The 72,089-nt window shown below is 36.4% G+C and overlaps 1 protein-coding gene across 3 annotated transcripts; it reads left to right on the top strand.

Annotated features, from left to right (window-relative positions):
- The first annotated feature begins 29,397 nt into the window (after nt 1–29,397).
- Nucleotides 29,398–71,713, top strand: LOC131062952 (uncharacterized). 3 transcript variants are annotated; one of them, XM_057996694.2, is made up of 10 exons: nt 29,398–29,663; nt 29,762–29,962; nt 68,233–68,452; nt 69,307–69,377; nt 69,481–69,529; nt 69,726–69,898; nt 70,052–70,170; nt 70,759–70,873; nt 70,991–71,098; nt 71,396–71,713. In XM_057996694.2, exons 1-9 carry the CDS (start codon nt 29,552–29,554, stop codon nt 71,089–71,091), a joined length of 1,161 nt encoding a protein of 386 aa, XP_057852677.2. In that variant the 5' UTR covers nt 29,398–29,551; the 3' UTR covers nt 71,092–71,098; nt 71,396–71,713. The 3 variants fall into 3 exon arrangements, with proteins under 3 accessions (XP_057852677.2, XP_059063479.1, XP_057852676.2); XM_059207496.1 differs by lacking the exon at nt 71,396–71,713 and having other exon boundaries at nt 70,806–70,873; nt 70,991–71,258; XM_057996693.2 differs by lacking the exon at nt 71,396–71,713 and having other exon boundaries at nt 70,991–71,258.
- Nucleotides 71,714–72,089: the final 376 nt, after the last annotated feature.

Here is a 72,089-nt window from a genome sequence, read left to right as displayed (position 1 = left end):
CCGGTTATATGAATTCTCACCAAGTCATGTGTCACATGCCCGCATTAGAATCTCAATTCATTATATTCCAAAGGAGCAAAAATAACTAATGGATGTTAGGTGAAAACTGTTGGTGTTGGAAATAAGCCACACCCGGACCGACGATGGACTGGTCCAAGAGGAGCCAGTAGATCAGTGGTAGAACACTCCAACAGCGTATGGATGGTCCTAGGTTCGAGTCCTAGCTGGTCCATGTCTCAACATGGTATCAGAGCCAGGTCCAGGCTAGGAGCCCCAAGCACACGAGAGGTGTGGCATAAGGGGGGGTGTTGGTGTTGGAAATAAGCCACACCCACGAGAGGTGTGGCTTAAGGGGGGTGTTGGTGTTGGAAATAAGCCACACCCGGACCGACGATGGACTGATCCAAGAGGGGCCAGTAGCTCAGTGGTAGAGCACTCCAGCAGCATATGGAAGGTCCTAGGTTCAAGTCCTAGCTGATCCATGTCTCAACAAAAACAAATTAATTATATTAAAGCATTAAATTGTCTCCAAGATCAAACATGTCATGCCCACCACTGTCATCGTAATGCAAGCAACAGCAAAAGCTTCAAGGGCAATAATACTAAGAGGATAATAAACTATTTGATAACATCACAAAACATCCATCCGACAAACCTAAATTCACAAATTTGAAAAAGCTTGTCCTTCCAATTGTATTCACAGCTTTGACCTCTTCAAAAACCTTGGAGAAAACTAGGGAGCCTGAGACAGATTGCAGAAAATAACTACCAAATGGATTTAAACCACGCATGTAACTACTAGGACAACTCGTGACTGCATCAAAGCAAAGTGGGGAAAGCTTGCAGAAAATATGTAAACAAATACACTAAATCAGTGGGTACCTTCAAATGCCATGTTAAGGAGCAAGTCTGAGATATTGGAGTATTTGGTTTAAAGTTTATGATTATCATAGAAAATGACAGAAGTGGTTATTAAGTGCATATTATTCGAGTTCAACATATAATGAGATTAAGGATGAAAATGGTACGAGGGGTGAGAAAGTAAGGAAGAACATGATCAAGAGTTGCTATGAAAAGGATGAAACCTACTGAGACTAAATAATTTCAATCTAAAATGGAAGTTCTTTGGAAACAATTATTAGCTCTTTCTTGTTATGAAGAATTACCTGAAAGAAGATTTTGCCCTTGGTTGCTCTGCCTCTTCCTCTCCTCTGTCTCTTCCTCTACTCTACCACATAAAATCTAACAAAAAAACAAAAAGCTTGAACAAAAAGGATGGAAAGAAAAACCGGCGTGCACGCTGTACACAACCAGAGCAAAACAAACACTTAGAAAAAGAAATTAAACAAACAAAGAGAAAGAACCAAACATTTGACAGAAAGGGACAATCACAAAAAGAAAGAATGTTTGTAACCCAATGAAACTGAATTGTCGTTTGGCAATTCCTGAATGTCTCAATTTTAAATGCTTTCTTAAACCTGGCTCCAAATAGGCATAATTTGTGAGATATCCACACAAAAAAAAACACATAAATATCTTGGCATCCTACAAATTTGGAATCAGGTCCTAGGTACATCATTTGTGCTTAAAAATATTAAATAAATGTAACAAAAAACATCTACATCAAATTTCAATTTTAAAGTCAATTATTGCTGGCTTATAACTTGCCATCTCCTAGGACCAGCATTGATGATCATGGGATTTGTACTTCTCATCGGATTATCTCGAAGCTCTGTATCAGACTAATTTTGAGCATCCCTTTCAAACACCCCACTTTTTTCTTTTTTTGTCGCAGTTTCTTGTTTGCTGCAGTGACTGTCATCCAGCTTCAAATAACATTGATGTTCTGACGCTCTATTTTATGGACTTCTTGCACTGCTGAAAACAGGAAAAATTATGTATATCATATAACTTGCAGTTTCACAAGATATATGAAAAGAATGGAAGGAGAAAACAATGGGAAAATTTATTAGTTTGATCCGACATGAGAGCACACCTGCTATGGTAGCTACAGAAACTTTTCCATCACTTTTCATCCATTCATCTGCAACCTCTCTCCACCTACTGCAATACACCATACAGAAAGTAATCAGCCCATAGTAAACATCTTAAATTAAGTAGAACATTGTGCATAAAAGATGCCATTAAAATCAATCATCTTTTGCTTGTTTTGGGTTGGTCCATGCAATAATGATGAATAAGAGAACTTGATATATCTAGAAATGACTTCGGAATTTAAAAAAGATACAACCCATCTCCAAATCCTCCATTATTTCTTACATTTAACAAAGAAATGCTCAATAAGTGTGTAGTACAAGTAACTCCATAAAGCTGCTATAGTGAACAAGAGAACTTGCAAAGATCTGATATAAGCAAAAGCTGCAATTCATCAGTAGATTAAACATTCAACTAAAAAGACTCTTCAAGTCTTGCAATACAGAATTCATCCATAAACTAAACATTTATCTAGAAAGAAGTCACAAAGTTTCCCTGGACAAATCTTGATTTACCTGACACGCTTCTTTGCCATAGAGCAAATTGTTTTTGACTTGTTCTTCTGCAACAATTTGATATTTCTACCAATGCTAGTTGCCTGTATATTATTGAATATTCAGACGAGGTCAAAGAAATGTTTGAAATAAATCCTCTTTTTGATTCTAAGCAGTCTTCATTATAGATAAGGTAAAATTAAGCTAGACCTTAATGTCCACGGCATAGAACAAGTAGTAGTGAAATTTTCTTAGGAAAGAAAACAATCTGAAGCTAATTTAACACAAAGCTATCGATGCAACACCTACAAACCCAATAGCATGTGAAGGTGAAGTAGCCCCGAATAGGACATTAAAGGAAATAACCATTGTCCTAAACCATGTACCTCTAGGATTTCAACATACAATGGCATCAACTCCAATCTACTCGGTGACACGCCCAGCTGGCTATCCAACTACAAGAAAAACTATCGTTATTGAGAGAAATGAGCAAAGCCTATCAATCTTAATCATTCAATATTAAATTTTATTGCAATGCATTTATATTCAAAGCAAAAATGTTAAAGACCTCAAATCTATAAAATAAATCTTAAAATTTCCTTGAAGAAAAAGTAATGGTATACACAAGAAACATGGACAAAGGCAGTTAATCACACAAAATGGTTATAAAGCATTCATGTCCATTTTTATTTATTCATGTCAACCTCATCAAGCATGTCAATTTTAATGATTGTAGCTTCTCTAAATTATTACAGCCCACATATAATCCAATAACACCCACCTTATTTAAGAACACTCCAAACATCTCAATACATGAAATTGGAATTTCAGTCTTGTTGGTTTACGTTTTAGCATATACCAAACATTAGAATAAAATTCCCAAGGATACTCTATCCTCTCTTGAAAAACCATCATTTATGCTAAGATTGCAAGAAGACTACATAGCGATTCCAAGGTTTCTTTGGTAAGGTCTTTACGTGTGGATAAGCTCAATGGGCGTTGTGATATGCTGGTAATACACAAAGGGACTTATGCTTGGCCTGTTCAATTCACAATGGAGATTTATTGTTTTTGGGTTTTGTATTGTGGACTTCAAGAAAACTGAAAAGGAGATAAGGTTTAAAAATTCTAATTTATTCCTAAGAATTCAAGAGATGGTAAAGACTGGGCAAAACTAATAACAACACTTTGTTTCGCCACACTTAGGACAACTGCGCAAAGCATGTGCAATCTTCTAAGGTTGTGCTCAAGATTTTCACACTTATGAATAATACCAACAATTGAACAATATTACTCAAAGTAGAAGTTAAGCATCCACATCAAAAGCTCAGGCTAACTTTACACATTGAATGAAAATCATCCATCCAACAAGAGTATGAGGCAAAAGTTTCACTAATCTAAACTATCAAATCCTTCATTCATCTAACATACATGAAATAAAATCTAAACTATGATGAGGCATATCCCTACAGCTAACTGGAGTTCTATTTGTACCTGGTATAAAGAGAAACCTTGTCTTAGTTTTTGCACTTGAAGATAAGGGTTATAGATTAACCTTTATGGAAGGAAAGGTACTTGCTTGGCCAAAGAACTCCACCATCAAGAAAGCCCACACCATTGGAGTAAGAGAAGCAATATGGCTCCGAAAATTGCTTGTAGGACTATTTGGTCAGCCCTAAATCCTATTGTCATCTATTGTGACAATCAGAGTTGCATCAAGCTTTCAATGAATCCAGTATTTCATGACAGGTCTAAACACATTGAGATTCCTTATCACTATGTTCGAGATATGGTGGAAAGGAATGTGATCCGACTAAATCATATTAGTATAGGTGATCAGATTGCAGACATTCTTACCAAGCCTCTCTCCAGGATCAAGATTGAGCACTTTAGAGATAAACTTAGTATGGTTGAAAATGTTATTTAATTTTGAGATAGAGTCTTATTTATTCTGATATACTAATATATTTAAGATATTTAATGTGTAAACTCTTTTATTTGTCATGTGTGTGACTCCATGACTTCATGGCCCCCTTGTGAACATTATTGAAGGGTGACAACTTTTCAATAATGAACACTTGTTTCATATTGATATTGTAAGGTGACAATTTTGCAATTATCAATTTATCTATCTTGATGGATATCATGAGGATGGATATCATGAGACTTGATATATGTGGACATGTCATGATAGTATATATCTCTGAGACATTATGGTAGATTTCAGTTGGTTGATATCATTAAATAAACCATAATTATGATAGAGATCTTCATGGTGAATATTATGGACATAATATTCGTGGGCATGCCATGAATCATTATCAGTATGGTAGGCATCATGTGACTTGATGCCAATGCACATACCTTACTTGATAACTATGAGTTATGGTGAGTATCATGAGACTTGATATTCATTGTTGAACCATGTCTCTGAATATCACTATGGTGTGGTATCTCTTCTCTTCACAATCAATGGATGAATTGTGTTGTTTTCCTCTAACATGAAATATGTCCTCCCTAGCTAAGAGGGAGTGTTAATTCTTGTAACGTCGGTCGTACTATTTCCGATGCATGAATTAATTACATGTTAACATATTCACGTTAATAATAAACAATGAATAAATATTGAATGAGGTTGGTTGCCACCAGTCACACCCCTTCTTGTTATTGGGCTGGGTTAAACGATTTATCATAAATCGCGATCAATCAAGCAAATAATATGTTTGGTAACGTGCAGTGATATGATGAGTGGTACGTAGGAAGAGATGTGTCTTCCCTGTCTTCCCATGTGGGAAGACATATCTCTTCTCTACGTACCCTCTCATTCATATATATAACATGAATACAATGGGAGGAGGACAATACAGAAATTGATAAGGGTTGTGCTTCCATTCCATTCACACTACTGCAATTCGAAGTAAATTTCAAACTATATCTTCATTTGTTCTAGCCTCTTGATCACATAATTTAAATAAACTTAACAATGTGGAATATTTTATTGTTTCTCTTACCTACCACACCTATTTCCTACCTATCCTTGTTTATTATTGAGTCACATGTCATGTTTGTATGCTCACATATCCATATAGCCTTGACAATATAAGCAAGCTCATATTCATTGTATGTAACTATTGAACAACAATTGAACATTTTATCTATTGATGAGAATACAGTTTATTATTGTCTTATATTTTGTCTCTCTATTTTGGACTTTTCATTGAGCTCTTGATCTTGACAAAATCTAACATGGTATCAGAGTCATTAGAGCGTCATTGATTCATCTTTGAGAGGTATTATTGAAGGACGTCAAGAGGCAGATTTGAGGAGCAACATCTTTTAGAGGCATCCTAGACCAGATCCGATCTCGTCATCGCGTTCGGGTGGTCATTTCCATAAATTTTTACTATAAATTCACCTATATTTGGTGAAAAGTCAATTCCAAGCTTGGAGGAAAAAAATTGCCCAATTTGGGCAATATAGTATGATTTTGCAAAAAAAAATTAAAAATATATATTTTATATTTTTTGTAAAACTTTTTAAATTTCATACTTTATATTTCACAGTTTTTATTATCAAAAAAAAAAATCAAAAACTTTTTTTGTATTTCGGGGGGGGGTTATTCACCCCACCCTCAGGACATCGTACTTTGTACATTCTGCAGACTATTTATACAAGCTTCTGTACCTGTTTGTCAACTAGTCATACCTACTGGTCTGTAGCCGCTAGCCGACCGATCTCCAACCATCGACACCCGTAGACTTCCAAGCGTCTGTTGTCGACATCCTCCAACCACCGGTCACCGGCTTGGTTTACCGTCAGTCGTCTGTGGCCCCACCGGCCATGCATTTACCGCCGACCTTTCGTCGGCTTGTCTCCTTGGGTGTCATTAACTCCTTCCAGCAGCCTTCTCAACCAGCGATCTGCACTCCCGGCCGCCTCCCGACCGTCGGCTCCTTTCGGTTGCCTTACTCTGCTAGTGCACAGACACATGGCGCTCCTCTATTTGACCACACTGCACACTTGGCCGCCGCACAATAATTTATGACTAACAGAGCTACAATTGGTATGCCACATGTCATACTATGATTCGCCATGTCATCCAACTCATCTACACAGTCAGTAGTATGGCTTTTACCACGTCAGCATATTTGTATGACACATCACCCTACCATACAACACATGTTCTTCCACATCATCTAACATGTCATATGACCGTACAATTTATACTACACTTGGCAGCATCTGGTTGGTCCACGTTATCAGTCTGTATTGTACGAATGCCACGCAGGCAGGGAGGTGAATTTTTGGCGACGACCATACGATCGTCAAATTTAACCTCACAGATTGTTGACGTCGTCATTTTTTGGAAATTTGATAGGCCCCTCTCGTTGAGCTTTTTGATTTTGCAGTTCAACTTCAAATGGCCATATCTTGCTCATTTTTGCTCCTTTTTCGATGCATTTTTTTGTGAAATGGGCTAATTTTTCATGTACTCTCTCGTGGTGGCATTATTTTCTGATTTTGATGGATGGATATTTCATAAATCTCAGTTTTTGGTGACTGTACCTGTCCAATCCGCATTTTTGCAACTTTCAGGACACTGTTTGGGCTCATACGAACTCCTTTTCAGGTGTCATTTTTTTTTAAAGTGCATAATTCTTCATTTAATTTCATAATTTGCTATCAGTTTGTAGTGATTTTGAGTAGAAATTGTACTTTCAGCATATGGTATTTTTTGGCCAATTTGGCACTTGTATTGCATAGATCTATCTTTTTGGTCTTTTTCATTGTAGTTCTTAGCCTTTTGGGGCAGCTGTAAAACAAAATCAGAAGTCCACCTTGCCATTGTTTGCAATTTTTTTTTGGGGGGGGGGGGGGGGGGGTATTTTGATTGAGTGAATTTGGGGGGGTGTCTCTTGTGCTTTTGTGCTCTTGTGTTCTTTTATTTTTCTGCTATGAGTTCTCCTAAGTTTCCTCTCTTAACTCCTCGTAATTATGCTACTTGGAAAATTGATGCATGGAGTAAACTTATCGAAAAAGGACTAACTCATTACATTGATGGAACTATTGTTGCTCCTGTTGATCCTTAGGCTAATCCTATTGCTCACTTGGATTGGCTCACTAAAAATATCATGGCAATTGATACCTTAAGAAAGTATGTATCAAAGGATCTCATCTTTCATATTGAGAAATGTACCTTAATTAAGGATGCTTGGCGAAAGTTTCAAGACTTGTATGGTCAAGTTGATGAGATTAGAGGATATCAAATTGATAGTGATCTTACCATGTTAGATCCCAAGAACTTTGATACTATACAAGATTATGTCACTAAGGCAAAAGAGTTGAGGGCACAACTCAAGGATTATGGCATTGATAAGGAGGATACTCAATTGATCTTCAATTTGATGGGCAAGCTTCCACAAGAATATGCAGCATTTGTTTCTAGTTTCCAAACCCATAGGATGACAATGGGTTCAAGCTACACAATGCCTACATTTGATGCTTTCACCGAAATATTGATGATGGAACAAACTAAGTTGATAAGCATGGGCACTCTTAGGACTTCTAAGTCTCAAGCATTAGTGGCAAATCAAGGGAACAAAGGAAATCAAGGAAATGACAACTCAAACAAGAAGAAATGGCAATCAAATCCTAAGGACAAAGCACCACCTTCTCCACAACAAGGAGATTCGTCCTCTTCTAAGAAGGACAATTCACCAAAGAAGGCGAGACCTACTTGTGCCTACTGTAAAAAGGTTGGTCATGAGGAGCATTGTTGCCATTCTAAGAAGATTCATGAGCTCACACACAAACTCAAAAAGCACAACATTGATTTGTCTAATGCCTACAAGGAGGATTCATCACCTTCCACTTCCTCACAATAAAAGGGGAAAGGGAAAGCATTCATGGTGTCAACAAGTGGGAAGACTCACTCTTTTTGGAAAAGAAAAGGGCAAGCATTCATGGCTTCTACAAGTGGGAAGACTCACTCTTTTGGGACGCGAAAAGGAAAAGCTCTTTGTGCTACTACAAGTAATGATTTAGGGGGATGGCTTCTAGATTCAAGGGCTTCTCATCATATGGCATCTTCACAGTCCATGTTTTCTACATTTGACCCTTGCACCATGCTGCGGATTTTGATGAGCAATCATACATACACGGATGTGATTGGGAAAGGATCTATTGACATTGGGGATAACTCCTTCAATGATGTGTTGTGTGTACCCCACTTGACAAACAATCTTCTTTCCATCTATCAAATCACACATGGGGCAGCTAAGAGAATTGTGGAGTTCACACCTAAGTCATTAGAGACTTGGAGACTAGAGCTATCATTGTGACTGCGGTGGTGGATCATGCATCTCATTTATATTCCTTTTCAGATTTTGTTGATGAGGATGATTTCACATAAGATGATTCTTCGTATGATTATTCAGATTTTGAGAACTTTGCGTACTTGAACATGGGGATTCTCACATGTGACCCCGTTCTTGAGCCTTGCACTTCATCTCCTCCTAATGATATAACATCACCTATTGCACTTGATGATGCAGATAATGCGACAATTTTGCCTTCTTGTGATTTAGTGTAGCAAGATATTTCATGTCTTGCAACTTCAGTTCATTGGGATGACTACTCGACAAACATTGTCGGTTTGTTTATGGAGGCCTACATTGCAGATTTGGGAGACATCATTGATGACATTCATCTTCTCTTTGATGAAGATTATCCTTATTTGATTTTTGTGAGGAACACACTGACCCTCTTGTTCATTCTCTACATGATCATTCTTTCGAGGTTGACATGATTGTGGATTCTTATGTACAAAAATTGGAGGAGGTCTCTTTATCCTTAGAGGAGACATGTGAGTCTTTGGGACTTGTTCTACATTCATCTCCACTAGATCTTGCAATGCCTTTTTCAGCAGTGTAGAGCAGTTCACCACCTTTGGAGTGGGTATCTTTCATCATTGACATGGGGACACTTGAGTAGTTTTCAGAGACTTCTTTCATCATGAGTTTTTTTCCTACTTCTTCCCTTCATGATTGGGGAGACTTCATGGATACACCTTTGGTTTTGTTTCTTCCTAAGGGGAGGAATGTTGTTCAATGTTCATGGAGTAGTTTCTTCATTCATCTTCGAGCTTCTACCATTGGTGCATATTTTACATTAAGGGGGGCTACCTAGCTTCTCTTCTTCTCTCATATGATGGGTGGGGGGGGGGGGGGGGGGGGGGGGGGGGGGACTTTTTCCTCACATGGGGTTTTGTTCCTCTCATACTTCTATGAGAGTTATCTTGTTTAGTTTTCATCTCTCTTTTGGGGGAGGGTTTTTCCCCATTGGGTTTTTCTCTCTTTCCCTGCTTTATGAGAGATTGCATTAGTTTGCATGCTTTTTGCAATTGTACGTGGGTATCTAACATGGCCTCGTAGCTGGGACCCATCTTGCATTGCTTAGTTGCATTGTACACTTAAGTGCATTCCCGTAAGTTGCACTTAAGGCGGGGTGTTGGTGTGATGAATTATTCAAGTTGGATATTATTACACCTTACTTAAGTTTACTTAGGATAATGCATTTCATAGTAGTTTGGGTATGAGACACTTGGGTGTTTGTGCCACATTGGGATAGTGTGTGTAGGAGAATTTCCACCTTTTGTGGTCTTGTTGTTACATTCCACATTCGGTGGGTGATCCACCTCATGTGGAATATTTTATTGTTTCTCCTACCTACCACACCTATTTCCTACCTACCCTTGTTTCATTGAGCCCCATGCCATGTTTGTGTGCTCACGTATCCATATAGCCTTGCCTATATAAGCAGGGTCGTATTCATTGTATGTAACTATTGAACAACAAATGATCATTTTATCTATTCATGAGAATATGGTTTATTCTTGTCCTATATTTTGTCTCTCTATTTTGCACTTTTCATTGAGCTCTTGATCTTAGCAAAATCTCACAATTACCTTAAGCCTTTGTCCCTAATGCAATCTCATTTCCGGAGACACTTAGAATTTTACACTTGTCATTCTTGAATTGCAAATCATATCCCTTGTCAACCATTTGTCCAACACTCAAAAGATTATGCTTTAGACCTTGAACATATAAGACGTCATCAATGTTATGCTTACCATCAAGAGAAATAGAACCTTTACCACGGATTATACCAACTTTGTCATCACCAAATATTACTACACCACCATCATACTTTTTCATACTCACAAACTTACTCTTATCACTTGTCATATGATGAGAGAAGCCACTATCAATAACCCATTCATCTTTCTCTTCAATTTTATCAGCCAAAGCTTTCTCCTCATTAACACAACTAGTAGAATCAATAGTAACTGGATCATCTTCCTTGATAGCAATGAATACCCATTCGTCTCCTGAATTTCTCTTATCAGACTCATCATCTGTCACACCTTCATTAGCAACATACTAACACTTCTTCTGATATTTGCACATATATGGTTTAAATGGATTCTTAGAAACTCTTTTCGGACACATTGAGGCAAAATGTCCTATCTTGTTACAGGAAAAGAATTTAAGAGGCAAATTACCTTCATACTTACTGGCACCTTTAGGCAATCTTCTGGCAATAAGCGCTTCAAGCTCCTCAAGTTCTTTTTCTTCTTCTTCAAGTTCTCTCATCTCTTTTTCATATTTGGACACTTTTGTAGAACTATCTCTCGGATCACATCTCTTTTTCTCAAAAATAGTATATTTGAATGCAAATTCAAACTTAGGAAGGGATTCTCCAAACTTGCTCAACTCAAAGGCAACAAGCTTACCAATTAGCATATCTCTAGTTACATCAATCACTGTCTGGATCTCTTCTATAGTAGCAACTTTGTGTTTGTAGGCAGGAGGCAATGATCGGGCAACACCTTAGCTACAATCTCAAATTCATATAACACTCCACCAACACATCTAATATTCTAAACAAGCTCATTCACTTTCTGCACAAAGGTCCTTTCTTCAACATCTCTTATTTTCCCTTAAAACTTAGCAACTTTCACATGAGTGTCACCTTCATACAGAGTCTCTATCTTCTTCTAGATCTCATGAGATGTCTACACATCCATCACATTAGTCATCTCAGAGTCTGTCAAGGAACTCAACAAAGCTTCCTTTGCCCTAATATTGTATTCAACTTCTTTAATCTCATCTGAAGATGAAGGACCATTTTGAGGAACATTATACACTTTCTTTGTAATCTTTCAATCGTCTTCACTAATGCATCTTAAGTGACAATCCATCTGGTTCTTCCACAAAGAGTAATTTGTTCCATCAAACCTCAAACTATCCTTCTTGTAAGTGTAGATTGCCATCTCAGATCACTTCAAGTTGTCAAGATTCTTTCGAAGGATCTAGCTCTGATACTAATTATTGGCAACATGCAGCAAATTGAGAGGGGGGTGAGTCAGTTTGCACAAAACTTTATACAACTAAAACTTAAATTCATATCTGATTATTATCAGTTAAAGCAGAAATCATCACAACATCAATAACACTCATAACACCAAGATTTTTGACATGGAAAACTCAATTAAGGGAAAAACCACAGTGGGAACCTACCCACAATAAGATGATACCCTGCTCGAAGTATATGAAATATTACAATGGGGAATGCACATGCATTCAGGCACACTGCCTAGAGCTCATTGCTCAAATCACAATAACAACAAGGGCTACAACCCCATGTAAGACTCATTGTCTTACAAAGAGATTCAAATTATATCCGGAAGATCATGAACTGATAGAATAGAATCTCCTAATGCCCAGTTACAGTTTCGGTTAAGCTCGTATACTAGAATACACAAAAGAATATGTTGACATCAATGACAAAACATCATTCTAGCAAACTTCTCAACAATATCCAACAAGATTCTAGTATTTTTATTTTACAAGATAATCAACCTTATATTGTAGTGTTGATGACCTACTTTCAATAAAAATAAAATATAAAATATAAAAAATTTATTAAATATTAAAAATTATATATTTTGGAAAATTCACTCATAGATCTATAAAAGGGTATTTTTACATTTCAAAAAAATAAATTATAAGAGTTGTTGAAAAAAATAAATTATAAGAGTTAGATTTGCACATGGAGGGAACAACGTTTGCAGGGGGAAATTTGAATTCGAGAAATGGAGGGAACAACAATGCTGGTTCCTTTGGGTCTGAATCCACTGCAGCTCGAGGACAAACATCTGATGATGAGGATGGAAGACAGGATGGGGACCCACGAACATGGGACCCTCCTCCCGATCCCGAAAAATAAAAAAATATGCAAGATTCATGCCCCAAGGCGGTGCGGATTGATACAGAAAATACCAAGGAGGGGCGAATACCTAAACCATGGAATAGTCTCTTCACTAGACATGCATCTGGTAAACCGACTCGTAAATCTTCTCTCCCCTTTGTGAAGGATATATCAGACAATAAAACAGGTAAACTTGCGATTGAGATTCTTGATTTGGTTATTGACCATAGCATTTCTTTAATGACTCTTTCTCGAGTGGGGAAATTTGTTGGACCCTGACCTAATATCGAGGATGTTAGATCCTTTGTTAAAAGAAAATGGAGAATGAAAGGACAGGTTGAAGTTTCTGCCTTGCCTCGGGGTTTTTTCGTGTTCTCCTTTTCATGCGGGGAAGATCTGGAAGCAGTTCTAAATGGAGGCCCCTGGATGTTTGGTAAATCATCTCTTTCTATTAGAAAATGGACCCCTAACATGGAACTAAATGACTCCTTTTTTGAATCTGCACCGGTGTGGGTTAGGTTGCCTGGACTACCATTGGAATACTAGGTGGAGGATGTTTTCTCAGGAATTGCTAATTCCTTTGGGGAGCTTATTGCGATAGACCCAATTACTGCAGCTCGCAAGAGATTGGTGTATGCATGCATCTGTGTCAACATATCATAGAATATGGATCTCCCAAGTACTATTGATATAAATTCCAGACCTGGGTTATGGGAACAAGCCATTGAATTTGAATCTCTCCCTTTTGTGTGCTTTTCTTGCAAAAAAGCAGGTCACTGGGCTAATGCTTGCCCCAACAACCCTAAAAGACCTATGATTAAAGAAAAAAATATTAATAAACCAATTTGGAAAGAAAAAAATATTAATAAACCGGTTTGGAAAGAAAAAAATAACAACAAAGTCTGCAACAAGTTAGAAGAAAAAAGTGGAAATTTGGTAAATAAACTAGAAAATCAGGAAAATGACTCCAATGACCTTATTAAAGACCCTGCCATGAAGGGGAACAAGAAGAATGAAACTAAGGAATTTGAGATCAAAATAGGCAATACCTTTGAAGCCCTTCAGTTGCAAGAGAATGAGAATGAAATTAGTACAGAGACACTTGAGGATGGTGAGATTGAGGATATCACTGACTTTCATCATGAGGAACTATATGAACCCATATCAGAGAAAGAGGAACCCTGTTTAGGGAAAGAGTTTCAAGAACAGGAAATAGATATGGGGAGGAGTAATAAGTTTGGATCACCACAAGCAAACTTAAATGCTTTATTCTAGAACATAGAAGTAAATATGACCACTTCATCCCAGAAAAGAGAAAAGCTATGGAGCAACATACAAGATGAATCCAGGACAGAACAACAAGAAGAAAACACAATAGGAAATGGAAAGAAAATTAAGACCAAGAAGATAGGAGGTCCTAATGGAGTAAAAACCAGAACCAGATCTAAGGCGGATTTTGGGGCCTCAAGATCCCCACCAGGACGCAAAACTATGAAATGGCATAGGGACCAAGAGAGTAAACAAAACATAGCTGATGGAAGGCAGAGAACTATCAAGGAGTCTTGCCCCCAGGCTTCCAAATGAAAGTAATATCATGGAACATCAGAGGCCTAAATGGTCTCAATAAACAGGATATATTAAGGAATCTTATTCAAGATCAAAATCTGGATATTATCTTGAATCAGGAAACTAAAATGAGTAAAGAGAAAGTGGAGAAATTAAAGTTTTTTAAAAATGGAGGGGTCTGTGGCAGTAGCTCAAATGGAGCCTCTGGAGGGGTTGCAATATTCTGGAATAAAAGCACAACCTCTAGAGATATGATAGATGTGGATGTCAATATTTTATCCCTAAAAGCTATAAATATTTTTGATGAAAAGGAATTTGTTATCACTAATATCTATGCCCCTAATTCCAAATCTGCTAGAAGTAAATTCTGGGAAAAAGTTCAGCATAAAAGGAAAAAATTCTCTATGCATAGTTGGGTTGTTATGGGAGATTTCAATACTCCTCTACAAGACAAAGAAAAATTTGGAGGTAGTCAAGCTCAACCAGATAGCAGATCTGACCTGATGGACTTTATCAATGACAATGCTCTCATTGACCTGGATCTCAACAGAGCCTCCTATACTTGGTCAAACCGAAGAGATGGTGATGATCTTATCCAGGTAAGACTTGATAGAGCCCTTCTCTCTAATGATTGGATTCTTTCTCATAGTTGTTCCCTTTCTGTTATTAATAGAATTGGGCCAGATCATTATCCCATTTCCTTTGTTGCTGAGAACTCTAAGAATAATTAGAGATTCCCTTTTCGTTTCGAAAAGATGTGGATATCCCACCCCAATCTTGAAAATTTCATTGTTGAATGGTGGAATCTTGATGTTAATGGAACAACCATGTATAAAGTTGCCAAAAAACTTAAATATGTCAAAACCAATATTAAGACTTGGAACAAGAAGGTCTTTGGTGATATTTTTGATTCAAAGAAAAAATTAAAGGAGGAACTAGACCAGATACAAATTTCCATCCAGAAAGAAGGCTACAAAAAGTATTCCAAAGCCATGGAAGATAAGGTCCTTGACAACATTCACAACATTATTTCTAGGGAAGAAATATATTGGAAACTGAGATCCAGGGCTATATGGCTGAAGGCAGGAGACAAAAACACTAAGTTTTTCCACATGACTTCCCTAAAACATAAGGCAACAAATAGAATCACAAAACTAACTGTTGAGAACAACACTCTGTTTAATAAGGATGACATCAGGGATGAAGCTGTTAGATTCTTCAAGCAACTTTTATCTAGTAACGAGGACCTTGATCAGACCCATCAACTCAATCTGGTTAATAATATTCCTAAAATTATAAACCCTATTCAGAATAAGACCCTTGCTGCCATCCCGTCTGCTGAAGAAATAAAAAAAGTTGTCTTCTCTTTTCAAGGGGATAAAGCTTCGGGCCCTGATGGATTCCCTATGTTCTTCTTTCAAGAATTCTGGAATATTGTGGGGAAGGATACAGTTAATGTGGTGAAAGAATTTTTTGGATCCAAAAGAATCCTTAAGGAATTGAATTCTACTTTTATTGCCTTAATCCCCAAAGTTGCTGGAGCGGATTCTATGGGCAAATTTAGGCCAATTAGCTTATGCAACTCTTTCTATAAAATAATATCCAAAGTCTTGAATACTAGAATTTTGGCGGTTCTTCCCTTCATCATATCTGAAGAGCAAAAAGGCTTTGTTCCTGGTAGACAGATTCTTGACTCAATCATTCTTGTTCATGAGAACATTCACTCCCTCAGTGCTGCAAAGAAAGAAGGTTTCTTGATAAAGCTAGATTTGGCAAAGGCTTATGATAGAGTTGAATGGGATGTTCTATTTAAAATCATGGGGGCTTTTGGTTTTTATGATAAGATTATCAAAATAATCAGAGAACTAATCACTACTCCTATGTTCTCTATTTTGGTTAATGGATCTCCAACAATTTTTTTTTTAAATTCTAGAGGGCTAAGACAAGGAGACCCCATATCTCCTATCCTTTTTACCATTCTGGCTGAAAGTATGAGTAGAATGATTCATAAGTTGAAACAAAGAAAAACTATCAAAGGTCTTCAACCTTCTTCTGCCAATGTGTTTTGCACTCATCAACAGTTTGTTGATGACACTATCATCATGGGATATTCTTCAGTCAAGGAGGCTGAAGCCTTCAAAACAACTCTCAACTCGTATGCTTTAGCAATTGGTTAGCAAGTAAATTGGGACAAATCAGCTATGTACTTTCTCAATACTCCAGTCATAAGACAACAGAAAATTGCCAATATTATTGGATGCAAAGTGGAATCGCTGCCTTCCACCTACCTAGGTCTTCCTTTAGGGTTGGCACCCCCAAATTCCTTCTGGAATATGATCATTGATAAAATTAATAAGAGACTTTCCGGATGGAAAGGCTCAATGTTATCTCAAGCTGGGAAAATGCAACTCCTCCAAGCTACCCTTCAAAATCTCCCTCTTTATGCCCTCGGTTTGTTTGGTATTCCGGCTAAAATTGCTAAAGCTATGGAAAGAATTTAGAAGAGATTCTTATGGTCAGGAGTGGAAGAAAAGAAGAGAATACCTCTGATTGCCTGGGACAAGGTGTGTAGGCCAAAGAACAAAGGAGGGTTGGGGATTAAAATTATAAAAACTTTCAACAAGGCTCTTCTTGCCAAGCAGTTATGGAGAGCCTATGACACTAAGAAAGACTCGAACCAAATTTGGTTTGACAAATACATTAAGAATCAGACTATCCAAGGAATCCTTAATTCTGAAGATATCCCGGCTGGATCCTTCATCTAGAATAGTGTAACCAAATCCATAAAAGTTGCAAAAGCTGGAGCAGGATGGGTCCTTGGAAAAGGTGACAGAATAAGGTTTTGGGAAGACCCCTGGATGAAGAATGAAGCCCTATTTGATCAAAACAATAGTCAAGTTATTGAAGAATGTAAAAGGAGGTTTGGGCTAATGGCTTGTGACTATTGGAAGGAGAATAAGTGGGTTAAACTCGAGGACATCCATCCTGGTTTTTCCTCTCTCCAGAAAGAGTTGTTGTCCTTTTCCCCTAACAAAAACTATGATGATGTTTTCCTCTGGAAAAGTGATCCTAAAGGTGAATTCATAGTTGCTTCTGCCTATAAAAACACTTTCTCTCAAATCAGCAATCCCATCTGGAGCAAAGTCTGGAACAGCATCTTGATCCCTAAAGTCAACATTTTCTTTTGGCTTGCTTCTCATAATAGCACCCTTACTATTGATAATTTAATCCGAAGGGGCTTCAAATTCCCTAATATATGTGAGCTCTGTCAGAAGGAGGGGGAATCAATTGATCACCTATTTTTTCATTGCTCCTTCACAAGGGAAATTTGGTGTAAAATGTGGGGAAAATGGAAAATTAACTGGGTCATGAACAAAAGCATTAGGGATATCATATGGCAATGGAATTATCCTACCAAATGTCAAATCATTAAGAACCTGTGGTCTTTGACCCTCCCCATGATATGTTGGGGCATTTGGAAAGAAAGGAATAACAAGATATTTAGGGAAGATAAGTGTAATACTCAGGTAGTCTTTGAAAAAATATGCAGGGCTATAAAGGAGAACATAAACATCCCTCGCAAGAATAATTAGCAATGGGCTATTATTGATATGAATGATATGGAAAAGGACATTCTTACTGAATGGAACCTAATTCATAAGGTCTATAGATCGGACAACAAGAAGAAGAGAGATAACATTGTTTGGACGTTTCCTGATTATGACTGGATAAAGGTTAATTTTGATGGGGCAGCCAAAGGGAACCCTGGAAAGGCTGGTGGAGGTGGAGTTATCAGAAATGCTCAAGGAAGTTGTATTGCTTCCTTTGCTTCCCCTTTTGGAACCCAAAACAACCATGTGGCTGAAGCTATGGCCATGCTTAAGAGCCTCCAGTTAGCCCAGGAATTCAAATTTAAAAAAATCTAGCTCGAAGGGGACTCTTTAAATATTTTACAAGCCCTCAAAGGTATTAGTTCAGTTTCCTGGAATATTGCCAATATTATTAAAAATGCTAAAGCTATCCTTAATAACTATGTTAGCATTATTATAACCCACACATTTAGAGAGGGTAACAAGGTAGCGGATATCCTTGCCAATGAAGGGGTTAATTTGGAGAAGGGTGTCAAATATATAGGGGAAGATCACATCAAGTGGGAGATTAAGGAACAATTATATTTTGATCGCCTTAATGGATCAAGCTAATATCATGATTGATTTCTGGGGAACGAGTACCAATGACAGATTTTGGGGGCGGGTGAACTGCCAGATGATGAGTGTTTCTCGACATCATAACCAAGATCATATGTGTGCGAAAGGTAATTGTAATAATAGTCGGGTTCATATGAACATGAGTGGCAATTTCAAAATTGTGAAAGACTCTTTACAAGGGGAAATCAAAAATTCAGAGTTTTACCCGCAGGCCGAGAGTTGTAATAGAGGATATTGTTACGTGGAAAGCAGAATGGGAGGCAACCTTAACAGGAATGAACCTTCAGGTTGTGAGCACTGGAAGAGCGAAAGAAAGGTGTGGAGAAGGCTCCACAGACACGGTTTCACTGATTATATGGAGAAGCTCCATGGTAGTAGAAACTCTGTGTCTCACAGGTTTGATAAAAGCTGGAGCAATAACAGGGCTACCCTGTTTGGGGAAATCTGGCAAATTGATGAAAGCTTGATCTCGGAGGTCACGAGACTCAAGATGGAGGGGACAAAATTCTATAGGGATAGAAAGTATTTCGCTGAGGCCTTAAAAAATTTCCCTAAGACGGAGGACGAGAAGGGCAACCTGGCGAAGAAGGACAACATATCATACTTCACCCCCCAACAGGTAAAACCTTTCCAGTGGCAAAAAGTTCTTAGGGCTTTAATGGAATATTTAACTGTGGATGGCAGGTTTACGAAAATTTACAATTATCATTTCGCCATCCTGAACCACTTCCGCCATGGGGCTAAAATATCTTTGCCCTTCTATTTAGCCTCTTCTCTAAACGAGAGCCTGGCCGACCACATTAAAAAACCCAGCTCCTACCCTCTAGCGCACCAGGGACTCATTCTGTTGATTTATGAATATATGAAGGATAAGAATAGGGCTACCAAGGATGACCCTTTAATCATCAATGCTCAGATTTCTGAGAAATGTATAGACTCTGATTCGACTGGGGAGACCAGCAACCCTACCCATAAAAAAAGGAAGGTTGAAATTGTGTAGGAAGAAAAGGATGTGCTTTGTGAGGAAGAAGAGGGAAAGAATAAGGAAAATATTTCTGAAATGGAGATTAACAAGGAGGAGAATTATGGGGAAGGAGAGGAAGGGGCGATTCTGAGAATCGTCAACCTAACCCTGAAGGCTCGAAAACTGAGAAAGAGGCTCTGAAGCCTAAGGAAGGTGAAAACCCTAATGTGGAGGAGACGGAACAGAGCAAGGATTCTGCGGACACCATTCTGGATACCGCCCGCAATTGCACCCTTGAATTCTTCAATTTTTAGAAGTGGGTGGTGGAAAACATTACCGGCATGCAGGGTAAACAAAGGGAGCTGGAAGTTAAGATCAACAAGCTGATCAACATGTCCGACTCTGGGAAGCAGCACGAGGAGACGGAGAATAGTGAAGCAGAGGAGGAAATGGAAATGGAAGACTGGCTGGAGAAAGATTTGATAAAAGGTGACCTGAAACATTTGGAGGATGTCATCAAAATAATGAAGGACCAGGTGGAGGAGGCTAAGGACAATGTTAATGCCCGGATGGCTAGAAATGAGAAAGCCTTGAAAAGCCTTATGGACCATAGCCTCTAGGTTCTTAAAGTCTCCTCCAGAACATGAATGCGCTGGTGAATCATCTGGAAAAGAAAAACCAAGAGAAGAACCTAGTAGTTGAAGATGCTCCTACTTCCAGCCTAAGCCACCAGACCCCTAGGCGTAGAACCAGACAGACTACGGCGGAAAAGGATATGAAGATGAAAGAAAGCTAGATTGCTCAAGAAAATACTGACTTGAGGGAAGCGGCCAAGGCAATGATGCTTTTGGTGCAGGATGCAGAAGAAACTATGAAGAATTTCTAAATTTATGTTTATGCTGGGCTCGAGGCCAATTTCTTGTTGGCCTCTTGTTATCCTTTCCTCTGTTGTTGGTCTTTTTGCTGGTTTTTTGCAGCCGTTGTGTTTTGTTTCTTTCCTGAATATCTTTCATATGTAACTGGGTTTCGGGTCCCTTAAAACCTATTTTTAATCAATCAAAAACATCAAGTTTTAAAAAAAATGGCAATTAGACCCAAAGTGGCATAAAATATACATTTAGTAGACAATTCCAATTGGAAAAGTTGTGACCCATATATAAGATAGTTATAATGAATCTCTATAGATCATATGTTTGACTAAAATTAATTTTTAGTTAGAATTACTTAAATTCACTTGTGTTGATAAGTTGGTCTGAAATGTGACACGGTTTTGTGCTTTTACCTTGTTCTCTCGATTGGTGATGGGCTCCTCTCTGTTTTCTTGGCCCTTCAGAGGTGAGCTTCTGTGCAAATCCAGGTTTGGCTCCTGGGCTTTGTGGGTCTCCTAAGTTCGAGCATTGTTTTCTTGGGGTATGCTTTCATTATGTCACATGCCCCCCCTTTGGAGACTCATTTGAGGTGGAGCTTCCTTAGGGTGGGTTGGCGGTTTGGGTGTATGTGAGCTGAGTTTTTTCTTGAGAATGTTGTTGCTCCTTTTGGTATTGTCCTGGTGTTGCGGGTGGTTGGTTGGAAGTGGGAAGTGCTGAGGGTTGGTTACCTTGTAGGCTTTTAACTAGAGAGGGCCCTGCTCCCTTCCTAATTGTTGTCGTGTTTTATCCAAACTCTTGCCTGAAGTGGTCATTCCCTCCTCAATCCTTTGCTCATGCTCCCATTGGTTCTCACCCTCTTTTGTGGTTTTTTTAGGGAACCCTGAGCATTGTGCTTGTTGAGGTTTTGGTGCTTTTTAGTTCTATGAATAACAAGCCTATTGAGGCAACCCTAGTTGTGTTGTTTGCAAGGATCTTCACCAGCAAAAGGTTTAGGGAGGCATTTCAAAAACCTATGTACTATTTTTCTCTAGTCTATTCTTTGGTGCTTGTGTGCAAGGAATGACTAGTTCTCTCTATCACTTATTTCTCATCTCTAATGGTGGAACATGGTGAGTTTAGATACAAGGTTGCGAGAAGCCTTTCAAAACCCATTGGATGTTATTTGTAACCTTGGCTTCATTGTTATACGCACAAGGGCTTGTTTAGAAAATGGTTTGGGGTGTTCCTAAACTCCTATGTTTTTTATTAGGTAATTTTGGATTTTTGGGAACCTTTTTCTTAGAAGTGTATTGTTCTGGTCAAAAGTGTGTTTCAAAAAAGGCCCACCTTTTTTGGTTTTTATTCCTTCTGGTGATCTCACTACTTGTGGGTTTCCCCTTGTGCACCTGTTTGGCGGTTATGTATCAATAACGGGCCTATCTTGTCTTTATCTGATCAAAACTTACAATCACATCTAATATTTAGAATTGCCCAAAGTTATTGGTTCTGTTAAGCCCATCAGTTGATGTAATCACCAATGAAGTTAGTATGTATGGCATATCTATCTTAGTTCCCAACAAAATTGACCTCAATCTGCTCATTATTATCGGTATTAATAAGTCTCATCAACTTGTGTAATCATGAATTATTATTCAATTGTCTATACACTATCATCCCTTTATCGAGAAAAAAAGTGAAGTCTTTTCTATAAATATAAAATACAAAAAATAGTCTATTCCTCATCAAAGCTCAAAAGTAAAAAGAAAAGAATGAATCAATATACCAACTATAACAACACATCAAAATTGCAACACTAAGTCATTAAACCTGAAATGTAAGATAATTTACCCCTATAAAACATTAGAAATTTAAACAATATACTCTATCTATGAAAATATAACTAGTTGGAGAAGGAATTATCCTCTACCTTCTTTGGGTGATCCTCCAATCTCTATTTGGAGCCTGTTAAAATCTATTCATCATACGGAGCATGTAAATCTCTAAATCCTTGTCAACAAAAATAAAAAAATTAGACATCTTTGTAAGATCCATAGAAACATAGGAATTCGATGAACTAAAATTCATCTTTATTTGGTGCAGGAGTACCCAAGTTGACTAACAATCAACACCAACCAAAAATATTGTTGGTTTGTTTTCTTCTAATCTTGATTTGTTTTGGTTTTAATTGACATCTCTTTCAACTTTGCATAACAACTTCAGAGTCTAAACCTCTTAAATTTCTATGATCTTATCAAGGCACTTTAATGGCATACAATGAGATGATGTTAGAGTTGTACTACCTAGTAGATATGTATGCAAATTGTGGAATCATTAACAAGGCTTAAATGAATTGTTTGATGCCTGCACTTAAACTTGAAAATTCTTGTATTGTTAAAATGCTTTGGAAACTTTAAGAAAATACAAGTTTCTAAAACCTTTACCAGCATCCTTGCAGCCTATGGTGGAGATTTGGAACGATTACCTTGAATATACATTGAAGCATTAAAAAAAATAGCAAAGTGCCTTGGAAGACATGAATATAATAGGTACATACAAAATGGATTTGTTAGAAAGACCTTATAAAATTTGAACAAATGCAATTTAGCTCCAAACATTGATGTGGAAAGGAATTAAAGGGTTGTATGGGTCAAAGGAAAATGAAATAAAAAAATGATAGGTGCAAAATATTAGTGCAATGTAAGATATTAAAAAGAGGAGAGGAATAATCATGTAGAGAGGAGATTAGGGGGGTGTGTGTGTTGGAAGACTATAGCTACACAAGGAGTGATAGAGGAAGGAGAGAAGGGCAAGTATGTGGTAATTAACAAAAAAGAGAAGCTTGTGTAAGAGAGGATATCTAAGAAATTAAGCAGTTGGTAACATAGAGGGAAAAAAATGAGGAAAATATACGAGTGAGGCATTTGAAATCTACATATATGCTAAGAACTCAGAGAATGTGAGGAAGAAAGGTCAAAGCTTGGAAAATGACTACAAGATGAAGTGATAAATAGAATGCAAGTGTGGAAGAGAAGAAACACGTGGTGAGAAAAATGATTATGTATGTGCAAGCAAAGTCAAAACCCATTGAAGGGAATTGTTGTGTAGAGAATACATGACAAGAAGTAGTGTGTTGAGAAATAGTTTAAATTTGTGTAGAGTTGAGGTATTATGTAGAGAGGGAGAAATAGGCAATTGCCACTAACAAGCCATAAATGAAATGAAATAATATGTTGCATATTTGTTGTAAGGTTGTCAAAACATTAGACTTGGATTAAAGGTCATTTTTATTCCTGTATGGTGATTCTATGTGATATATTACAAGAAACATAACATATTTTTTGTTTTGGTATGTTATTTGAGTTTTGAGATTGTAAGAAAGGGTGAGCTCTTGCATCATTATTGTAATGTTTATCATTAAAAAAATACTTATTTTTTTAAACATAAATCCATAAAATGATCAAATTTCCACAATCCATATTAATATTCTTGTAGCTGCTTCTGGTTTTGATTATGTGCCTTCTTTTACATCAACGTTTTGGATCACACTCTGTGATCCATCATCAGGATGCTCAGAGATTGCAAGGATATGATAGCTGGTAAATTACAGACTGGGGCCAATCCTAGGTTGTATTTGAAGGAAATGGAGGAGAGAAAGACAAAAACACGAAGAACGAGGAGAGGAAAAAGCAGCTAAAAACTGAGAGAAAAAAACCCCAAGAAAAAAGTTTGACAAGAGGAAAAAAGAGGAATAAAAAACAAGACCAATGAATTAAAAAGGAACCTAAAGCAAAGAGAAAAAACCAAACCACAAAAATAAATGAATAAACCTATAAATAAAAGAAAATGAATAAATAAAATAATTATATATAAATATATATGTGTGTGTGTGAGTAAATAAAACAATTATATATAAATGTGTGTGTGTGTGTGTGTGTGTGTGTGGGGATATGTACATGTATATGTGTGTATGTATATATGTGTGTGTGTCTGTGTGTATGTACGTATGTATGTATGTATGTATATGCGTGTGTATATAGATATACATACACACACATGTGTGTATATATGTATGTATGTATATATGTATACACATATTATGTACACGCACATATGTATATATATATATATATATACATATACATATACATACATATATATATATATATATATATATGTATATACATATATTTATATGTATATATATATATACATATATCTATATACATATTTATATATATATATATATATATATATATATATATATATATATATGTATATGTATATGTATATGTATATGTATATGTATATATAGACATATGTATATCTAGATGTATATATACATATATCTATATATATATATATACATATATACATATATATATATATATATACATATATACATATATACATATATACATATATATATATATATACATATATACATATATACATATATATATACACATATATACATATATATATATATATACATATATATATACATACATATATATATACATATATATATACATACATACATACATACATATATATATATACATATATATATATACATCTATATATATATGTGTGTGTGTATGTACGTATGTATGTATGTATGTATATGTGTGTGTATATAGATATACATACACATATATGTGTGTATATATGTATGTATGTATATATGTATACACATATTATGTACACACACATATATATACATACATGTATATATGTATATACATGTATATATACATACATGTATGTATATACATACATGTATATATGTATATACATGTATATATACATATATATATGTATATATACATATATAAATGTATATATACATATATACATATATATATATATAAATATATATGTATATATGTATATATACATATATATACATATATATGTATATATACATATATATTCACACACACATATATATTTATATATAATTTTTTTATTTTTATTGTTGGGTTTTTTCTCTTTGCTTTAGGTTCTTTTTTAATTCATTGGTCTTGTTTTTTATTCCTCTTTTTTCCCCTTGTCAATCTTTTTTCTTGGGGTTTTTTTCTCTCGCTTTTTAGCTACTTTTTCCTCTCCTTGTTCTTCACGTTTTTGTCTCTCTCTCCTCCCTTTCCTTCAAATACAACCTAGGATTGGCCTCAGTCTGCAATTTACCACCTATCATATCCTTAGGAAAATTAGCAATTATATCATTCTCTTGCACCAAATTATCCTCGTGGAGGAGGTGAATTTTAGGAGAAGGTTCAACATCATTCCTCAAAGCATCATCCCTAGAGGGGAGATTTTTGAAAGAAGTGTTAATGATCTCTTCTTGCACCAAAATGTCTTCATGGTTAGGACTAACTTTAAGAGAGGGACGTGCATGATTCATCAATGCTTCATCCTCAAAAGGGATAACATTAAGAACGGTTCTAGTGTCATCATCCTCTTGCCTCAAAATGTCCTTGTGAATGGGAAGACCTTTAAGAGGGGGATAAAGTGATACAAGGGAGGATAACCCATTATCACAATACAAAGACATATTAGTTGAAGGCTAGCACTTTACCTCAAATTCGACGACATGGAATGGGGTTTAGGGTAGTGCCCCAGATTTTTTTGCAACACGAAAAATGTTTTAAAATTTCCCTTTTTTGTCTATGATGTCTAATACAATGAAACAAGCATGCTTTCTAAATTATGCAACTAATGAAGTAATGATGTGATTGACTAAGTAATGCAAGCACATAAATAATGAATGAATGTATCTAAATTTGAAAAATATCATGAAAAAAGCATATCTGAAATTGAAAATCAGAAATTATGCAAGTGTAAGACATGTTGGGTTCACCAAAATGAAATGGTGGTGAAATAGCTCTATGCATGTAATGTAAGCGCATAAATGATATAATTAAAAAATGATTTCAAATATGAATAAATTAAGTACATATAAGTCATATCTAAAAATGAAAATCAAAATTTTGCAAAATATAAGATACGTTGGGTTCACCAAAATGAAATGTAGGAAAATGGAGTCTAGCCTAAGAATGCAAACTAGGAATCATTTAGAAACTCTTTCATTCGGGAACAATCAATCAGGCTCAGCTTCAATTCTATAGGAGAGTTGAGCACTGTGATTGATTGTTTACTTTTGAATGTCGATTAGATATGATTAAATTGAAGATGCCAAAACTAGGTTAAATGATGCAATATTGATAGTATTCAACATATACATAAACATGCAAACATAAAGCTAAAACAAAAGTATAAATTTGGAAATGATAAACAAAAAGGAACCTGTCATTGAAATCTAGAGCTGAAAGTATTGATCAAGTGTTCTAGGTGCCATAGACTTGAAGATGCTTTCGTTAGCTAAAAAAATAGATTCTAGATCAGGATGCTTTACAAATCACTCTCTCTAAAATTTAGCCAAAAAATTTGTAAGTCATAAGTGCAAATCGATATAGTCTAGGGGTTTTCTCCTATTCAAAATCTGGAATTGTATGTCTTAGTTTTCTCTTTTCAACTCTACAGCTTTTGGTGGTTGGTTTTGTAATCTGCACATAAAAAAGAGAGAAAGTGTTGTGTTGTGTAGAAGATATGCCTAAGTCAAACCCTAGGTCGGAATTAAGCTCCACCACAACTATGATCGATTAGAAAAGAGAGCTTACCCCTGGTAGGGCAAAGGTAAAGGTTAAATCTAAAGTAAAATGTTGAATTGACAAGATTATACCTCAAGATTGATAATGATGGTGATGCAATTCTCTATAGATAATTCGTCCAAGTGTTGATGCAATACCATGATAAATCATAATAAAATCCATCATGAAAACATACTTGTAGAAAACTTGTTGTAGCTTGAGACTCATTATACTTAGGATTGTTGTTGGATGAAGGAATTGTGTGCTTGAATGAGACTTGTGAATTATGAAAGATGAACAAATGATTTAGAGATGATGCCTTTATATCGAGTTCTCAAGGTATTTTCACATTTAGGTTGACTTCCAATAGTCGATTCAAAAAATCAAGAACGGATTAAATTTTGAGCCAAAAGGAGGCACACCACTACACACACATACACATACACATACACATACACATACATAGGGTGCATACTTCCTCAAGATAATCACCAACATAGCTTGCCCAAAATCAAAGGAGTGGGCTTTTGCACTGGTGGACCACCCTTTGCAGCAAAAGACTACCATAGGTTCTTAGTTGATCATGTCCTTTTTGTTACGTAATGTATTTAGATTTCTATGTTGTTGAACAACATTTTGATTTGTTTAGATAAGTCTTAATCGATAGGTTTTGTGTCTATTGAAGACCTTGTGTCTAGCTTCTTGTGCATAAGTCCTTGAGGGATATTGTCATTTGGGTATGTTTTGATATATTTTAAACCTTTCCTAATACAATTAAGTAATTGTTTAGAATGCTAAATTAATTATGGGGATGGTCTTGTTAGGAGAAGAACACCAGTAGCCATGCACGTTTCAATAATCGAGCATTTTTTGTGAACTCACTTCTTTAGTTATTAACTTTAAAGAACCAAAAAAATGATAACTAAAATCTCACTAACAAATTTCACATGTACCAATAGCCATTCAATTTTTAGCTTTTTTGCTCCATATTTGACCCATTTGTGAACAACTACTAGGGCATTTATGAACAACTACTGAGTCATTTGTGCATAAGTATTGGCAATTTTAATTTGCACGGTTATTGGACAACACTTTGAAATGTGTACTTCTAACCCTTGCAGACCCCACAATGTGTGTCGTTACTACCTAGAAGCTAGAACAATAGCTATAAATAGTTAATTTGCTTACAGAGAACAAAAAAGCATTAAAAATTAATGTACCGTTTAGAATATGTGAGTGCACAACGTTAGCTACAACGATTTCCCTTAATGCCGATTTGCTCATAAAAAAAAGTATGTCAATATTCTTGGTTAAAAAATTTGAGGAAATTTAATAAAAATTTAGATAATGAATTGTTGTCCATTATAAACAAAACTATAGAAAGTAACACATCTCTTCCCAAATTTAATGTGATGTAGACAACATTGCTTGAGACCTAATGAGAGAGTTAGTAAGGACCAATAGATTCTTATTATTATCGAGTTGTGATATTATAAAAGTTGTAGTTTTTGATAATGCGATGAGAATAGAGAGTGATAATGACATTTTCAAGGAATAAGTTGAGGTTGTTCAATTTTTCTCTTCATCACGTTTCAACCATGATTTAAATATCTCGTCTATGTGGAGAGTGGCTCCTTTGTACATAAGACATATAGTTGATCATGTCCCTTAACAAACCAACAAGACCACTCATGATAAAAAAAGGTTGGAGACATGTTGACCACATAAACCATAATATTGGTAGCCCATACAACTTAGTTTAGCCAGGTCACAAGCCAAAAGTTATAAGAGGATTATAACAATATTGGAAAATAAAACTTAAGTTTTAGAAATAAACTAATGGACCTAAAATAAACATATTTTAAAGCGAGGGATTGAATATAGGCTACTATTCAAAATATTTCTCGTCTTGCCCCTATGTTCCAATATTGATTCCATCTATAGATAAGAAAGATGAGATAAATAAGAAAGTGAAAGAGCAAGAAGTTGCATTGTAAGAGGCTCAAGAGGAAAAGGGTGAGGTCAAGTTAGAGGTAATTCATTATAAATCAACGCTAATAAATGATCTAGGAGACCTTTCACCATAGAATCCAAATAACTATGAAGATTTGTAGGAAGCTTATTACAAAATTAATAAGACAATAGTCATATATTTTAAGACATATGAAAGGTTTTCAAAGATAAAAGATACATGATTTTTTAGAGTTTATATGATGAATAAAATCTTCCTCAACACCCAATAGACATAGAATTAATCCACTAATAGATTCTAGAAAATCATGTATTTTTTTAAAATTCCACCAAAATTTTAAGAACTATTAAAAAATTCATATAAAAATATCTTATCCATAAATAAGAATATGTAATTCTATATATTATTTTTTGATAACCACAAAAATCCAAATATACTTATTGCGAACTAGGCTAGCCAGTTTCCCTCCGAGCCATTTCAAAAATTTCTACATCAAACTAAAGGATTCATTCCTCAGCAATTCATCTTTCACGACAGATCAAACATCGAACAGCCATTGCAGCACAACCAGCCAGCATCAATATGCAGGACCCATCGTTTGTATTCTGCAATCAGCTTCGCAGTTTCTGCGAGCATCTTCAAAAAATGTGTAGCAATCTCAAGAGTTCCATGAACCAGCGCCCAATCCCAATCGGTAAAAAATTATCTACTTTTTCATTAATGGTCAAATCCATGCATTTTATACAATCGGGCATATCCACTCGACCTCAACCACTTTTTTCCTGTATTCAGATTCATCATTGAATCCGTTTGTGGAAGGACTCAGCCGCCGAGCAACATCAACAGTTAAGGAAGTAGAGGCCTTAGAATCAATGACGATTGATACTATATCATTTCGGGAGCTCCTGGGCTACTGCAATGAACTCTACAAACAGAATGAGAACGCCGTTAATGTTATTGAGGATCGACTCAAAGAATATGGCTATGAACCGGGTAAGCTAAATCGTAAACCCTAACCCTAAATATACCGTTTTTCCATAATGGAATGATTATTCGGCAGCTTGTACTTTGAAAGAAATCTGGTAAATTCATCCCTACAGTTTTCCATTTGGGCAACAGCCGCCTTAGGTGCGGCCACCGAGGGTTATTCTTTCCTGTCAAAATTTCTTGAGGGAGAAGTTTGATATGTTAATAGTTTTGACATTCTTTTTTCCTTCAAATTAAATTTTATGTAGAAGACCAAGGATTTTTTCGTCTTCTAGCCCTTGATCTACATGCCATTGTTGAACTTGAGGGTATCTCTTTGGTTGTATTTCTTAATTATTTATTTTTCATGTTGTCCTTTAATCACAGCCGAGATGTGTCTCCTTCTACAAGTTAGTCCAGTCTGCTGTACCCTGCATATCAGGCGTGTCTGGATGATATTTTACTCATTTCGTAAACTCTTGACTTGGTAAAAGTAGGCGAATTCAATTTACATTGGACCCGGGCCACTTGGCAAAAACTCAGTAAATTAAAAAATACTTGAAAATAAATTATAAATTTCATCGAAAATATAGATATGCATAAAAAACATATGGAATGAGTCTGTAAAATGCTAGAAAAGTGTTTTCTATTAGATATGAATTAGAAATAACTATAATATTGCAATAACATGTCAAGACAACCACATTGTAAAGGAAAATAAACTTTCCTTATCCTAAGTCTAGGCTAATCCATTAATATGCATACACATAGCACAATCAACCTAGATTATTAGTGAGTGGAGAGTCGTGGGCTAATGTATTCTGCAACAATAAATGTTAAAGGGCCGGATATAAATGTAGAAAATAAATGCACTTAACTCTGTGATTGAAGACTGAATGCAATGTGGTATGGTATTGAAGTCTGAATGCCTTGGGTTTGGTATGGAACGTCTCAGTCTATTATTTGTCTCAAAATCATCAAATTCCCTCTGCTTTGCAATTGCAAAAGTGTCTTGCACTTGCACACTTGATTTAGTATTCTGTACAGCTCTGCTTTTTGTTTCTCCTGTTTTGTCTTTTTTGATATTTGGGGGTTTGGTGGTGTTAATAATATCTTTGGAACATAGTTGTAACTTTTGCAAGGGAGCACATTCTCTTAGGTCAGCTCCCATAAAACTTGAGTAAGCAATTGAAGATAACACTCTTCAGTCATACATATGCTCATAATATGATTTTGAAGATCTAGAGTTCTTCTATTGCACCAATTGAAATGTTGTAATGCAAATGATTAGTGGAAGAAAATATGAAAAAAAAAAATGGATCCTTTAGATCACTCTGCTGTGAGGGGTTCTAAGTTGGAGGGGTTCTAAGTTGGCTAGTCAAGTGCAGAATTTGGTGGATGTGGACATAGGGTGCACCTCGCTGGTTTCACTCTCCAAATTCTAGGAAAAAAAGATTTCTCTTGGATGATCTAGGTCTTTTGATTCAAGAGTGAAAAACAAAAAGAGGAAGGTTGTTAATGAGAAATAAAGGATTAATGATTCTATGGTTAAGCCTGCTAGGCGTATTCAAAGCTCTTTGGAGCATTTGGCTTTAAGCCACCCTGATTTGGTGATGTAATGTCCCCATTTTTCTTGTGATCACTCAGTTGCATAGTTTTGCCTGGTAGCATCCGTAGGCAATTACAGAGGCTAGGAGATGATTGGCTTTACCAAGAGGAGTCTATACTTAGTCAATTTTTGGCCTTGGTGAGCTTAAGTTACATAGACTTTATAATAATTCATTATAAAGTTACTTTTTCTATAATTAGAAAAATTATAAAGTAACTTTATTAAAAAGGAGATTAATAAAAGTTAATGATGAATTAAAAAATGGCCCCTTGGCACATTTCCCTAGAAGTTATAACTTAACAATATGGCCACTTTTAATAAGGAATTAGACCCTCAATGGGTCAAACCACTTAGGGGAAGTTAATTTTTAATAAAAAGAAACATCTTAACATGTTTTTTTATGCCAAAAGTACAACCCTAACCCCAAATTCGAATTAGGGTTTGGGGAATGTTTAAAAAAATCGGGGGCAACATTTTATTCATTATTCATTGGATATTTGACAATTTTTTCCTTGGAGAGCTCTACAACAACAAGCTTGATTGGAGTTTCAGGTTGAGAACAAAAACTCTCACCCTTATTCAGTGTGTGGATGAAAATCCATTCACCTTTGCATTGAAGGAATCCTCTTTCAGGTCATTTGGGGTAAGTTCTGGAGGTTTCTCCTGGCAAGAATTTGGAATAAGCACTTGATCTGCTATTTCTTCCTTAAATTTTTTTTGATAATTATATATAAGGAGAATAAAATACATTGGAACAATTTGCAGCACCTGGAGGCTTCTGTATTGCTTTGTGCACCACCTCCAACATCAAAATAAGCTCATCTAGGCAAGGCATTGTACACCTGGTAGGCCAGTTTTGGCTCTAGTTGTCATAAATAGTCATTCTCTTGAATTTATAATTTGCTGCAATAAAATCTGAGTTCTGAAATTTTGTTTCAGTCAATTGTTTCTTTTATATATTGCATTTCTTTGGCAAATTTTTATTGGCATAAGCAAGCAAAACCCCCAAAACTAAAAAAACATCAAAATTCACCTCAAACCAATAAAACAATTCGCTGGTCAAAGATTTGAAAGCAAACAAAAAAACTTCAGACTATATCAGATTCTCAATTGGCATCTTTCAGGTGAGTTTCTTGTTTTCTGCTGGGCCTTAGTTGACTTTTTGTCCTTGTTGAACTGTTCTCCAATTATTGCTGCTTGTCTTAAGCCTTCAGACTTTTAGTTCCTTGTGATTATACATTTGGGTGCTAGGCTTCATTGCTATATCTTTAATGTTTTGTGTAAAAGGTTTTGTCCATTCGAAACCCTCTTTTAACCCCTATAAACAAGGCTTAACTGATGAATTCTAAATCATAGACAAGTTAATGAGCTCATGATAATTGGAGATTACAAATTTAAAACTTATTCCTTGTTAATTACTTTCACTTCAATGTATGCATTACAAGTACAAATCTATAATGAAGGGAAGGGACAAATGACTATTTTTTAGATGAGCAAATCACATAGGGAGATTTATAAGTCATTTTGATTACATAATGAAGGGTGATACAACATTATTACAGTTAATTGTTTGCTATTTCTCCATATTTAGACAGGTTATGCAGCTGTTATAGTTCTCAATGTTGGTGTTGGAAATAAGCCACACTCGGACCGACGATGGACTGGTCCAAGAGGGGCTAGTAGCTCAGTGGTAGAGCACTCCAGCAGCGTATGGAAGGTCCTAGGTTCGAGTCCTAGCTGGTCCATGTCTCAACATGGTATCAAAGCTAGGTCCAGGCTAGGAGCCCCAAGTGCACGAGAGGTGTGGCTTAAGGGGGGGTGTTGGTGTTGGAAATAAGCCACACCCGGACCGACGATGGACTGGTCCAAGAGGGGCCAGTGGCTCAGTGGTAGAGCACTCCAACAACGTATGGAAGGTCCTAGGTTCGAGTCCTAGCTGGTCCATGTCTCAACACTCAAGAGTTGTAGTAGAAAGCTTGTCATATAATGGACTTGAATCAAATTATGTTTGTGAACTTTGATGACTTATACTTCCTTGATTTTATTTGAAAGCATGTTTTAAAACATTTAAAATATTCACTTAGTCTTTACTTTTCAATAAAATAAAACTCACCCCATTTTGAGTTGCAGTAAATAGTTATGACCTTTCAAGTGAGATCATAAATAAGACAACTTGCATATTTGGATGCACAATACTCATAAATGTGGCAACTTACATATTTGAAAGTAAAGTTTTATTGAATATGATAAAAGGAAATTTTTTTCTCTAAATATATGGATTTTTGTGCTATCGATGAGAGTGCATTGGTTGATATGTAGTCTTATGTGAATTTCAACTAGTTCGCTACAAGTAAAAAGAGAGTCTCAAATCCTCTTTAGACTTTATGCATTACCAAACTACAGGTTGAGATGCCAAAACAAGCTTACCCTTAAAGTAGTAGACATTGCTAAAGAACAAAGCTAGAAAATTAGTGGTCGAGATTAGCTCCAAGACATAAATCAAAGGAGCTGAAATCGTTGAAGTGGAACGAGAGTGTGTGAAGTTGTTGAATTCATGGGCAAGAGTTTGAATTTGTTGGAGTTGCAAGATCCAAACAAGTACAAAAATGAAGAATTGAAGTGTCTAATAAGTACAAACATGTTGAAAACAGAAAGTATTGGTATGGGTGGAGACGAATACTAATATGGTATGCTATTTTTTGAAAAAGGAGACAAGTACTTGGAGATGCCATATAATTTACTCGAAAGCAAAATAAATTTCAATATATAAATAATAAATATTAAATAGACATCAATTTAAAAATTAAAATCAAATGCTATATCTAAAAAATTTTAAAAATAAAAATTAAAAAGGTAGAATTCATAAAAAAATAAAAAAACAATTTAAAATTTATGGACTGAAAGTTCATTTTTTTAAAACTCTAAAAAATAAATATTAGCTATTAATTATTAATGATTTATGTTTATTAAACTTGACTGTATTGGAGTGTTTTTGGATTCTTTAGCTTGGAACATAAGATTTAGTCATGACATTGCACCCAAAAAATTTCACAGTTTTTGATACTCTCATACTCCTCTCCAAAATTTGCACTCAATAGCATTAGTAGCAATATTCTTGGCATTGAGAATTTTATAATGGCATTGAACTACACCTGTGTAAAGAAACTTGTATGCAATAGCCTCAATTACATACACTCCCCATCCTTTGACTTGGTTACATCAATTCCCCTTGGCTTTTCTTCTTCTTGTACCCCATTGATATCAACTTCTAAGCCACCTCATTATGCCTCTCTTCCTAATGGCTCTAAACTTCCATAAATTGTCGATTAATTGTATGGGTGATGCTAGTGTAGGGGTTGTGATGAAATCGGTGTGGGTTATCTCTCTTAATTTGATTGCTAAACATGCGTGATTCAATGGTTTTGTAAAAAACTCTTTGACAATTCAAATTGGCTTGAATGGTATGCCCCCTGTAGGTATTAGATACTCATTTGGTTCAGGATGTGATTTTGGGAGGAAGGTAATGTCTTCGATCAATAAGAGGCGTTGAATTTGTTTGGAATGATTCCTTACAAGCTATTGTGGGTGTACACTCACAATCGAACTTGGCCATGATGCCTTGGTGGAAGGAGCATTACGCATAAAATACATGCTCATTTATTGCTTCCACAAGGACAAGTTTGGTGGAGCATAATGAGTGGATTCTAAACATGGTAGCCTCTATTGCAAGGAAAAATTTGCATTGACCCTTGTGCTAAAGGATCCATCTATGTGAGTTGTAAAATTCTTGAGGATAGGGCTTTGTTGCTTTAACTAGGTCTGCAAGCTTAACACAAGTACTACTTGTGCATGAAATCATGCTACCCAAGTTTTAACCCCTTCATAAAGATTTTCACTACTCTTCTTGTTTGGGAGAGACCCCTAACTTGTTGCTGCACTTGTAGGGTCACTTTTGCCTTCATCCCATCCATCTATATGAGTTGTAAAATTCTTGAGGATAGGGATTTGTTGCTTTAACTAGGTCTGCAGGCTTAACACAAGTAGTACTTGTGCATGAAATAATGGTACCCAAGTTTCAACCCCGTCATAAAGATTTTCACTGCTCTTCTTGTTTGGGTGAGACCTCTAACTTGTTGCTGCACTTGTAGGGTCACTTTTGCCTTCATCCCATTGGTGAAAAATAAATTGAATGAATGATTCAATAATCGGATGATTACATTGAACGATATACGCACGTATATATAGAGGTTACAAGACGATACTCTATAATTAGAACATAACGTTAAAGTAAAAGATTCAAGAGCTAAAAGCTAAATTAAGCTTAAAAGCTAATTAATTAAAAAGAAAAAGCTAAATGCTAAATAAAGCTTAAAAGCTAATTAACTAAAAAGCTAAATGACCATTAAACAACGAACTAAATATAGGTGACTAAAATATAATTAAATATTCTAATACCCTCCCTTAATGGTCATGCTATCTATCACACCAAGCTGCCCTCTAAATTTGAGAAACTTTGCCGGGCTCAAGGACTTGGTGAGGATATCTGCAGTCTGATCTTCTGTAGGAATGTACTGCAGTATCACTGATCCATCTTCAACATGCTGGCGGATGAAATGACAATGAAGCTCCACATGCTTTGTCCGCTCATGGAAGACTGGATTTTTGGCTAATTTTAGAACCCCTTGATTATCACAAAACAAGGGAGTAGGTCTTGGTTGAGACATTTGCATGTCTGCAAGCATCCTACGTAGCCAAATTGCCTCACATGCTGCCTTAACAGTTCCCCGATACTCTGCTTCGGTCGAGGAAAGAGCTATTACCTGTTGCTTCTTGCTGGTCCATGTGACTGCACCTGTACCCAAGCTGAAAACATACCCAGAAGTTGACTTTCTCTCATCAACACAACCTGCCCAATCTGAGTCTATAAAACCAACCAGCCTAGGATCTTTGCTTCTGCTGTACAAAATGCCAAAATCAGGACTGCCCTTCACATATCTAAGCACACGCTTCGCTGCAACCCAATGTTCAACTTTTGGGGCTGACATGAAGCGAGAAATATAGCTCACAGCATAACTGATGTCAGGTCTAGTGGCGGTGAGATAGATGAGGCTGCCCACTAGTTGCCTAAATGAAGACTCATCCACTACAGGTGAATCTGATTTGGCTGATAATTTGAGCCCTATCTCCATAGGTGTAGATGCAAGTTTACAATCTTGCATTCGAAATTTATCTAGTAGGCTCTTGGCATACTTTGACTGAGAAATGAATATGTGGCTATCAGTCTGCCAAACCTCTACACCGAGACAATAATGGAGAAGTCCCAAATCTGTCATATCAAAATGCTGACACAAATTCTGTTTGACTTGCATGATCAGATGTGCTGCATTGCCAGTAATTATGAGATCATCAACATAGACTACTAGAAATAGAATATCATCACTAGTATGTTTGACATACAAATTGGGATCTGAAGAACTCCTTTGAAAGCCTTGATCAATCAAGTACTTATCAATTTTGATGTACCATGCACGAGGAGCCTGTTTGAGGCCATAGAGTGCTTTGACTAGTCTACATACTTGGTGCTCCTTACCGGCAACCTTGAAACTTGGAGGCTGCGTCATGTAGACTTCTTCCTGCAAATCACCATTGAGAAAGGCACTCTTGACGTCCATTTGATGGACTTTCCATCCAAATTGAGCTGAGAGAGCGAGGACAAGCCTAATGGTACTCATCTTGATTGTGGGAGCAAATGTCTCTTCATAGTCGATGCCCTCCTTCTGTGAAAACCCTTTTGCCACCAATCGAGCCTTGTACTTATCAAGACTTCCATCAGCTTTATACTTGACTTTAAACACCCATTTGCAGCCAATGGGCTTCTTTCCTGGAGGAAGATCGGACAATACCCAACTGTTGTTTTTCAGAAGACTATGTTGCTCCGCTGCCATAGCCTTTTCCCATTCAGGTACACCTTTAGCCTCCGTATATGTTTGAGGCTCATAAATACCGTGAATGTTGGCCATAAGAGCAAAATTAACTGTGTGTTGCTTGCTCTTACCTCTAACTGATCTACCCTCAATGAGCTCATCATCATGAAGATCACCAATGGTCTTGGCCCACCACTTAGGTCGGAGAGTAGAAGTACCAACATCTGCTGCAGGATGAAGAGTGCCTGGAATATCTAGAGTAAGCTCCTCTGGATGTGGATCGAGAAGATCTTGAGGAAAGTCAGGGGGTGCAATGTCATGCCTGGGAGACCCCACAACTTCAGAGTCAACTAAATCCCTCCCATCAAGTGGAGCTAAGGGAAGACGAACACCCATACTTACAGCCTTTGGAGGGTGATCCTCAGTGCTCAAATTAGGAGAGGAAGGCTGAAAAGGCCCTCTTTCTTCATCAAATACTACATCTTGACTGAATATGAGGTGATTAGTGTCTATATCAACCAGCCGATATGCCTTGTGGTTGTCACTGTAGCCGATGAACATCAATTTCTGACTCTTTGGATCCAGTTTGGTGCGCGTGGCATCTGGAATCCAAACATAAGCTGTAGAGCCAAAAACTTTCAAATGACTGATTTTGGGCTTCTTGCCAGACCAAGCTTCCTCTGGAGTCATCTTCTTAACGGCCTTTGTGGGAGACCGGTTCAAAAGGTAGACTGCAATGAAGACCGCTTCCGCCCAAAAGTGTTTTGGAACATTTCTATACTCCGACATAGACCGAGCCATCTCAGTGACTGTACGGTTCCTGCGCTCAACAACACCGTTCTGCTGTGGGGTGTAAGGTGTGGTAAGCTGATGCTTAATGCCATGTGATGCACAAAAGTTGGTGAACTCTGTAGAACAAAATTCCCCTCCATTATCGGACCAAAGAGTGACTATCTGACAGCTAGACTCTTTTTCCACTAAGGCCTTAAACGTGTGAAACATGGTGAACACCTCTGATTTCTGCTTAAGAAAATAAACCCACATGCGTCTGCTGAAATCATCAACAAATAATAGAAAATACCTGCATCCAATGACTGATGGAGTGTTCATGGGACCATAGATGTCTGCATGAACGAGTTGCAAGACCTTGGATGCTCTCCAAGCATCTCCATTTGAAAACGGAGTTCTATGCTGCTTTCGAGCTTGACACGCTCCGAAACTCCATGATTCTGAGTTTGAATCTCAGGTAATCCTATGATTAGATCCTCTCGAACCAACTGAGAGAGATAGTGCACATTGAGATGCCCATATCGTTGATGCCAAAGAGTGCTGATGGAAGTACTCCTAGTTGCCATGGCGAGCTCCTGAGAACTAGTAGAATCAACAAGTCTATAAAGACCATGATCCTCAATACCAACTGCAACTGTAGTGCGAGTCTCCCTGTCAACAATGCTGCACTTGTGCAACCTGAAGACAACATCCAGCTGTGGTGAATGCTGCATAATCTGACTGACTGATAGTAGATTGAGCTTCATACCAGGTACAAAGTATACATTGAGGAATATTAAATCCCTCCCACCAGATGAAATCTGAAAGTTGCCCTTGCCAACAACAATATACTCTTCGCCTCCACCAAAGATCACTGAATCAGTGAAAGGCATGTACTCTGTAAACCAATCCCGACGATGTGTGAAATGTCGAGAGGCTCCAGAGTCAATGTACTAGGCTGATGATTGAACATCATCAGAGGAGGTTTGGGCCATGAACGCATACAAGGCAGATTCCTTCTGATCAGGATGCGTGGCAGAATTGGCTTTCTGCTTGGACCCTCCCTGTTTGGATTGCTGGGATGCTATCAATTTCCGGCAATCTTTCACCAAATGGCCATATATATGACAGTAGGAACACTGTAAGCTCTTCTTTTTGGAAGACTGCTGAGGTTGACCTTGACCTTGTCCTTTCTGCTGGAAGGACGAAGCTTTACCCTTGTACTTATGCGAAGTTGAGGTTGTGAAAGCCTATTCAGTGGACGAACTAGCGTTGCTTCCAAACAGCTGCTTCCATCGATCCTATTGGAGCAGCTTGTTGCAAAGATCAGGAAACTTCAAATCAACACTAGTAGAGGAGATATTGAGCGTATCAATGAAATGCTCGTAGGATGTGGGAAGGCTTTTCAGCGTGATCACTACCATATCCTCTTCCACCATGGTTCGGCCTATAGCTTCTAACTGATCACGGATGTCCTTGATCTTCGTAAGATGTGCCTGGATAGATGACTTCTCATCCATCATGATAGAAAACAACATATTCTTCAGAAAGAAAGTTCGGCTCTTTTCGGACGTTTCATGAAGATCCTTCAAAAGATCCCAGATCTCTTTTGCTGTTTTACCTGAAGGCACCTGTGGGAGTTGATCATCTGTGACGGAGAGTTTGATAAGCATGACAACCTCTCGATTCTTCACATCATGTTTGTCTTGATCATCACCTGCTGTTGTAGGACGAGATTCCTTGCCCAAAACAAACTGATCAAGGCAACGATTCTCAAAGATGGTAAGCATACGCTGTTTCTAGGTGTTGTAGTTGCGGCCGTTGAACTTTTGACTATGTTCCAACATGATGTTGGTTAATGATGCCATCACGGAAATCGAGGTTGATCGAGGTCAACTAAGTGAAAGCAAGAGACAAAAAGAATCTGATTTAAAAAAAAATCAAAATAGAAACAGCTGCTGAAAAAACTGAAACCCTATAGGAGAATTTTGGCATGAATTCCAAGGCACGAATTTCGAGGTTTGGAAGAAACCCAAAAATTAAATTTTTTTGCACACTTAAAACAGCATAAATGGTGCCAAAAAAAAACAGCAAAAATCCCAACGTCCACAGAAATAGCAGAAATTGTGAACTGTTTTTAAATTCCAAGGCAAATTTGCTGGCACAAAAATCGAGGCATGTAAAACAAGGCACCTAGAAAAATCTGAGACCAACCTAGAAAAGCTCTTGAAAAACCCACCAAGAATCTAAAAACAGAATGCAGATCCGACGGCTCAAAAATTGAGGCATGGAAAACGATGCACCCAGAAAAATTTGACAATGACCCAATTGAGGTCTCGAAAAACCCACCAAGAATTTGCAACCAAAATAAAATTTCGACTTGAACTGAAGGGTCAAAACCCTAGTCGAAAATTGCAGAAATCCTAGGAAAATTTTCAACCTGCAAAAAAAAAACTGCCCAGGAAGAGAAAAAAAAATCTGCTTTTTAAAAAAAAACAGTTTAAAAAAAAAATCTCTTCAATAAAAACTTCGAAAAATTTTAATAACAAAAATTTTTGAAAATTTTAATTCCCATGCTTTGATACCATGAAAAATAAATTGAATGAATGATTCAATAATCGGATGATTACATTGAACGATATACACACGTATATATAGAGGTTACAAGACGATGTTCTATAATTAGAACATAACGTTAAAGTAAAAGATTAAAGAGCTAAAAGCTAAATTAAGCTTAAAAGCTAATTAATTAAAAAGAAAAAGCTAAATGCTAAATAAAGCTTAAAAGCTAATTAACTTAAAGCTAAATGACCATTAAACAAGGAACTAAATATAGGTGACTAAAATATAATTAAATATTCTAATAATTGGAAAGTTTATTTTAGGGTTTGCATCTTTTGAAATTCAAACCTCTTTGATGCAATAGCATTTGGCTCACCAACAATCTTGCATTACCCAAAAGCAACGGTCCTTAATTTTTTTGTTTTGCTCGTTTTTTTTTGTTACAAGTTCTAGTTTTTTTGCTCGTCGTTGTCATGGTGGGGTCCACCTCTAAGGGCATGACAAATTGCTGTTTGTTTTTCTAAGGTTATGTGATTTTATCCCTATTTGTTCCAAGTTGGAATACCAAATTGTTCTCTCACGTGCATGGCATCTTTCTTCTATTGTTTTGAGTTGTTACTAGGGTTCACATGGTAGGCATTTTACCCTATCTCAGGGTGATCCTAGTAAGGATGTGGGTGTAGTATCTACAATGCCTCTATGTTGGGTGATTTTATGAAGTCGTGTATTTAAAACATGTTGTCTATAATTGGTTGTTACCATTTGCCCATTCTTTGCTAATTGCTTTTCTCAATCGCCCATTCCAAGTCATGGTATTATCATTTGTTGCAACTTTTTGACAATGTCTCACCTTATACACCTATTCTTGATTGGTGGAGTCTTTATGGTTGGTAAGGGTTACATTTTTTGGAGGTGGATATATCTTCCATAAAAAGGAAGAAATATGTTGGAAGATAAAGACAAGTAACAAGAGCATGAGAGAAAAGAAGCAGAGGCAGAGTAGTTAAAAAAATTATGAGTTCATTGTATTGCCTTGTGGTTGGGCTGCATGCTAGGAAGTTGTTATTTGAATTCATGATTTTTGAGTTATTGTCCTCCCATTTTGTCTTTGTAGCTTGGTTTTGCATGTTGAGCTTCTAGGATCAATTACCTTTCACTAGGCACTTGTTCTTTTATTCATCACGTGTTATCAGAGCTAGTATTGGAGAGCCCTATGAAATTGTTGTAGGTGTGAGGATCTAATGATTGTAGAGAATTGGAGTGGAAGACATGGCTCATAGAAGTAGACCAAGAAGTCAGAGAAATGCATTGGTATGACAAAAATGCTAAGAGCAATGATGACTAGATTGGAAGCAATAGAGGGAGCACAAGGAAGAGGTGACATATTGAAGATATAAGTGAGGATGATGAAGAAGAATTAGATCAAAGAGTGGAAGACTACATGAATGAATCATTTTTGAGAGCTATGTCAATCATAAAAAACATATCTATGATGGAAACGCCATGTTGCAATGGGATCTTGAGCCTTGAGGAGTTTATAGAATGGATTTTAAAAATGGAAGAATATTATGATTTTGAGTCAATAGAAGACATGAAGAGTGTAAAATTTCTCCAATATGAAGTTGAAAGATCATGCATCTTGATGGTGGGATCATGTGTATATGGATCGATAAAGGAGAGTTAAGGAGAAGATTTAATTTTGGAATTGAATGTTACAAAATTAACAGAAAAATTCTTATTGGTGCATTGGCAATTGAATTTTTTGAAGCAATTACAAAATTTGAAATAGAGGGAGACGAATGTTAAGTCCTACACAAAGGATTTCTACAAGCTCAATATTTGAGCCAACCATGTAGAAGATGTTGACGAAATGATTACAAGATACATCGATAGACTTTGAATGTCAATCCAAGATGAGATCAACATGATCCAAGTGAGACTAGTGGAGGAGGCTTATCAATATACCTTAAAGGTAGAAGAGACATTGGCCAAAAAACAACATAGTAACTCAAGAGGAAGAGGTAGATCCTTTAGGAGAAGAGGACAATTCAATGATGATAAAAGTGAATCTAATGCTTCTAATCCTAAGTATGAAATTGTCCAAGTCACTTTCTTGTTTTGGGCGACATTTTGAACTTTCTTATACTCACATCCCTTTTTCAATTCCTTGTGGTCTCGCAACTAGCATCCTTCTCTCTTGTGGGACCTCAAACTTATGGCTCCCCATTCATCTGTCATCTTGATTCACCAACCCCTACTTCTCCACTTAGACATTCCTCTTCAAACCTTTGGGGTTGTCAATGATAGCCTACCTTTCTAAAAGTGTCAATAGGATATTTTGACCCCTAATTACTCTTAATGGGCCCAAATTTGAATGTAAATGGTAAAAAGCTCTCAAATGATTCTTGTCATGTTTGGGCTCATATTAGGCCTTCAACTCTTATACAATGCATCCAATTTTATTAATTTGGATCTAAAGACAAAAACCTTTGGATTTGGTGATTGGAGGACAAAAGCCCTTTACAAACACTTTTGTTTAGTTATCGGTTCCAAGGAAAAAAACCTTTGGATTTCGAGATTGGAGGCCAAAAGCCCTTTGGCTTTTGGAGGGCAACTTCATACAAAGGTTGCCTTAATGCTTCAATCCGAAGGTCTATAGCAACATCTGGATATTTTAGTGATTATTGGCAAAAACTTGTAGCAAAAAATTTATGTAATCATTTGCATCGAATGCGTGAATGAATTATTGTTGTCACGTCGGACCCTTAACCCTCCTCGACACCCTAACCTCTTTGATGATGCTCATACCAACAGTTCAAACTTTTGGTGTAGTGGTAGTTGGTTTGTGTTAACAAAACTGGCAACTCTGTTGGGTAGGGTTCGACTCGTGCCAGTGACAACTTACTCGCGTCGTGGTTGATTGTGTCCAATAGGGACCTCTCGGCTCAGGGGGCTAAACTATTGCCATGTTGGACCCTCAACCCTCCTCTACACCCTAACCTCACCGATGGTGCTCTCACTAACAGTTCAAACTTTTGGTCTAGTGGCAGTTGGTTTGTGTTAACAATTACTTCATTCCAACCATTTTATATATTTAGATTTGTTTATTTAATGTGGACATTTCAAATCCAAGTATTTTGTATGAATGCTTTGGTTAAATTCCATTGTATTTTTTTTTGATATGAGTAATTTATATGAATGTTGTTGTTAGGGGTTACTACAAACAACATATAGATTAGAGGGAATCTAGCACCTCTTGAAGTGAGAATTTCAATCAAGATACAAGAGGAAGAGGATACTATGGAAGAGAAGATTGTAGCATCACCTTTCCATATGAAAGAATTAGAGCAAGGAGAGTCTCTCATGATGAAGATAATGTTTTTAAAATTAAAGATAGAAGAGCGTGAGCCCACATAGAGGAAGAATGTATTCTAGACCATAGTTAAGTCTGAAGAAAAATGTTATAGAGTTGTTGACAATGGACACACAAACAACTTGGTGCCCAAGGAGATGGTGGTGAGGCTCAAGCTAAAGAAGTTCAAACATCCTAGGCCATACAAGATCTCATGGCTGCAGAAGGAAGATCAACTCTCAATGAGTGAATAATGTTTACTAGATTTTTAGATTGGTGCATATAATGACAAACTATTGTGTGGTATTATGCCTACGGATGCTTGTTATGGTTTGTTGGAGGAGCATGGCAATATGATAAAAGCCTTTTACTTGATGGTGAGATGAACACTTGTACCATCGTAAAGGATGGGAAAGAATTGACATTGAGCCCATTAAAAGACAAGGGAGAGGAAGTGAATAACAATGCAAAGGTATGTTTGGTTTTAGGATTTGTTTTTTAAAAGATATAAAAGTGCATAGAATGTGTTGTCCTTTTAACTCGTTTCAGAGATTTGGATTCAAAGAGCACTTGGGAAAAACTCAACCACTTAAAAACCACTAAATTTTAGGAAAAAACTTTAAAAAAAAAAAAAACATAAATTTTATGCAAAATATAACTACACAATGTATCAATTGAGTTTGTTGGTGGTTTTGGGGCAACACACACCATTTACGTAAAATTTTATAATTCTTTCAAATAAGTTATTGAATGGGTTACCACCCATGATAAGTATTAGCGATCACATGGATTTAATTCTTGGAGCAAGTTTGCCAGACAAGGTAGCATACAAGATGAAACCAATAAAGAATGAGGAAGTGAAGAAGCATGTCCAAGACATAGTTAATAAAGGGCTAATAAGGGAAATTTTTGAGCCCATGTGCAATACTAAGAGTATTAGCACCCAAGAAGTATGGTGAATGGTGTATGTGCATGGATTAATGAGCCATCAACAAGATAATAATGAAGTATTGATTTTCATTATTTTGAATGGATGACTTGATGGATTGTTTAAGTGGAGCCAAATATTTTACAAAAATTGACTTGAAGACTGGATATCATTAGATTTAGATTGGAGAGGAGATGAATAGAAGACCATATTCAAGCCAAAGGATGAGTTGTACAAGTAGCTAGTTATGCTAGTTGGATTGACCAATGCATTGGGCATGCTTATGATAGTTGATGAACATATTGAAGCCCTTTCTTGGTAAGTTATGATTTTTTAGATTACATTTTGATTTTTAGTAAATGAAGGAGGAACATTTTAGGCTACTCTTGCAAAGATTGTGAAAAAAGTTTTTAATTTGGATAAGTGTAGTTTTATGAATAACGAACTAGTGTATTTGGGATTTGTCAATTCCCAAGAGAGTTTGAGAATAGAGTGCCAATCTCCAAAAAGTATTGAATTAATATAAATGCTTTGGGGGTTCCATATATGATGTTTTATGGCACGTTCTTGATAATCTGTTAAGCAGTTAGTCTCCTGCCTTGTTCCTTAATAGGATTGAGTTTGGGGTATAAATTGAAACACTATGAAAGTCATTGGAGTTCAGAACTTTAGTCTGTATGCCCCCAGATTTCTTGCTAACATTAGTTCTGTTACCAAGACCTTGGTTACGTCTTACTAGGGACAATTGAGAAATTTTCAAAATTCAAAATCTTTAACCTTTTATATTAACCAAGAAAGAAGAGCCAAATCTAAGGAGTGGAATGAATTACAAAAAGACTTTATCCATACATTCTCATTTTGGGATGACAACATAAAAACTGTTAATGCATTAGTAGCTTATGCAAGATATGTCTCTCCTAACCTATCAATCTCTCCTGTTTTGTTTTGATTATGCTTTCCAAACTGAATATGTTTATCTAATTATAATATTGACATTGATAAAGATGGGTTAAGATCGACGACTTGCTTAACAAAGTTAAGCGTTGATCTAATGCTATCGGGCTAGTAACCCGATAGCACATTAATGTCGATCCATAAATGGATCGGCATTAATATGCTATCGGGGTATTAACTCAGTAGCACATATATAATGCTATTAGTTATCGATCGGTTAACATTTGCTTTGACACCGATTCATTCGAGTGTGGTCATATCGATTGGTTAACTTTTGCCTTGACACCGATTCATTCGGGTGTGGTTATATCAATCAGTTAACATTTTCCTTGACACCGATTCATTATCGGGTGTGTTTATCGATCTGTTATCATTTAGTAATGGCACCGATTAAGTTATCATAAACACCGAATGAATTAGTAAACAGTTACGACCAAGTGACATCTTGGTCGGACATGTCTGAAAGACATGTCCAATCAAGGTGCCACTTGATCATGATTGCTTTACTATATATATACAACATACAAAAGAAAAGGAACGACATTGAAATCGATACATGTTCTTCCTTCAGACCTGTAGAAAAGAAAGACAATAATATTATTGTCATAATAATAATACCAAAATCAGAAATATACTATCTAGCATATAACTTGTTTATTAAATTGGAAATTGCAGTAACTTTTACATGGTATCAGAGCCAAGTTGATCGAACTTGAGGCTATTCGATTTTGTGAATAATTTAAGAAAAAGGTTATATACTACATCACATTTCTCCAATGGCCAACGCTATCAGATTCGAAGACAGACTCGGAGGTGGCAATGATTTTTCAGCCTGGAAGTTCAGAATCCAGATGATCTTAAAAGAGAACAAAGTAGATTCATTTGTTCATACTAAAAATGATCAACCTGAAAATGAACCTGACAAAACCACATGGATTGAAGGAAATGAAAAAACCATCAAAATAATAGTTGATGGGGTGAGAAACAACATAATGCCCATCATAAGAAAACATCAGATAGCCTATAAAATGTTCAAAGCACTTGAAAGCACATTTGAGATATCGAATGCAAGTCGAACTTTGGCATTAAAACGAGAAATAAATCATATCACCATGAACAAGGGGGAGACAATCAACGCCTACTTTATGCGGATATCAACTCTAAGAGATGAACTAGCAACTCTGGATTACGAGATCAAAAGCAAAGAGTTAACACTCATTGCTCTAGATGGGTTGCCTAGTGGATGGAGTACATTCGTCCAAGGCATCAGTGCAAGGTCCAAATATCCTAAGTTTGAAAGATTAAGGGACGATTGTCTCCAAGAAGAATCAAGATTGAACAAGATGGGAATAAAACAAAAGAACATTGATGAAGACTTTCAAGTCCTAAATACTAACACAAATAAGACAACCAAGAAGAAGCAATTTAGGAAGAGGAAGGGTCATCAAGGCAAGAACACTTCGAAGAGAGACCTATCACATATTCAATGCTATAGGTGCGATAAGTTCGGGCACTTTGTTGCAAAATGTCCAGAGAGAGCCAAACAAGCCACATTTGCCAGAGCAGGAAAATCTAAAAGAGAAGATAACTCCCAGAACTGTCCTCTACTCAGCACTTACAAGCCATGCATCAAATAAGTCTAACTCTTGGGTGATCGACAGCGGTTCATCTAGACACATTACAGGGTTTAGAGAAGTGCTAGACTCCACGACAGAGGATAATGAAGAGGAAGTAACCATCAGAGATGATTCCTCATATCCAGTTAAAGGAATTGGTTCCTGCACCATCAAACTGAAGACAGGCATATCATTGCAACTCGAAGGAGTACTGTATGTCCCCGGCATCAAGAGAAATCTAGTCTCCATATCAGCCCTAGAAGATAACGGATACTGAATAACCTTCATGGAGAACAAGGTGTTGTCTTGGCCAAAAAATTCTTCCATTAAGAAAGCTAAAGTCATTGGTCGAAGACGAGGCTATTTGTATGAGCTGTGCACAGAGCCCAACCTAGCCATGATTCACGAAGCAACAAATGCAAATGAGGTTTGGCATAGAAGACTAGGCCACTTGAATTATAGAGCTTTGTCATCTATGGGAAACCTTGTCACAGGTTTACCTAAGTTGCAAAAAATATCATTCAGAGGCATGCAAGGGATGTGCGCTAGGTAAAAATATCAAGGGTGCCTTCCATAATAGTACTAGGAAAACAAGCAAAGTATTAGAGTTAATTCATTCTGATGTATGTGGACCTATGCCCGCTCCCTCTCTAGGAGGATGTTTGTATTATGTAATATTTGTTGATGACTACTCTAGGAAAACTTGGATCTACTTTCTGAAGTGTAAAGAATCAGAAGAGATCCTTAGTAGGTTTAAAGAGTTTAAATCACTGACAGAGAACTACTCAGGTAATAAAATCAAAACCCTAAGGACCGATAATGGGGGGGAATACACATGAATTATTTAGAGATTTTTGTAAAAACTCAAGGATTAAGAGGGAGCTAACAATATCTTATAATCCTCAACAAAATGGGGTAGCTGAGAGGAAAAATAGGACAATTGTAGAAGTTGCCAAAGCCATGATTCTTGATCAGAATCTAAATATCAATCTTTGGGCAGAAGCAACTAACACTGCTGTGTATGTCCAAAACAGATGTCCTCACTCACATCTTGAAGATAAAACTCTCGAAGAAGTATTTACCAAACTAAAGCCAGATATCAGCCACCTTAGGATATTTGGGTGTCCTGTCTATATACATGTACCTAAAGAGAAAAGACTAAAACTAGAACCTTCTGGAAAAAGGGGAATACTTGTAGGATATAGCGAAACATCCAAAGCCTATAGAATATATATACATGGTCAGAGAAATATTGAACTTAGTAGAGATGTAATCTTTGAAGAAGACTTAGCCTTCAAAAGAGCCCTAAGTACAATAGAGCTTGAAATCTATATCCTCACTCCTAACATAGAAGAAGACCCCACTCTTGAGTTTCAGAGGGAGAATCTTGAGGAAACCATAGGTGAAACTTCAAACTCACCTAGAGAAAACCTCAAGAAAAGACCTCTATGGGCCACCAAGATTGTAGCAGAAGCTCAGAAGTTTGCTGCTCCTTTAGGAACCTTCAGGGAAAGCAAAAGACCAAATAAATTCACTAGCTATGTTGCTCTTATGATAGATCTCTCTAAATCTGAACCAAACAATGTATCAGATGCACTGAAACATCAAGTATGGAAGGATACCATGTCTGAAGAGTATCAATCCATTATGAAAAATGATGTTTGGGAGATTGTTCCTAGGCCAACCAAAAAATTTGTGGTTTCATCTAAATGGTTATTCAAAATCAAACATGCTGCAGACGGCAATATTGAGAAACACAAGGCCAGATTTGTAGCCAGAGGATTCTCACAAAGGGAGGGAATAGACTATGAAGAAACCTTTGCACCTGTTGCCAGGTATACATCAGTGAGAGTTGTATTAACCATTGCAGCAACTAAAGGATGGAAGTTACACCAAATGGATGTTAAGACAACATTTCTAAATGGTGAGATCTCAGAAGAAGTCTACCTAGAGCAACTTGAAGGGTTTGAAATTCATGATGCAGAGTCTCATGTGTGCAGACTCAAGAAAGCTCTCTGTGGGCTTAAACAGGCCCCCAGGGCCTGGTATGAAAGAATTGACACCTATCTCTCAGGACTAGGCTTCTATAAAAATGATGCAGATCCTAATCTCTACTACAAAAGAAATAAAGATGATATGCTAATGTTGATTTTATATGTTGATGACTTATTAATCACAAGAAATGATCATCTTATAGATCAATGCAAGAATGATCTATCCAAAGAATTTGATATGAAGGACTTAGGACTCCTTCATTACTTCCTAGGATTGGAAGTATGGCAGAATTCTGACAATATTATACTAAACCAAGGAAAGTATACCTTGGACATTTTGAAGAGATTCGGAATGCATAACTGCAGACCTATGACGTCTCCCATGGAAACAAATTTACATAAACTTAGGGAAGCAACAGCAGAGTCACAATCCACTGATCCTACACTCTACAGACAGATGATTGGGTCCCTGATGTATCTGGCGAATACAAGGCCAGATATCTGTTATGCTGTCAATGCCTTAAGTCAGTTTATGTGTGAGCCTAAGGAAATTCACTTGATTGCAGTGAAACACATTATGAGATACTTACAAGGTACTCTAAACCTTGGTCTAAAATATGAGAAAGTCAATCTAGACCTACACGGATTTACAGACTCAGATTGGGTTGAGAGTGTGACTGACAGGAAAAGCACTTCAGGTTGTTGCTTCAGTTTAGGATCAGCCATGATATTTTGGATCAACAGAAAACAGTCTTCAGTAGCTCAGAGTTCCACCGAGGCCGAGTACATTGCAGCTTCCATGGCTGCTCGAGAAGCAGTATAGCTTAGGAAGTTGCTTGTGGGACTATTTGGTGAACCCATGAAACCCACTGTCATCCATTGTGACAGCTAGAGTTGCATAAAGCTTTCTATAAATCCAGTATTTCATGACAGATCCAAGCATATTGAGATTCCATACCATTATGTGCGAGACATGGTAGACAAAAATGTGATCAAATTGGAATATGTTAGCACAGGAGATCAGACTGCAGATATTCTGACCAAACCACTTTCCAGAGTGAAGGTTGATCACTTCAGAAAAGGTTTAGGTATGATAGAAAGGTAATCTGCTTTGTAAATAAGATGTTTAATGTGTAAACTTCTTTTGTCATGTTGGGACATTCTGGGTTTCACCCCCTGTGTTCATATCTAAGAGGTGACGATCTCTCAGATTATGAACACTTGTATGTAGACATCATAAGGTGACGATCTTATGATTCTCTAAACCATTTATCATGATTGGATTTTTGGTATGTCATGGATGTGCCATGATGGTGTTGTGATAAAATATTTGTATAAAATGTTTGTGCACATATCACAACCTGGATAAGATGAGAATCTAACCATCCTCATATGTTTATCCTTAGTATTGCGTGTTTAGGCAATACTGATATCACGTGTTTAGGTGATATCCTGTCATAATGAAATGATAAATCTTCTATATCACATGATTAGGTGATACTCTATGTCACATGCTTAGAGTGATGTTTTATATTTGTATATTATGTTCTGATGATAATTCATATCATATGTATAGATGATATATATTATTAGAGACTGACATTATGGAAAAAGAAATGTGATGCAGGTTACTTTATCTATCAAAGCTAAGAGGGAGTGTTAATGCATTAGTAGCTTATGCAAGATACGTCTCTCCTAACCTATCAATCTCTCCTGTTCGTTTTGATTATGCTTTCCAAACTGAATATGTTTATCTGATTATAATATTGACATTGATAAAGATGGGTTAAGATCGACGACTTGCTTAACAAAGTTAAGCGTCGATCTAATGCTATCGGGCTAGTAACCCGATAGCACATTAATGTCGATCCATAAATGGATCGGCATTAATATGCTATTGGGGTATTAACCCAGTAGCACATATATAATGCTATTAGTAATCGATCGGTTAACATTTGCTTTGACACCGATTCATTCGGGTGTGGTTATATCGATTAGTTAACATTTGCCTTCACACCGATTCATTCAGGTGTGGTTATATCAATTAGTTAACATTTGCCTTGACACCGATTCATTATCGGGTGTGTTTATCGATCTGTTATCATTTAGTAATGGCACCGATTAAGTTATCATAAACACCGAATGAATTAGTAAACAGTCACGACCAAGTGACATCTTGGTCGGACATGTCCGATCAAGGTGCCACTTGATCATGATTGCTTTACTATATATATACAACATTCAAAAGAAAAGGAACGACATTGAAATCGATACATGTTCTTCCTTCAGACCTGCAGAAAAGAAAGACGATAATATTATAGTCATAATAATAATACCAAAATCAGAAATATACTATCTAGCATATAACTTGTTTATTAAATTGGAAATTGCAATAACTTTTACAAAAACACCTGTGGCAAAAGGAGATTAGAGAAACAAAAGAGAGATTAGGGAGCAAATTGCATTACCAAGAAAAGTGATAATGGCCAACCCAAACAATGAGGAGAGAAGACAAAGGCAAATTAGAGACACTATAGAAAGATGGAAAATGCAAAGAAGAGGAGAGTTGAGTGCAATAATGAGGGTACACTGATCGTGCCAAGGTGGAAGGTGTTGAGAACAAAGAGAAAGAGAATCTAGAAATTGAATGGAAGGCACTGGAGAAAGCAAAACAGATACTAACCAACATAAAATAGGATATTGATAACTATGGAAATTTAAGAAGATTGTTGTTAGTGGAATGTAGTTGCAAGGAGGCTCCAACCCTAGTGCAATTACCTAAAAGCGCTAAAAACAAACCAGATTTGTCAAACATAACGATCAAATTAGATGACATATTTCTGGAATTCTTAAAAACACTAGAGACATTAACCATACATGAAAAATACTTAGAAGAATTCATTAATAAGAGTATTAGAAAATTAAGGAAAGATAAAATAGAAAGAGAAGGAATTGTTAAGATGAATTTGGGTGTCAAATTAAAGACATTAACCAATAAGATGTCACAAACAAAAAGATGTCGAAGGGTCACACTCCCTAAACTAGGATACATCCCCTTGTCCATGTAAGAGTAAAAGGATTTAGGTAGAAGACATACCGCAACGTGGAGAAGTGTTGTGACGTTTTCACACATCGCCCCATTGCAAATGGGGACCCCTACTTTTTTGGCTTTTAGAGTTTGTTTTCTAGGTCTTTTAGGGTTTTGTCAGTTGGCCTTTGCATTTTTGAGTGCTGTCGGGGAGATCATGGATAGCAGGTCCTGCTTGAGTGAAGTCCTGATCCTGGAATTTTGGCTAAGTCTGAAAGTCCTGAGCCTGAAATTTTGGCTAAGTCTAAAAGTCCTGATCTTGAAATTTGGCTAAGTCTGAAAGTCCTGATCCTGAAATTTGACTAAGTCTGGAAACTGAAAAACCTCAAAAAACTAGATTTTGCAATATAACTCCTGGAGGTCTGAAACCACTCTCAAACATCCTGAAAGTATATATGGAATATAACTTAAAGTTTCTTATACTTAAATGTTATATTCCATAAAAATTATCCTGATAGAGAGTTCAAAAAGTCAAATTTCGCTCCTATCCTTCACTGAGGATCCAGAGCGAAAAGCGCTGCTGTCCCTCACCCAGGGTCCAAGGCAAAGCGCTCCTGTCCCTCACCAAGGGACCAGGGCGAAAAGGCTTATTTGAGTCATTCCTGGCCTTGTTTGGTCAAATTGAAACATCAAAGGCATGGTGAAGGACGAAATGAACATGATAGAGCATCCAAACTTGATCAAAAACGATGAAATGATGAAGTTTTTGCCTAAAAGGTCAAAAGCGCTCTTGTCCCTCTCCAAGGGACCAGATCGATTTTCTTTATATGCACAATTTTAGACCTTTCTTGGACATTAACTTTTATTCATAGCGTGAAACAAGATGATATCTTCCTTAGTCAAGGCATTTCATGATGAAAGACGAAGCAATCTGGCTTAGAGGGCAAAAAGTGCTCCTGTCCCTCATTGAAGGACCGGAGCTTGATTTTCAAATTTGCACTGTTCTTGCAGGATCAAGACAATTTTATGATTTGAAGAGGTCAAGGGAAGCATGTTTTGTCTATTGAATATAATTTAAGTGGTCTACAAAGGAGTAAATCAACCCAAATGACAAAAAGTGCTCCGGTCCCTCACTGAAGGACCATGGCACTTTTTCAAGTTTCTCTTCTTTGTTTGAGATTTTATGGCAAAACTTGACTTGGATGGGAAGGACGAATGATGTTTTATGCCTTAGATGCGATTGAAGGTTTAAAAGACAAGGAAATATACCATGAAGGCAAAAAGTGCTCCTGCCCCTCTCCAAGGGACCAGAGCGATTTTCCAAAAAGTGCTCCCGTCCCTCTCCAAGGGACCAGAGCGATTTTCTAAAAAATGCAAATTTCTTGCAAAGCCAAGGCAAGTTTGTGATTGAAATGAATGGAAGAAGACATGATTAGCCCATTGAAGATAATTTGGAAGGCTAGCAAAGGACAGATAAGCTTGAAATTGCAAAAGTGCTCCTGTCCCTCACTGAAGGACCAGAGCGCTTAACATGTTATCTAGCCTTTCTCACCAATTTTGGACAAATTGAGGCCAAGGCGCAAGTTTGAAAAAGTGTTTAAAATGCCTTGAAGTGGAATTGAGATGCGAGAGTTGCAAATTTTGACGACAACTGGCAAAAGTGCTCCCGTCCCTCACTGAAGGACCAGGGCGCTTTTTATGAAACAACAAATTCCCTCCGAGATTATGCTAAGGCAAAGTTGTGTGAGATGGGAAAGATCTTCTAAAGCATGGTGAACAAAGGTTTGACTTCAAAAAATTGAGAATCCTAGCCTAAAAATGAAAAAGTGCTCCTGCCCCTCTCCAAGGGACCAGAGCGAAGTTAATGGCATTCATTATTTTTTACCATATTTGGGCGTTAATATCCTCCAAATCGCATTAGATGCCAAATTGCTAACTTTGGAATATTTGAAAAAATTAATTAAATTGGCATTTAATAAATTAATTTTGGGCCTCAAAAAATTGAATTTCTATTATAATGGCATTTAAAATTAATTTTTGTGAAATAAAAAATTAAAAGTTGAGCGCACAAGGCATTATTTTGTCTTTATTTATCAAGTCGGCCTCCTTCTTAGTGTTTTTATATTTTATTTTAAGGCTTATTTGCTAGGTCGGCCTCTTGGAGGAAAGAAGGTGAGCGCTCTATATAATAGGGGGGGCATTGTTTCAAGTTCAAATCATTCATTCATCCCTTCTAAAGTGCGAAAGTGTGGAGACTAAGGAGGGCGAAATTCATCTTGAAGGCTATTGGAGAGGAGAATTTCTTGCTAGATTGGAGGATAAATTCCAGATGTTTTGAAGGTATTTGAAGGCGAATTTCCAGATTTTTGAAGAGGAAGGTGGAGTTCTTTTCCAAGCTAAAGGAGGTGCATTTTATCCAAGGGAGAGCTTTGATCTACACTTTGCCTAGCAAAATTCATCTATTTTTACATCATTTCTTAGAGTTAATTCTCAAGAGGAGGTATGGCAAAATCATCTTGACACCCTTATTCAAGGTTTGATTTTTTTAGACATTTTTTAGAAAAGTCTAAGTATTGCATGGTTAATTAGGAAATGATAACTCAAGATTTATCATGAAGTTTCCTAATTAAAATCTTGAATCTTCCTTTTAAAGTTTAATTTTTAGATTTCAAGATATATTACTAATTTTGAAATGTTGTGTAGGTATCAAGATGGCGACTCCAAAGCCCGGAGGATCTACAAGTCGGCAGGTTCTCATCAAGGACGGTCTCCTCCAAGAAGATCAAGCAAGGACAAGGGCGACCTCCTCCAGTCTAGCATCGACAAGGACGGCCTTCTTCGGACTAACATCATTAAGGGCGACCTCTTCCAATCCAGCATTACAAGGTGAGGTACATCAATCATCCTGCACATCAAAGACAAAAGGAGTTAGAACAAGGGTTCATTGAAGAAGCAGATAATTTCAGAAGAGTTAATTAAAGATAGCTTCTGAACAACATCAAATTGAATATCTACCAAGCTACAAGTGTCAGATGAGGTGGCATCCCAGTCATCACTTCTGCAGTCGAATAGGTCCACCTCAGCGTGTCCAGATTCAATGTACCTAACTTATGGAAGGTGGCACAAACTTCGATGTACCTACCTCGGCTATTCATTGGTGGAATTTTCTAGAGAGGACATGTGTCCAAGCAATACAATTATTTCATTGGTCAAGCATTAAATGTTATGTAATGGTTGTAACAAACCCTAATTAGGGTTTTCATTGATGAATCTTGGCCATTGATCTCAAATTGATCTAAGCCATCGAATTGTATTGAGGGCACTATATAAGCCCTGACATTTCATTTGTAAAGGCAATAATAGAAATAGTAAGTTAGAGAGTTAGAAAGGAGTTAGTGAATAGAGAGTAGTTAGAATAGCGAATTAGTCTAGCAATTAGAGTAGAATAGGAGGACAAGGCAAGAAATTGTTGCCATTGATTGTAAACAAACTCCATTTTCATTGAAGTAATGGTGAAGTGTGTCGTTTTTTGCAATATGCATGGTTTCTTGTTGAATCTTCAATCCTAGATGGTAGATGATTAGATGAATGGAAGAAATGTGCTTGATTGATGGTGAAATTCGTATATCCATACTACTAGCAGTTTGTTGATTGCAGACTTGCCTTGCGTAGTCAACTGGAATCATTTAGCTTAAGCTTAACTTCAATTGTCGCTTCTTCATTGATATGCATCAACCTGATGGTGTCTATGCCTGCAGTGATGATTTGAACATCATAAAGCTTTCCTTCGAAGATCGCACTAACCTTGTGGAGATGGTCCTGTGATGTCAAAACAAGACTTAGTTAGAATTTCATCAAAGATCATTCATTGCTCTTACATTCTTAGTGTTAGGATTAGACCCTTTCCTCGCCCTCATCTTTTTTTCTTTTTTTCAAATCTAAGGCTGTAAAATCCTGTGTTCCAGCAATATTCAAAGCAAATTGGAAGTTCAGGCATCAATTGTAAGTCCCCTTGTGATTCCAGCAAATCACATCATACCACAAAGAGCTTATCCACACGTAGAGACCCTACAACGAAGAACATTGGAGTCATCCTGATTGATCCTTTTCTACGATATTTTCAGCAATCAGAGGCTTTACTCAAGAGAGGATAAGGTACCCTTGGGTATTTTATTCTGTGTTTGATAGTGTACAAAATACACGTCAACAAGAAGAAGAAATGAAAGCAAAGAGAGAAGAGAAAGAAGAGAAAGAGATTGCTTGGGATGAAATACTTGGAAGTGAGTACTTTGATATTCCTTTAAAAAGAGATAAAGGTAGAGAACAAAAACCCCAGATAATTCAAAGTGTGAAATAGTGGGACACCCTTTTGACTAAGGAATGCCTTGCTAATTTGCTTCAAGTTTAGAATGGAGGAAATCGTGGCAACTAGGGATGCCATAACTGTAATTTCAATGTAGATGTAGATAGGAACATGAATGATGGAAGTTATAGACAACCACCTTGGAGGGACAATGGGAATGCCTACACAACGCACAATAAGCCACTACAAGACTATATTGAGAACAACCAACAATCAAGTTACAAAGGTGGAATAAGTCATGGAAGAAATAATTGGAGAAGAAATGATGCCACATGTTTCAATTGTCGGAAAGTAGGCCACTATGTGATTGAATGTTGGGTGACAAGAAAAATAATGTCCTTTTTGCAGAGATGAATCCCATGACCTCTACACGTGAAAATGCAAGACAATTCTTTTAATGCAGGAACATAGTCTAGGAGTGATGATTTGCAAAGAAGGGCTAGAGTTATAAGAAGAGTACCATCACAAGGAGTAAGAGGTTGCAAAAGGATGGATGTATGCTCCTTTGACATATCAAATACGAATTATTTCGAAGAAGAGCAAGTGGTAGAAATAAAGAAAAAGAAGATGCCCGAAACAAAGAAGCATAGGGACACAATACTCACATGGCAAGGAATTGATATCGACAAGCAAAAACAAAAATCAATTGCAGAGGGAACAAAGAGGCTAGTCTGGATGGAGATTATGATTACTTTCGACCAAATAAGCATCAACATGATAAGGTGGTAGAAAAGGCTAAACAACAAATTATTTATTAGAATAATATCTTTCTCTTTGTGTTATTAATGGTCATTTAAGTTGTTTCTAATTTCGCCTCTAGTTAACGATTGTTTCTTTTAGAAACATCGTCTTTGTAACTCTATTTAAAGGAGCTTTGTCTTCTTGATTAATTGAACAACATCGATTCTTTGAAATCCATATGCTTTTGCATCTGTATTATGGTATTAGAGCCTTGGTTATTTTCGAAATAATTTTTCAATTAAAAATTCGTCATGAATTTTTAACAGTTTTTTTTGAAAAATTTCTTTGTTTATTCGAAATTGCTACTTTGGCAGTTCGTTTTGGCTGCAGCTACTAGGGTTTTCTGGCTATTTTCTTCCCTTTCCCGCAACCTGTCTCTCTTGCATTTCGCGCAACCACGCGACGCGTTTTTTTCCAACTTGCAGATTTTTTTCTGCCATTTTTGGACGGAAATCTGCATTTTCGGCTAGGGTTTTGACCCTCCAGATTTAGTCGAAATTTTTTTCCGAGCACAAGTTCCTGGTGGGTTTTTCGAGATCTCAATTGGGTCATCGTCAGAATTTTCTGGTGCCTCGATTTTTGTGCCAGTGGATCCAGGTTCCGACAGTAGATTCTTTCTGGGTTTTTTGCAAGGATTTTTGGGTTGTCTTCGGATTTTTTTGGGTCAGTCGGAATTTTTTTCTTGAAATTTGTGCCCGTCGTACTTCATTTTTTGAAGTCTGTACCTGCATCTGCCTCTGTTTCTGCATTGGGATTTGATTTTTTTGAATTCCATGCCAATGCCTCTTCTCAGTTTTTTTCCTTTTTCGTGCATTGGGAAACGTGCAAGATTACGCCATTGACCAACTTGATGTTGGAAGGTAGTCAGGTTTTGTGCACTTAGCATCTTCTTAGTACCTCGTTTTTCGTGCCTCGAAAAGCGTGAAGATGGCTTATGGGCATCAATGTTTGTTTCGGTTTTTAATATTTTTTTACCTAAAAAAAATTCTGATGGGTTTTAATATTTTTTTCCCTTGAAAAAATTTGTGGGTTTTAATAATTTTGTCCTAATAATTATTTGTGGGTTTTTAAATATTTTTTGTCCCTGTAAAAAAAAAATCAAGAGGGTTTATGATTTTTTCCTCAAAAATTGTACTTTGTTGCAGTTAGTTTTTCGTCGCACCTGGAGTTGTACGAACATCTGCACTAGTCTCTTATTTGCAGTCTATTTTTGGGCATCTTGCTCATCTGCAATAGTTTGGAGGGTTTGCCGATTTTTTCCTCAAAATCATGACAGCTGTTCTTGGTGTGTCTCTGGTTACAGGGAGGGACAGTTCTCCAACATCAGGTTGGACGGTTGGTGTTGTTTTGGGTATCTCCAGAAGTTCTGCAGTTTCTAGGAGGGTTGGTGGCAGACTCATCTCAAGTGGCAAAGTTAGTGGCAGGTTCTTGTCTTCTGTTGCAGCGTGTTCTGAGAAGAAGGGGGCAACCTTCTCTGTTATTTCTCTTGGTAGTTAGAACGATGAACATTAAGGAAGGGTATTAGAATAATATCTTTCTCTTTGTGTTATTAATGGTCATTTAAGTTGTTTCTAATTTCGCCTCTAGTTAACGATTGTTTCTTTTAGAAACATCGTCTTTGTAACTCTATTTAAAGGAGCTTTGTCTTCTTGATTAATTGAACAACATCGATTCTTTGAAATCCATATGCTTTTGCATCTGTATTATTATTTAACATCATTAGAATGAGGTAGCTTATTTTTTTTAAGAGGAGGTAATGATGTTCAAGAACTTGGCCTCTTTAGCCCAAGAGAAATATCTTTTGGTAAAGTTAAAGTAGCTGGGAAAATATCGGAACAAGCAAAAACAGCAAGTGAACCAATTAACTGAGGACTAGAATTGGAAGAATGACCCTCTTCTTATCACTGCACATCTCAATAATAGCAAAGTCAAGCATGTGACAGTGGATTTAGGTGCAGACTTAAACATCATTCTTGCTTCAAATTGGTATAGATTGCAGAGACCAAAGCTAGTAAAAACACCAATTAACATAAGCCTAGTGGATGGCATAGGCATGGAAACTTTGGGGACATGGTGAAATGTAGAAGTGAATATCAAAGGTCTAAAACAAATTGTGTATTTTGAGGTAGTGGAAATGAAAGAACCATTTAATACTTTAAGAGCCTTGTTGGGATTGAGATGGTTTGTAAACTTAAATGGTATTGTTAATTCTCAGAAGGAAGAGATGTCCTTTCTGGATGATAAGAAGATAGTACACATGCCCTTACGCAATATAGAAGATAGATCCTATGTGGAAAATATCCAATACGATAAGTATTTCACGACCTTTATTTTGTATCCGATTATGCAAAGGACTAATGGTGGATCTGATGAAAATTGCATTAGTTATGACCTTAACCTCTCCTAAAACTGCACCATAAGTAAAAACATTCCAACATTCTTGGGATATATCAAATACCATAGGAAATTCATCAAGGATTATGCTACCATAGTGGCACCTTCAGAAGAATTGCTCAAAAAGAAAACTAATATAACTGTCACTTGTATTGATCATTGTTAGCAATATTTGGATACATTAAAATGGAAAATAACTGAGGCCCCTATCCTTATATTTTTGGATTGGTCAGTACCCTTTCATGATTCATGTAGATGCCTCTAGTATAGCTATAGGCGTAGTTCTTGCTCAACCTAGGGAAAATAAAGATGATCCTATAGCCTTTGCCAACCATAAGCTATCTCAAGTGGAAAAGAACTATACCACTATTGAAAGGGAAGCTTTAGCCATAGTCTACACTTTACACAAATTTCGCCTTTGCCTCTTATCTACCCCATTCACATTCTACATTGACCATGAGTCGTTGAAATTTCTGCCTAACAAACTTGTTATACAAGGGAGGGTATGTTTGTTATTACTATTCCAAGAATTCAATTTTACAGCAATGGTCAAACTTGAAAAGAATAATCAAAGTTCACATTACCTATCTAGAATTGAGATAGGAGAAGAAAATGAGGTAGCTGATGAAGAAGATTTACCTACAACCCACTTCTTTTGGATTACTGTTGTGCATAAAGAATTCCATGATGTTGCCGAATCACTTTCCACCGACACATATCCATCGAACATGATTGCACATGATAAACAACTTTTACTATGAAAATTCCTTTTGTTTACTTTAATTCAAGGCCCTTTATACAAGAAAGGGCAAGATGATATTCTTCAAAGGGTAATGTATGGGCATAAATGTCAACAAAATTTAAGGGAAGCACATGAAGGCATTGTGAAAGGACACAACAATGGAGATACTACGACCCAAAAAATATTGTTAGCAGGACTATGTTGGTCGAGTATATACAAGGATGCTAAAAATTATACAAAGAATTGTAATATATGTCAAACAACAAGATGAGCTACTGTTTGGGATGAAATGCAACTTCAACCATTCATTGCCCAAGTTTCCTTTGACAAATGAGCTATTGATTTCATAGGACTCTAAAGCCAGATTCATCATAACCAAAATATACTATCTCAATAAATGGGTTGAAGTAGAACCTACAAAGGATTGTATTCCATATATTGTCGCAAAATCTCTGTCACACCATCATTACCAATTTTGGGTGTCTGCTAAGCATTACTTAATTAACTAGTGATAAGGGGAAACACATTGTTAATAAAATTATAAAGTAACTACTAGCCAATTCGTGATCACTCATAATTGGAGCACACCATATCATGCACAAGAAAATGGAGCCAATAGAGCACTAAATAAGATCATTGGAACCGCTCTAACTAAAATATATGATGCAAATAGAACATATTTGGACATCAAAATATTGCTGTACTTTGGGCCTATTGCACAACATTTAAATGATCCACCAAATACACTCCATTTGACTTGGTATATAGAATGGGTGCTAGTACCTTTAAATTTTATAGTCCACAACCTCCGCACAACAATGACATTAAGACTTAATGACGAAGACTCCATTAAAAAATTGCTTCGAAGAATTGGAAAAGTTGTATGAGGCAAGGCAGTTGGCAAAATTCCATCTTTTAACATAGTGTTTTAGACAAAAAGCATGGCACACTAGGAATTTAAGATCAATTTTCAATTTTAGGTTGATGATAGGGTCCTCCTATATGATAGCAAATTCAAAAAGCTAGGAAAAATCAAAGTTTGGTGATTGGGAGCCTATCTAATTAAAAACATTCTTGACTTAGGAGCAATCCGCTTAAGAACATTAGATGGTACTATATTACAATGTCATGTTGATAGAGCAAGATTGAAACATTATCGTAAAAATCTTGAATAGAGTTGACTTGCGGATAAGTCAATGTTTTGAAAGGGGGGATGATGTTGATAGGGAAGATAAGTAGCTAGACACAATCTGGGAGAACATACTGCATCTTGCCGCATCAAGCTCGTAGAACATAAGATTAGGAAGATAGCATCTAGATTAAGGATGCTATGTATTGATCACGTCCATCCCTTTGATATAAGTATATCCCAAGATGTAATTCTCAAAGAGAGAGAGATAGAATATGGCATAAGAATGTAATAGAAGACAAGGGTGGATGTTTATGAATAGATATAATATGAATGTATATAAGGATACAAAGGAGATATAAGGGTGTATATGATGTACTAAATTAATATAAATAATATAAATGCGTTCGAGTTCCATATATGATGTGTTGTGGTATGTTCTGTTGAACATATCACAAGATTGAGATGGGGGGTGAATTAATCCGGACCACAAAAGACTTTACTTCTAATTGATTAAACTTCAAACCATAGTTAACTAATTATTGTAATTATGAAACATGAAAGCACAAAGCACAACACACACATGAACACCAGATTTAGGTGGAAAACCCTAAACAAGGAAAAACCACGGTGAGAATCACAATCACAATATGAATAACTGATTACAAAGTTTAGGCTCAAGTCCAAGGAGCTCACTGCACTTGAGAGGACTTGCAAGACTAAGGCGCACAACATTAGGGCAAGATACAAATATGCACAAACTGCCAAAAGGAACACACCTTCTTTCGATAGGTGCAGAGGATCAAATGAATTGAAATGAATAAGATCTCTTGATCATGAAATTGTCCTTGAACCACTGTGTCAAGCGACCAATGTCATGACAAACATGCCTAACTTCCAACTTTGTCTCAATGCTCTTCATAGTTGCCTTTCACACTTTTGCCTTTCCAAATTTGCTTGTGCATCATTCCAATCCACTTCACATCAATTCACATATATCCCATACTCAACTCTTACATCTGCAGTACTATATATACAAGATAACTCATTGAAACCCTTAGCTAGGCCAACCACAAACAAAATATACAAAATTATATAAACTAGGGCACTCGGACCAATAAAATCAAATGCGGTCCACTCCAAGAGATATAGAGGACACAAATGCATCATAACACATCCTTTCCAAATGGTTCCAACTAACCACAAACTCAAACACATTGTCCAAGGTCGGCAACAAATGAAACATGTAGATAGACAATGTAATACACCAACCAATTGGTCCAAAATCATTCTCCCATGCACAAAACTTAATGCAGACCTACACTTGCCATGGTGAGACCTATATCAACATCAAAACTCAACCACCAAAGTATATCCCAGCCAAAAAGACATGATCCAGATAGGATACACCACCTAAGTCAACCAAAAACCAACCCAACTGATAGCACTAAACTCAAAACATCGTAACTTCACTTACCAATCAAACCATCACTAGAAACTTGAACGCAACTGACAACATTGAACTCAGGACATCATAACATCACTTGCCAATTAAACCATCGCTAGAAAACTGAATTGAAACATTGCACAAACCGAATAAACATGTTCTCCAATCAGCAACACTTGAATCCACAAATCAAAGAACTGCCAAGCATTCTTTGGACCAGTTTCAATAGATCGCCACTGTCAGAAACAACAACAACTAACTCCACTATCTGAGCGATAGAGGACATGTAAACTTGATAGTACAACATGTGACCTTTTCACACATCACCCCATTATAAACAGGGACCCGCTCCTTTGCTTTTTGGTCGCATTGGTTTCATTGGTGGAAAGTAAAGACTTTGAGCTTTCATGGAAACTTCACTTTCTTTTTGTATAAGCATTCTTGTTATTGTTAAAGTTCCTTAAGTTGCTCTATTTATTTTGTTAACTACTATTTTTTTTCTAGGAAGAGAAAAAATTATCATCTTTTCTGAAAAAAGAGAAAAGGATGTTGTCCCACCCAAGTTAGATTAGTGTTTAGTTAGTGATAGTAGAAAAGGGGGAGCCTTCCCTTAAATTAGGAGAGTTTTTAATTCACACGTTGTGGTTGAAACCACAATTTGGACATCTTCCCAGGTGTACAAAATTTTAAACCAACACACCTTGGATGCTCTTGCATTAGACGCTAAGGGTAAGAATAGGCTCAAAAAACGAAGTTGGATGGTGAAACCACCTTTCAAAGTTGCAAACAACTTGCAGTGAATTCCATTGCTGCTAAAGGATCATCAAAAGCTCCCTTCCGTTTCCTCTTCCAACATTTGGTTAGATTGAGAGACCTCCTTCCTTGCAAAATTTTCTCCTCACTCCTTTCTCTTGTGTACTTTTGTCCACCATTGTTCAACCACCTTTAATTGTACTCCGCTCTCCTCTCTTCTCTCGTGGGATTGAACCTACCTTAGGCCAACAACCTCCACCAAATGCTTCTCCATTCAATACTCTTCACGTCCTCACCTTTCTTAACTCTTCTTCTTTTTGTGGGATTCAACTCACTATGCTCTAGTCCACTCCACCAAAAATCTTGTCCTCTCTCTTTTCATCTACACCACCCTCTGCAATATATGAATACAAATCTTTACTACGGGAAAAGGAAGAAGATGGATCATTAGTTCAACCTTAGCACCTACCAGCAAGCAAACTGCAGCTTTGATACCACTTGGTGCAATTAAGTCTTGTGGGTATTATGAGATCGCCCAGTCATGTAGCCAAAAACACACAACTCACATTTTCAAACACAATACTGAAAATTTTCTATACTAAATAGGAATAAAATCATTATAGAAGGGCATAGACTTTTACAATTTTATTATAGACCTTCAATGGCCTTGGCTCTCAAGTCTTACAATTTCACCTACTACTACCAAGCAAGCAAATGGTGTAAAGGCAGTTATCCCAGGTACAAGCATGATGGAACATATGGCAAGTCCTTATTTGCCCTTAGGATTCAAGGATGCTTCGGGGGATTGGGGTCCAATTGGATAAGATCTGGATATACAAGAAAGTTTCACAATTGGAGATGAGTAAAGTATCCAAGGGAAATGGGATTAAAGTGGAATTGTGGGAATCTGAATTATCCAGATAGGTGTGAAAACTCCGTAATTGCATAACTTGCCCAAGTGAACTTTGATTTTCCCCAAATTTGAAACATGAGCACCCAGTTGGCCTCTTAACAAGGTGATGTAGTAAGTTGGCCATTAACCATCACAATTCCTCGGAAGATAATAAATTAAATGTGTTTTGGGCTGGGCGGACTCCTCTACTGTGAAGCACCAAAATTTGGGCAAAGAGATTTTATTAATAAAAATATATAAAACGCCTGGCTGACCTTGTTAAGGAGAACAAATATTAATGCCGGCTGACCTAATCAAATGGAGGTGACAATTGGATAAAGAGGCATGTTTGAGGGGTATATATAGAAGTTTGTTGAGGTTCATTTCCACATCAATTTATTGAATATCCTTCCTGCTTTAAGAGCAGACCTACAGCAGATGAAGAGCAGATTTATGAAATAAAATCAGGCATTTTGGAGCAGAGATAGTGCAGAATTTTTGCGAATATATGTTTCAGATTTGAGAGCACTCATTGAAGATTTTATTGCATATCTGATTAAGGACATTTTGCAGATTTGAGAACAAATTTTTAAGGCAGACTTTTGTTGATGTTGTGTCTTCTATTTTGTGAGATATGTTTCAGTTTTTAAGGAAGACATTATATTGCATTCTGAAGGTTGGTGTATTCTATTTTGTGAGATAGGGAGGTTGGTGCCTCTCACTCGAAGAGATTGGTGTCTCTTGCTGAGTTGGTGCTCAGTGGAGGGGATTGGTGTCTTCTGCATGTAGGAGCCTCAAAGCTTGTAAGAAGATTCATATATAAAGCAATATTTTGCTGTGTTTTTCTCTTGCAAGGGTTTCCTTGTAAAATCATGTGTGCATCTTGTATTCTTCATTGCTAGATCTTACTTGTGATTATTGCTTTTTGATTGCTAAAGTTTAAATAAGTGAAATTTTTTGTGTACTAATTCAGCCCCCTTCTTAGTACATGTGTGTGTTTTCTTTAGTATATGTGACATATGTTGGAGCTAGTCTCTATGCATATGTGGCATATGTTGGAGCTAGTCATTGTGTATTTATGATGTATGTTGAAGCTAGTCACCGTGTGTGTATATGTGACATATGCTGAAGCTAGTCATTGTGTATATGTGAAGTATGTTGGAGCTAGTCATTGTGTATTTATGATATATGCTAGAGCTAGTCATTGTGTATGTGTGATTTGTATGAGCTAGTCACCTTGTGTATGTGTGATGTACACTTGGATCACTCTCTATAGAATTGGAGGATCATGGAATGATATGACAAGTTACTAATGTACAATTTACTCGGATTAAAAGTTATATGATATGTGTTATATTATAATTGAACAAGTTACTAGATTACACTTAATTAAAAGTTAGGATTTTAAGTGAGTAGAGATCCCATACCCGAGGAGTGAATGAACTTCCTCCAACATTGTAGTGTGAACTGCAAACCTTTTGATTTCTAATGAGGGTATACGTAGGCAAGGTCATCAAGAATGAACCCGTGAGGCTTAGGTCTAGGTCTAGGAGTGACCTTGACATTGAGAGCTTAGCACATTCTCGTGTAAGCATAAGTGGTGGTGTAGAGTTGTTGCCACCACTGTGATTGAAGAAATTACAAAGTCGACATTTGTTAGCTAGAATAAAGATGCTTGGTTGGTTAAGTTGGCACTTGTTGAGAATTAAATAAATAAATAATAAAAAAACTTAGTAGCAACCTAAGGGGGCCGTTGTTATATCCCTATTGTGTGGGTTGACTTTTATCGTCATTCTTAAATCACTCCTAAATTACTGTTTAGTTAAAATTGTGTATGATGGTTAGGGATGTAAGTTCTCTCATTGCGTGGGTTGAGTTTTATTGTTACTCTTAAACATCCCTATTTATGGTTGATACACAATTTTTTATTATTATTTACTTAAAGGTGTGGTCCCCTTGGCCACAATTCACCAACCCAAAAATAATAATAATTAATATTAAAATTGTAAATATTAAATAACTAATGTTATATTTAATTAAATTTTTATTATTTAAAAGAAATAAAAATTTTAAAGTCTAAAGTTTTAAAACTTAAAAGCTAAAACTTACAACAATATGAATAAAGTTAAAAATCCAAGTAAAAAGATTAAAGAGCAAATATATGAAAAATTAAAATGGATTGTAAAATGAAAACTAAACCTTTTGCAATTAGTTGTTTACATTCATAATTTGCACATTTTTCTACACTTGATTTCAACAGAACACTTTTGTATGTTTTTCTGACCAAAAATTGCTTGCTGTAGTCAAACTCGTCCTTGAATGGTGAGAAACTGGCAATACATGTGATCACATATGATTTGAACGAGTTAAATTGCAACATGTTTTCGTGATTATTCAGAAAAAAATGAAATAATTGTTGTAGACGACTTTTTAGAAACTTGCAATTTTCGGAAAAAAGCACTAAACTTCGCAATTCACAACTACTTGCAATCAATTGCAGTTTTGCTGTTTTTTGCTTCAATGGACCTTACAACCATGGGCCAAATCAAAGTAGATGATGGGTACACATGGAAATGTGTGTGTGAATCTATGGATGGGGTGAATGTAACGGGATGTGTGAGGATATGGATGGGTTAAGTGTGTGTAGGAATCCATACAAGAGAGAAGTGGGTGGCATTGGGTAAGGGAGTTGACTTTCATGAATTATGCTATTTGTAGATATGTGAATGTATTAAGAGACTCCCTTAAATAGGCACAAAATAAAACACGAAATAACTTGGTATTTCACCATTTATTTTTACCTCCAAATGTGAATTTTAGAATGATCATGCATCTCCAAGTAAGAGCACTCATAAATGCATGTAAATTTTTTTAATCAAACATCAAATTATAGGGCATTTAGAGATATAGCTAAAAAGTAAAAAAAGTCCACTTTTAGTTGGATTATAGAAAATAAAAGTTTGTATTTCATATTTTTAGGTTTTAAGTTTCTACAAATTGTAGGATATTTAGAGATTTGCAAAGATTTCTGTAATCGGTTGATTTTAATTTGTTCTTTTGCAACTGTGTAATGGATTTATTGTATCTGGTGTGTTTTACAGCACATATTGATAAGAGTGAAGAACGATTTCCTTTTGAGGTAAGTAGTCCGAGAGAAGATAAGGTTGCAGAGTTGGAAATCCCTTCTAATCATATTCTTGCAAGTCAAACCCTTACACAGACAACCGATTACAAGACAAGCATGTCAGCTGCATCTTACTTATCCTTTACAGCAGCATCTGCAAGGGGCTGTAGCAACAATGTTCTTGAAGATGATCCTCTGTATCCTTTTTGTTGGGTCTGGATTCACAATACAAAGGTCAATGAGCTTTTAAAATATTTTTCTAAGAGCTTGCTAGTAAGTTTTCCATTATTATCGGCAACATAGAATCTGTTAGTGATAAGAAAGCAAATGAATTCCTATTTGGTTAAGAATTGTATTATATTTGGACTCTTGGGTTCTGTCAAGTAACTTCAAGATGAATTAATTATGTAGGCAGGGCGTTTCCTCAGTTTGTGGGGTTCACACAAATGTATTTTAACGGGTGCAATATCCAGAAGCAAAGATCTCTTCGAAGACAGAGGAAGATAATTTACCAAGCTGTTGAACTAAATCTTATCGAATATTGTGTTTCTTTTGACGAATTACATTTCAATTGAACACCCACAATATGCCCAAATATCCCTTCTTAAGAGCATAGCTGATCCGTGATTCTTCTATTGTTTTTAATGATAGGGCTTCATGTATGTCATCTTTATGATGTGCTCCTTGTTCAATAGACAGTTTTTTATGTTCTTTATGTTTTAATCTATACATGTTAGTGGAGCACTAAATTGTTTTGCAAGTTTTAGTAAACTATGAATGGGTTCTGTTTTCCTCTACTCATTTAAGATCTAAAACAATGTGTTTTTTAAAAAGAATGATTTTTGTCAGTAGATTTCCACAATCCATTTGACTGTCTATATGCTGCTTCTGGATTTGTTTACACAATCAAATCCAGAAGCAGCATATAGACAGATGAATGATTTTGTCAGTTGAAGATTCTAAAAATTAATTTATAGCACAGTATGTGACAATAGGGTGTAAAATTTTCTTTAACAATGCTAGACATCCATGTTTTTCTTGACAAACCAAGGTTTGAGGATTCCATAAGTTTGCAGGACCTTGGTCTTTCAGATGCATGCCTTGCTACTTTAGCACGTGAAGGTTTGTGACTGGTTTTGCTATCCCCACCTTTTTGTTTACTGTTCAGCTTCTGACTTATTAAATGCTCGAGTGCTAACCTTATTTGTTGATATGCATTCCTCAGCCAATACAGGAAATTGTAGTCCAGTGTGTGATCTCCCAATACAACAAGGGTAGGTGCAAGGTATACCTTGAATATGATGCTCAAGTCCAAATTCTGGGAAGGTTGTGCAGACACTTTACTTTTTATTTTTTTTGAAATTAAAAAAATGAAATGCTATAAAATGTTCTTCTTTTCTTTATTTTTTATTTTTTGAAATTAAAAAATGAATGCTATAGAGTATTGATTATCCTTTTTTATGCATATAGTCAAGAGATCAAACATCAAGACAAGGAAACACCTACATATCACTGCTATGATCAAGATGTCTTGTCGAATACACATCATCCAATTGATAGCTATCAGAGCACATATCACTGGAATGATCAAGATGTCTTGTCGAATGCACATCATCGAACTGAGAGCTATCAGAGCACTACAGGTTATTATAGTTTTGTCTACTTTTGATAGCTCTTTTTACAGAGGCTAGCTTTTAATTTAATATTTAGCTTTTCTTGAACTATTGAGGGGTAGGTTGTGAGGCATTATCCGATATGACAATTAGCTTATACTGTGATATGGCTTTTGGTAGCAGAAAATATTGGAAACCCTGAGATCTTTAAAGAGGAATTTGTTGCTGATCGTTTATTAGAGGTCAGCAAAGAAGAGTATGACAAAACACCCTCATGGTTAAGAGGTTTGGCTTCATGGGAGGTAATTTTGTGTATGACTTGTTCTATTCTATGATTTAATTTTGAGATTTTTCTACAGTTCTCACGTGCTCTTTTGACATTTAATTTATTTTCTCTTTCAACTTTCTAGAGGAATACTTTTGTTTTTTAATGTTACATGCTTCCTATTGAGATTTGTTTTTTCTTACTTGCCCTTTACATTTAATATATACTTTCTTACACCTTTCTAGAGGAATTATTTTTGTTCCACAATTACTGCAATTCTACTAACAAGATGCAAATTTTTATATTTTTTTAAGCTTCTTCCTATATTTGAAATAGTGAATTTAAGGGAAAATCCTATAATATTCAATTGCGTTTTGCAATAATTTATCAGGCTAAATTATTCAATAATCACATGTTAAATTTAGTCTCTAAGATTCATACAAGTCCATTGTTCCTTTTAATTGTGTGTAATTGTAGGTTTATATTAGGAACATAAATATATCTAGAGGATCGTTAATCATAAAATTGTAACCTATTACACCAAAATCCAGAGGTTATCTGTGAAAAGCCTTTGGCTGTCCTGAATTTTTCTTTTTCCTTACAACATTGCGATACTTACTTTCAGGAATTGGATGATGCAATTCGTAAAATAAATAATTTGTTGTCTGGTAGAGCCAAGCGAGGCGATCAGTATGGTGCAGAGTGGCTTGACCAAGATGATTTGGAACCTCTTGGCTTTGGTATTGTATCTATGAATTTAACTGTTGAAGATATGCTCTCATTGATTGTATATAGATTTTGGAAGACACTTTTTCTTTTGGTGCATCGATATTAGTTCAAAGTTTTTCATCTTGCAGGTCCAAAGGCAAAACCTTTTTTGCTTCTGCTTGTCCGCATGAACTGTTTGACTATTGAACAACAAGGTGATGCAACGATATATCGGGTCAACTTGAAATAACTTTGCGGTATAATTATTTCCCTGTTCTTTTAGGCAAATGTAAAGAAATTTGTTACTTTCATATTATTGAGGGGACCTTATCTAACACATGGTTTCCTACCAACACAACATACAACATTTGTAACAAGAAGCTCATGTGATTTGTAACAAGAATGACTTTATTTTCATTTGCAGGGTTTCTATTGCATATCATTCAGTCATTATTATTAATTCATTTTTTTGTGATTTATATAATACTTATCTTAGAGCACAATATGATATATTTATTGCAATCAGAAATAATTTTTCGTTTTGTTTCCCATAGACCAAGTGCCTGCGGGATGCCAAAATGAACTTTAATGCGAGATTTCACAGAAAAAATTCTGTAGATACTTGAATGGTATGCTCGTTTGGCTACCTACGATATATCTTGCAATGGGAGACAAATATTAACATATTAGTTAAATGCACGATGCTTACTTTTCTGTGGCATCCTAATGATTTTAACCTGAATATATTTGAAGTCAATTTTATAATAATTTTATGTTATGCATGATGGCTTCTAACATAAGAATTAAAAGGTTTGCCTTCATTTGATGTTAGGAGAAATATTTATAGAAGAGAGTAGTATAGCTCCTCTCACTTAGAGTGTACAATATGGATCTATATGTCATGAAGAATTGCTGTTCGACTCGGATATGGAGTTAAATATTGTAGATCGACATATCATTGGGTATTAAAATATTAATTTCTTTCTTTCTTTATTTTTAATCGATGGATTGGTTTGAGGAAGTCGTATCCCATAAACGATAAGAAAATAATGCATAATATTTAAAATGCTAAATGCATTATTTGCATAAATCCATGAGCGAAAAGCATGTATATAAGTATATAGAATCATCGTAATGCAAAGATCAAATACACAAGCCACAAGATAACACAATAAGAGGGAAAAATCTAATTTAAAAAATCATTCGTTCCATGCATTAAATGCATCTATAAAGTTCCATGAAACTTTT

The sequence above is a fragment of the Cryptomeria japonica genome, chromosome 6 (assembly GCF_030272615.1).
Source record: "Cryptomeria japonica chromosome 6, Sugi_1.0, whole genome shotgun sequence".
NCBI classification, from domain to species: Eukaryota; Viridiplantae; Streptophyta; class Pinopsida; order Cupressales; family Cupressaceae; genus Cryptomeria; species Cryptomeria japonica.
Note: the sequence above shows the minus strand (reverse complement) of the source record. Positions and strands in the feature narration are given on the sequence as shown.

Excerpts from the sequence above, each read along its gene's own strand:
- LOC131062952 (XM_057996694.2), top strand. The coding sequence starts at position 29,552 with ATGCAGGACCCATCGTTTGTATTCTGCAATCAGCTTCGCAGTTTCTGC. Across the intron at positions 29,664-29,761 it reads CCAGCGCCCAATCCCAATCG|ATTCATCATTGAATCCGTTT; the intron begins GTAAAAAATTAT and ends TCCTGTATTCAG. Across the intron at positions 68,453-69,306 it reads GTTCTTGAAGATGATCCTCT|GTTTGAGGATTCCATAAGTT; the intron begins GTATCCTTTTTG and ends TGACAAACCAAG.